General features: G+C 45.1%; 1 protein-coding gene across 2 annotated transcripts; it reads left to right on the plus strand.

Moving 5' to 3' along the window:
• The first annotated feature begins 7775 nt into the window (after nucleotides 1–7775).
• LOC147618532 (14-3-3 protein 7-like) lies at nucleotides 7776–56835 on the plus strand. 2 transcript variants are annotated; one of them, XM_086774988.1, is made up of 7 exons: nucleotides 7776–7974; nucleotides 8165–8471; nucleotides 8648–8735; nucleotides 24750–24859; nucleotides 24966–25114; nucleotides 25250–25296; nucleotides 35562–35600. In XM_086774988.1, the coding sequence occupies exons 1-7, from the start codon at nucleotides 7902–7904 to the stop codon at nucleotides 35583–35585; spliced, it is 798 nt and encodes a 265-aa protein (XP_086631114.1). In that variant the 5' UTR covers nucleotides 7776–7901; the 3' UTR covers nucleotides 35586–35600. The 2 variants fall into 2 exon arrangements, with proteins under 2 accessions (XP_086631114.1, XP_086631115.1); XM_086774989.1 differs by lacking the exon at nucleotides 35562–35600 and adding an exon at nucleotides 56583–56835 and having other exon boundaries at nucleotides 7777–7974.
• The last annotated feature ends 8645 nt before the right edge of the window (nucleotides 56836–65480 follow it).

Raw genomic sequence — 65480 nt, forward strand, 5'->3', positions numbered from 1 at the left:
AAGTATCATATGAGATTAGGTTGTGGCTCGATCCCGTATCTATCAATGCAACACTTGTTGCAATGCCCTTATTTGTTGTCAGTCCCAACTTGAGTCGATAGCGAAACGTTGGCATTCCTTGCATCTTTTGACAAACTCATTGGCGTCCCCGAATAACGTAGGCCACCAAAGTCCAACTTGGAGCACCTTCCGGGCTGTAATTTCTCCGGCAAAATGCCTGCCTGCTATCCCAGAATGAGACTCTTCCAGTATGGTCACGAATTCATCCTCCCTTACGCATCGTCTGAGCACATTGTCTTTGCCCAGTCTATACAACTCTCCAGCAATCAATTGATATGGTGCTGCAAGCTTGATAAGCCTTCGCATCTTATCCTTATTTAAGGGTACATCTTGAGGGAAGCCATAAGCCAAATACTCTGAGATCTCTTTGCTCCACTCGGGTACCATATCCAATTTGAATAGACAAGCATCAGGGAGGTCATCGTCGACACCAGTTGTTGCTGGTTCTCCATTTGGAACTCTGGACAGGTGGTCGGCCAACACATGTTGTGTTCCCTTTCTTATCGTGAAGTAAAGTCGAATTCCAACAACAATAGTAGCCAACGTGTGATTCTTCCTGTGGTGCAAGGCTTATTCACTAGATATAGCAAAGCTTGATGGTCCACAAAAAATATGAATTTGTTAGCCAAGAGATAATGTTGGTATTTCTTAACTGTGTAGACCATGGCCAATCCTTCTCTTTCAGTAGTGGTGTAGTTCACCTCTGCATCATTCAATTGACGACTAGCAAAGCAAACTGGATAGTCCAACTTGAATTCATCAAGTTAGCACACAACCAATTGCAAAATTTGACGCATTGATGTGTACGTGGAATATAAGATCCCAATTGGGAGGTTGCAAAATGGATGCGCTTGCCAAGGCTTGCTTCATACGATCATAAGCCTCTTGACACTCCTTGGTCCACTCAAAGACAATGAGCAGTTTATACAAGGGTCTGCCTATCTCCGCATAAAATATGATGAAGCGTCGATAATAACCCACATGACCCATATACCTTTGCACACCTTTGTAGTTGGTGGGCGGTGGTAGTTCCAAGATCAACTTGACCTTGCTATCATAAGTGGATATGCCATTTTTTGAGACTGTGTCCTAGTATCACACCATGCTTGACCCCAGAACTGGCACTTCAAAGGGTTTAGTGATATCTGATATAATCGGCAACGTTCAAACACCTTCCTCAAACAGTTTAGTGATATCTGATATAATCGGCAACGTTCAAACACCTTCCTCAAACAGTTCAAATGATCTTCCCATCAAGAATGTGCACATAGATCATCAATAAGCACTTCCAACCACTTTTGCCAAGTAGTCCTTAAAAGCTGTACACGTCAATCTTGAGAAAGGTTGTTGGGGCATTTGTAAGACCGAACGGCATGACCTTGTAAGCGAATGTTCCCCACATGGTATTGAAGGCAGTCTTATGTTGGTCTTCTGGTGCTATGGACACCTGATTGTACCCTTAAAACCCATCCAAGAAGCTGTACACTTCCCTTCCAGCCACTCTTTCCAAGGCATGTTCGGTATACGGTAATGGGGGTAATGGTCCATTCGAGTGGTTGCATTTACTTTCTTAAGATCGACACATACTCTCAATTTTTCATTCTTTTTAGGCACTATCACAATGGGTGATAACCAATCCGTATGTTTGATTTCAAAGATAAAGTCAACAGCAACAATGAGCTTATCAATTTCCTCCTTTACAAATTGCTGCATACTTTGGATTCATTTGGTATGGTTTATGCCTGGCAGGCCGTGATTCTTCCATAATTGGAATCGTATGTTGTACTACCTCGGGTGGTACCCCTTTCATTTCCTTATAGTTCCAAGTGAAACAATCCTTGTATTCCTTGAGAAGAGCAATAAGCTCTACTTCCTCTGTAGAGGTCAAATCTTTGGCAATATATATGGGCCTTGCTTCTTCCCTTTGATTCCGTAATATCAACCTCCTTGACTTCTACCGAGCCATCGTATGATGTCGACAGCCCTTCCTCTTTTACCCTAGTGGCTGTTAATCGGACCACTCTTCGATCATCAATTGTATAGTTCTTGAAATGGTCAAGCACTGAGAGTATATCCATTTTGTCCTCATTGTCTTTTTTGGTTTTTTCCATGATTTTCTTGGCCTCACGTTCTGCCTCTGCCAAGGCTTTGTTGCGTTTTTGGCATCCCGTTTTTGTAAGTTTGGGTGTATCGGTGTCCATAAGGGTGATTTTCTCTAGATTCCTCCCTTCCAACGATATTTTACTCAACTCTTTGCCCCAATCCTTGGAGAATTCATCATGTACCCTTGTAGCCTCAAGGCATCTCAACCATTGGGCATCTATTGGTTTGCTTTGCAGCAATGCGTGTTGTCGGGCTAGGTACCGTTTTTGTCTCCGCTCACCTGATGCGCTGAATACTGGTTTGAATTTACGCCACAGTACCTTCTATACTTGACGTCTCCTCCACTAACTCCCCATCCATGGTTTGCCAATCAACCATGTAGATAGAAGTCGTAGGGATGTTTTCAGATTCCAAATACTGGGTTCCCTTAGGTTGCATCACATCAATTGTGGCCAACACATGCATCCAATTCTCACAAAAATCCAAGGGAGGTAGTGATGCATACATCTCCGTATCCTCCTGATCCTTGGTTTCCCCCTCTGTGGGCTGGCATATCTGTAGGGATGTGGTTCGCTCTGTTTTGTGAGACCGAGTCGTTACCGAATAATTTCCCTTCCATGGGGTGTGCCTTCCATGCTCTTGGATCAAACTTCAATGTTTGTGAGTCCCTGCGTACATATACATGATCCAAAGCCCAGTCATGCATCAATTTGGATTCCCTCATGAAAGGTCATCCCAATATTATGTCATATGTATCAAGTTGGTGTAGGAAGTTCATGACCACAAATGTATGACGATATTGAAACGTAAAGAGTATGAACTTCACATTTTCCAAGAGCCCAATGGGTCTCGTAGATGTTCCATCAGCCATTTTAACAATTAGATATGCTCTTTTTAGATCCGGCTTCCCCCAATTTTCCCAGCAATGTTTAGTAATGATGCTAACACCTACCCCACCATCTAGGATGGCCAATGCCTAGTATCCATTATGATAAATGGGAATGGTAGCACTCGTGTCGTCACTCTCATAGTAGCGTCCCAGTTGGTTAACTGGTATCTTAACCACTCGTGTTTCCTTTGTATGCCTCAAGGGTCTTTCTACCAAGGGTGGCAGAGCCTCATCCATATTCTCCGCTGGCCTTAGACCTCCTTCGACCCATTCTTTTACATCTATCCATAGGGTGGGTGAATTGCCTAATAACAACTGACCCAATGGGCATCTGGACAGGCATGGATAACACAGCTGCTAGGCTTCCTATATCCCTGGGTTCCTTAGATATAGAGTGTTCTTCCCATCGAGGTGTCTCGTATTCTTCCACGGGGAAGGAATGAATGGACCCCCCCAACTCATTTTCCTCGAACATTCTAGTCCACAAGGAAGTGGTAAATGTGTTGCCGAGCCTTGGTAGGTCCAAAATTCATGAGGAGTTGAGGAGTTAGCAGGAGTGCATTAGTCTATCATTTATAAGCTATTTTAAGCATTTAGGACCAGGTTTGGGCCGACCGGGCATGGGAGAAGTGAAACGGTACATTTTTAGTGGGAGGTGTTTTTCAATTTCAAGTGAAGGAGGAGGTTGAAAAGGGGATTTATGAGTCTGAGGTTGAAAAGGGGATTTATGAGTCTGAGGGCAGCCCCATTTTAAAATGTCAAAATAGGGTAAGTAGATAGTTAATCTTAGGGTTTCAGGCCACGCTGAACGCAATGGAAGCATCCCTTCTATGTTTCGAGGCCTGTAGGAAAAGTTATTAGTAATATTAATTAGGATAATTAGTGATTAGAGAGTGATGCTTACTAAAATTGGAGTGTAAAAGGACAAAATTGGAATTTTGGAAGGCTTGGCAATACATTTTCTATTAACCATGCATCTAAATTAAGTGAATTTTGGAAGGCTTGGCAATACATTTTCTATTAACCATGCATCTAAATTAAGTGAATTAACAAGGTATTTCTCTTGTTTATGCTTAAAAATGGTAGTAATTAGTGATTATTAATAGATTTAATGAATAATTAAGGTAATTTTGTTTGTCAAAGTTGTAACATCATAATGAATTGCTTTTATAAGTTATGTAATTAATTAAACATAATTAGATATATAGTTAATCAACTTAATCAAAATTTATAAAATGGTAATTAACAAAGGAAGTATAATTTGTGATGATGTTTTTTAGAATTTGATTTAAAAGAGAGTAAGAATATGGTTATAAAATCTTATCTTGAATTTTTGGTAATTATTGAAATTGGTTTGCTAATTAAAGAGTAATTATGAAGTTTTAAATTATGGAATTAGGCTTAATGGGGATAGATAGAGTTATATTTAGTATTGTCTTATCTATAGTAAACAATAAGATGGATGATTAATTGGTTTACTAATCATAATTAGTGAATTACTTGTTTTTGTGATACAATACTGATTGCATTATTAATTATTAATAAATAGTAAATCCTATTGAAATATTTTAAAAAATAAAGGGTATATTTCAAAGTGTTAGATAAATGTTATGGAAGTGTTTAATTATGGAAATGTGTTTTTTATAAATTATTATATAATTTTGTTCAATTTTATGTATTTAATTATAAAATTAATATTGCCATGATATAACGAATGAGTTAAGGGATGAGTTGAATTAAGACTTAGGTATATTTATGATGAATTGTCTGTGTGTAAAAGGAATTATGAAGAAAATGAGTTAATGTGGTGGTTTCTTTGTTAAATAGGATTAATTTATAATTATTTGGAGGGTTAATAAATAAAGAATTTGGGGATATTTCCTAAAGGTTAAATGTTGGTTTTGATGAGTTGTTTTGGTCTATGAAGTTTTATCATGAATGGATTTCATTAGTGTGTGTTTGCTTTGTTAAATGGCTTAAATGGTGGTGTGTTAAAGGTTGATTGGGGAAAGATTAAGGGTTAATTAGGTAATGGGCACCTCATCATTTGATGGGGAAACGCCATAAAGAGGCTCCTAAGTCTTGCGCTTTGAAGGACAGAGAAGAGGATCTCAGTTAGTTGGCCAAACCATAGAGAAAAGCCTTGTAACTATGTTTTGGGCACCTTGGGCCACTTACTCCCAGGCCAGCCTAGTGGGAAAAGGCTTGGAACTATAAAACCTAATTTCTCTTGTTTGTAACTCATTCTCCCATTTGTGCAATAGAAGTGGAGTGCTCTCTCTCTCTCTCTCTCTCTCTCTCTCTCTCTCTCTCTCTCACACACACACACACACACACACACACACACACACACAACTCTAATCTACCATGTGTGGTGTGCTTAGGGTTAGGGTTTGGGAGTGCTAATCACTTGTTCTCTTTCCCTCTTGTTTGAGTGATTAGGCTATCATCGCGATTGTCTTTTGTGGAGATCCCACACGATCTTTACAAGAGAGGTTGCACCACCCATTGGATTAGCAACCGCCTCGATCTGACGACGAGTGCGGGAGGATAGCGATGCGACGAGAGCTAAAAATAAAAAACATTGAGTCTAATTGCTTGCAATTAGACTAATTGGAGTGGCATTAGTGTCTAAACATTTGTCTTGACCTGATTCCATGCCTAGACCACTCCCATTAGGTCATAATTAGTGAGAATTAGCACTAATTAGGTCTCATTTACCAAATTTTTTCTCTTTTGAGTGGGTTAATCAGAGACCTAATTAGAAAGATCAATTGGGAATGATCACCTCATTGGGTTAGCCTAAACATTGCTAATCCACCTATCTAATCCCTATCTCTAAACTCCTCATCATCATTAGGGACTAAGCAAAAAAAGAGGGTTATAGGGTCATTAACAATGGGATTAGAAAAGATTAATTTTTAGTTAAGTTAGAGTGCCTCTAGATTAGTTGAAATTCACTAATCTAGAGTTAACCTCTAACTTTAGCCTCTTCCCACCTACTTGACATTAATGAGGGAATCTTAGTTGTCTGTCACTCAAAAATTCAAATCTCCACCTAACCCAAATTCAAAATCGCACAGCGTATGGCATGTGGACATAACCGACACCAAAAAAAAAGTCTCGGGAAAAAAACTTAGCCAGCCGTTCACACCTAAGCCATGGCCATTCCTTCCTAAAGCCACGATCGTTCTCTCATAAGCATACGGGTGTACCTTCCCAAAAAAAATGCAAAAAACAAAACTTAGCCACACCTAAGCCACGACCGTTCCTTCCTAAAGCCACGGCCGTTCGCTCATAAGCGTATGGGCGTACCTTCTTGAAAAAAAAATCTTAAAAAAACCACGACTGTTCGCTTATAAGAGTATGGACGTATCTTCTTGAAAAAAAAACCTCGAAAAAAAACTTAGCCCCACGGCCGTTCACACCTACGCCACGGCCATTCCTTCCTAAAGCCACAGTCGTTCGCTCATAAGAGTACAAGTGTACCTTCTCGCTCATAAGCATACGGGCGTATCTTCCTGAAAAACGAGAAAAAAAACTAAGCTACGACTAGTCTTTTCTAAAGCCACGATTGCTCGCTCATAAGCATACAGGTGCACCTTCCTGAAAAAAATTATTAAAAAAACTTACCCATGGTTGTTCACACCTAAGCCACGACCGTTCACTCCTAAAGCCACGGTCGTTTGCTCATAAGCGTACGGGCATTCGCTCACATAAGCGTACAGGCGTACCTTCTCTCTAAAAAAAAACTTGATTTTTTTTAAATTTCAAAATTTCACGGCAAGTTGTAACCAACTTACTACTCTATGGTATTTAGAAGTCAAGAAGATTCATTTCTTTCACTTATGTCTATGTTTGGTTTGCTATGGCTTTAGTGCTTAGCTTTGAGGAACAGAACGTGGGCACATGGTCTTTGTATCATGATAATTCATGGATATTACTAGGATGGAAGAAAAATGACATTGTTAATAATGTGCCCCACCAAGACAAATCCACTTTTTCATTTTTTGAACCCCTATGGAATTGTATTTTTCACCTTAGCTTGAAGTGAAAGAGTCCCTGAGGCAAGATTTACCTATGAATTTACTTGTTATGCAGGCATGTGATTATGACATTGCTAAGATAGTAGATTTACAAAAAGCATGGAAAAACCTAGTTGATGGTTGTAGATTCGAGTTGCTAGAGCGCTGTAGGTTGACCAAAGTGGTCGTGCTGTTCGTGTCAAATGTCTTCATTGGCTTATAATTGTAAGGGTGGTAGTGGGAACAACCTTGGGGAAGAAAATGTTTGACATTCTTAGACACCATATCTTTCTATCTCTATATCTCTTCTCTATATTATATTAAGGAAGAGTTTCACAAAGCTGCCACATGGCAAGAATTTGGAGGTTCGGAATGCAGTTTGGAAGTTCGAGGAGGAGGTATGAGGAGGGGTAAAATTTGAAAAATATGAAGTTAGGAATTATATACGTGTGAAGCACGGGTCAACCCGCTACTAGTGTCTTTAAAAGATGCAAGTAGAGCCATTAGATTGGTAGACGCTCTACACTATTGTGGCTCATCCTCCATGTGGCAAGCAACTCCATGACTCGATAAGCATTGTTGAAGAACCCATGACTCGATAAGCATTGTTGAAGAACCCACACATGACCACCTTGAAAGCTGATGATTGACTTGGTGCGTGACATGGTGTGTAAACACGCTACCACTTGTCCGGGCTTCATTTGAAGCACAATAGTGGATACTGGTGACGATGCCGAGCTGCTGACCTTTCTTCGTTTTCGGTTTCATCTGTCAACAGGTTTCCTTTGCTCTCCTTTTGCCATCTTAGCCTCTTCGCCATTGCCATGACTACAGAGAAGGAGCGCGAGGCTCACGTTTACATGGCGAAGGTCGCTGAACAGGCCGAGCGCTATGAAGGTTAGATCTCCCTAGCTTTTATTTCTATGCTCTTCTCATTTCTTTGCATCGATGGAGTCGCCGATCCGATCTCCCCTAACCCTAACCCTAATCCTAAATCCATAACCTTAACCCTAAAACAAGCTTAAACCTAGCAGCAACGCTAACCCTAACACTATTTCTAACCTTGACTGCTGGATCTCTTGAACAGAGATGGTGGAGTCCATGAAGAATGTTGCCAAGCTTGATGTTGAACTCACTGTTGAAGAGAGGAACTTGCTCTCAGTAGGTTACAAGAATGTCATTGGTGCCCGCCGTGCCTCCTGGCGCATCCTGTCCTCCATCGAGCAGAAGGAAGAGAACAAAGGAAACGACCAGAATGTAAAACGGATCAAGGATTACCGTAGAAAAGTAGAGGGAGAACTTACCAACATCTGTAATGACATCCTGAATGTCATCGATGAGCATCTGCTTCCATCTTCGAGCTCTGGGGAGTTTGCTGTCTTTTATCATAAGATGTATGCTCATTGCCATCCATTTATGCATTGATTTGATCTTATTACTCATGGAATGTATCTGTCCATGTCAATTGCATCTCCTCTGTGTAACAAGGATGCATTCTATCGGTTTCATTAGCTCACCATGGACTGTATGATTTCAAGACAATTGTTGTATTGGTTTTACAATCTTACAGGAAAGGAGATTACTATAGATACCTTGCAGAGTTCAAGACTGGGGATGAAAAAAAGAAAGCTGCAGATCAATCTTTGGCATCCTATCAGGTAAAAAGTCCATTTTTTGAAAATCACTAGAAGGTGGAGTTGGGTGGAGGTTGAGTCAAGCAATGCAGAGGCTGCATGCTAGGAGCATAAGGGGGTTTGGGCGAAGGTAGAGCCTATGCTAGAGGCCATTAGCCTTGCAGGAAGGTGAGGGCAGACCAATGTTCGACTCTTAACAACACTTTGCACAAGATGCCTCTATGACGATGATCATGAGGCGACTTTTTAGCATCATAGGCAAGTTAGCATGATCCGTTTGACGGATAAGAACATAGTCCTCTTACACCACAACCCTATGGTACATGGAGTACAAAAAACGCTTTTCTGTTCTTCCAATCTTTTAAGCCTTTGCAAGCTGGTGTGTATAGGTTGTATAACCCTTCTTGTCTTCCCGGAAATGGGGGTTTGAAGGTGCATATAAGCAGTCTTGTGTAGGAATTCATGCACTCACGTTAAAGTTATACCTTGGATATCTCCCTGTAATTTATGACAGTGTGTTCTGGTGATAGATCAACTCCTCTGTTCTCCAACCTTGAAGGATTCTTTCCATGGCATTTCTCATGCAATCCTAGGTAGTCTTTGTAGCAAATTCCATTTGATTTTATGGATGGAGTGATGTGCTTGCATCAATGCATCTATCTTTATAGTGATTTACAGCTTGCCTCAAGCAGGAGGAGGGGTGGCTATTTTGAATTCTATGTGCTGCCTCTGGAAATGAAAATTATATGATGTTTTGGCTGCCAATCACATTAATTACAACCTGTGCCACTAGTGCATCAAAGAAAAGATTTCAAGATGGGCCATGGCATTGTTTTTTTTGCCCCAGGAAAAAGATCCTTCTATTAGTTAATAAAAAACAACCACGAAAGGCTAGATACAACCTCGCTTCCATGCACGGGGCGGGGAAACAAGTAATCAAGAGGTGTAGATGTCAGAATGCACAGCAGAAATGAAGACAACTGCTGTAGAGAGCAATACACAGATGCAAGAGAGAGAAGGTAGTGTAACTCTGCTATATATACACCAAGAAATCCCGGAGTGCTCACTGACAAGTGTGGGGGGCAAGGGGCCATTTTATATGGCCCCAGGCTGCTGGTCGGCTAGCACTAAAACAGGCGACAGCAGCCCAGATGCCCACGACCAGCAGAGAGTGGAGCCGGCCAGCACAAGGGCAGTCGGCCAGGGCTGGACAGCTGTCGGGTATGCAACCATCAGTCGGCCAGGAAATGGAACAGCCGACAGGTAGCAGACAACCTCCCACACGTAGCAAAAAATGGGAAAAATACAGGGATGTGAGGTGAAATGGGGAAACACCAAAATTGGGCGGGCACACCCACAACAGAGGCCTTGACATAGTGTATAGACAGGAGATGACTGCTAACACCCCCTTTTAGCTCTTGGATGTGGAACCAACCCCAGTGAGCTGGAGTGGCGGGAGCATAGCATGAGGTAGAGACTTCGTGAAGAGGTCCACTGCATTGTCCTTCGTCGAACAATAAAGAAGCAAGATGTCTCAAGCCAAAATCTTCTCACGAACAAAGTGATATTGTATCTCTATATGCACGGTTCGGGCATGGAAGACCGGGTTCCGAGCAATAGCGATACAGCTTTGGTTATCACACTAGATGATCGTGGGCTCCTTTTGTGGAAACCCATCTCGCCAAGCAACCTCCGCAGCCACACCACCTCGCAAGCAGCACCACAAGCAGCCGAGTACTCTGCCTCTGTCGAGGACGAGGCAATAGTTGGCTGCCTCTTGTTGCGCCATGAAACCGCTCCTGAGCCGAGGAAAAAACTGTAGCCTCATGTGGATCTCCTCGTGTTTGGAACTCCTCCCCAATTTGAGTCCCTCCATCCTTGGAGTCGAACTCGTTCCTTCGTGTCACCTCCAGTGGTGTAGAAGAGTCCAAGATCCTTCGTACCCTGCAGATACCGCAAGATCTGCAATCCTACGTCCCAATGAGACTTCAACGGTGTCTGCATGAATTAGCTCAACAGCCCCACAGGAAAGCTCAACTCCAATCTGGTGCTCAACAACCAAATCAATGAACCAACCAGCTTCCGGTACAGAGAGGCATCAACAGGTTTACAAGGGTCGTTCACTGTAAGCTTCGTGTTCGGGTCCATCGACGACGTGATAGGCTTGCAGTTCTCGATCCCAAAGGCCTCAAGCAACTCATGAACATACCGCTGCTAAGAGACAAAAAACCCGCTTTGGGTTTGCCAGATCTCCAATCCCAAGAAGAAGTGAAGTAAGTCTAAATCGGTCATCTCAAACTCCTTTGACAAGGCAGCCTTCGTCACGGCAATGTGCTCCATATGACCGTCGGTGAGAATGAGGTCATCCACATAAAGGATGATCAACGTGACCATGCCGCGTGTAACATGCAGAAGCTTTGGGGGGTCTTCTTTCAGCCCTAAACACCGCTGGAAACCATCTGATGTAAAACGCAGACATGAAGAGAGAGTAGAGAGAGAGAGATATGCTGGAAAATTTAGTAAATTAATATAGTACAAAAAGGTACTCCTACTCTACAACCCTTGGCTACCTTCTTGGAAAAGGTGAACATCACCAAAATCTGTCCCTAACTGGGACCCTAATGACCCAACTCCTAAATGAGTTGAATGAATAGAATGATGAGCACACTGGCTATTTATATGGGCCCTTTGACTCCTTGAAGCCGACCAGCAGTCGGCCAGCAGTCTTGGCTTTTAGTCAATAAAACGCAGCGCTGCCTCTGTTTGGTCAGCCGCCACTGTTTGGTCCAGCCGCCCACTTTCTGTAAGCAGCCGACAGCACCATCTTCTCCAAGCCTTCCATCTCTTCCAAGTCCATACTGCTAATAGCACTCTGTGCTCCTAAGTTCTGGTCGTAACTGTCTTTTTCTGGCTGCCTCTTCTGGATAATCTCTGAGAATGTCCATGGCGTATTCATGCGCCATGACATCCCCCTCTGGTAAACTTGATGACGGGATTCCAAGCTGTTCTTGGATGACTGTCATCATTCCACTTTATTCCCGGAGTCCCTCTGTCATCCATCCGACTCTGGCAACCCTTTCATCGAAAACCCGGCCCGGTCTCCAAAACCACTATGTCTTAGAATAAGATCTATGCATCTGTTTCATCTAGTCCACAATCCATTCCTGCCCTGGCTCTGAACACTGTCTTGGTCTTCATTCCTGAGAAATGAGTCTGGCACTCTCACATCACCCCTTGGAGGATAATCCTCCCTTGGGACGGTTGCCCGAGAACCTATCTGGCTCACAGGATTGCCATCCCCTCTGGCTTTGTGAAATACCACCAACAAACCTCCTGGGAGCTCTTCCCGATTCTGTGTTCCTTGCCTTGGGCTTCGTATCCGTGCACTTTCCTGTACCTTGGACCTGTACACCATCATATGGGATTGAATCAGTGTTTAGCTTTGTTGAGCCTGATGCTCTGATACCAATGTAACATGCGGAAGCTCTGGGGGTCTTCTTGCAGCCCTAAACACCACTGGAAACCATCTGATGCAAAACGCAAACATGAAGAGAGAGTAGAGAGAGTAGAGATGCTGGAAAATTCAGTATATTAATATAGTACAAAAAGGTACTCCTACTCTACAGCCCTTGGCTGCCTTCTTGGAAAAGGTGAACATTACCAAAATCTGTCCCTAATTGGGACCCTAATGACCCAACTCCTAAATGAGTTGAATGAATAGAATGATGAGCACACTGGCTATTTATATGGACCCTCTGACTCCTTGAAGAACTGGCCGACCAGCAGTCGGCCAACAGTCTTGGCTTTTAGTCAATAAAACGCAGCGCCGCCTCTGTTTGGTCAGCCGCCACTGTTTGGTCTAGCCGCCCACTTTTTGTAAGCAACCGACAGCACCATCTTCTCCAAGCCTTCCATCTCTTCCAAGTCCATATTGCTAATAGCACTTTGTGCTCCTAAGTTCTGGTCTTAACTGTCTTTTTTTGGCTGCCTCTTCTGGATAATCTCTGAGAATGTCCATGGCATATTCATGCACATGACACCGCGTTCCCGAAAGAGAGATAGGTTGGGATCTGCAACCAATCTCTGAAATCCAGTCTGTAGAAAGAAGAAATCAGTCTTCTGATTCCAAGCCGTGGGAGCTTGCTTAAGACCAGACAAGGCCTTCCGCAACTTGTAAACCATACCCTTTGATCCTTAATGGTGACCTGCAAGAGGAGATGTATGTTGAGCAGCCTCCAGGCTTTGAGGTTCCAGGATGGTTCCCGAAAAGAGATATAGGTTGGGATCTGCAACCAATCTCTGAAATCCAGTCCGTAGAAAGAAGAAATTAATCTTCTGATTCCAAGCCGTGGGAGCTTGCTTAAGACCATACAAGGCCTTCCGCAACTTGTAAACCATACCCTTTGATCCTGGAACCTCAAAGCCTGGAGGCTGCTCAACATACACCTCCTCTTGCATGTCACCATTAAGGAACGCAGATTTAACATCCATCTGATATACGGGCCACCGCTGAGAAGAAGCAAGGGCAAGAACGATCCGAATTGTGGTCATCCTCGCTGTCGGTGCAAAGGTATCCTCATAATTGATACCAGGCCGCTGAGCATAACCCTTGGCCACAAGCTGGCTTTGTGTTTGTCCACCGACCCATCTGACGTATACTTGGTCTTAAAGACCCACTTGACACCAATGAGAGACCGTTTCGATGGCTTTCGAGGTCCATCCTCTGTGGTCCATTCGGAGGGAAGCTCCGTGACACCTGACTCTCGAAGGGTGTCCACAACCACCTGGGTACTCGAATAGGACACGGAGCCTCCTGCTGCTGCGGGGGCTCTTCTCCAGCTACAGGCTCAACCTCCTCAACTCACTGGGGTTGTCCAGCTGGAACAATCGATTGGGAATCATCATCAGAATCTTTTGGGTCTCCAAGAAGTGGCAGCTCATCAACAGCGGAAACCGGAACATGCTCATCAAAAACCACATCCGTGCTGACAACAGCCTCGTTTCTCTCTGGATCATACAACCTATATCCCTTGGAAAGAGAGTTATATCCCACAAAGACAAGCTTTTGGGACTTTGAGTCGAGCTTCCCCCTCTGCTTCTTCGGAATGTGAACATATGCATCGCTCCCAAAAACACGAAAATGGGAGACATCAGGTTTCCTTCCAAAATATGCCTCAAAGGGAGTCATGTTCGGTACTGAAGTCGTTGGAGAACGATTGAGGATATGGACAGTCGTAGCCATAGCCTCTCCCTAAAGTGGACGAGGAAGATCACGATGCTCTAGTATCGTCCTCGCCATCTCCACCACAGTCCTGTTCTTACGTTCAACTACTCCATTCTTTGACGGCAAACCTGTATTGGCCAGCTCTCGCTTGATGCCATGTTATTGGAGGAAAATTCACCTCCTTTGTCAACCCGAAGAGTCTTCACCTGCAAGCTAGACTTTTTCTCCACCATTACATGCCACTCCTTGAACCGAGCAAAAGGCTAAAGCTTGGTCTTTTTGTGAAAGGAAATAAACCCATGTGAATTTGGAACAATCATCAAGCAGCAGCATAAAGTACAAAGAACCTCCCAAGGATGCTGTTCGCATAGGTCCACACAAGTTAGTGTGTACCAACTCCAAAGGTTTCGAAGCCCGCTTGGAAGCCTGCTTTGGAAAAGATTCCTTGTGTTACTTACCACGAATGCAAGAACTACAACGTCCTTGCTTGTTGCCAACATCCGGCAAGCCAACCATCATCTAGTCCCGGAAAGCTCGCCGTAGCGCATCCACATTCAAGTGGCCAAACCAAAAGTGCCACAAATCACCAATCTGAGAACTTGTCAAAGAGGAGAGTGCGGAGATTTTGTATATACCATTTTCCACGCCGCTTTCCCAAACAACCTGGCCAGTCTCGCGGTCCCGTAGAGCAATGGAATGCTCTTCAAACTCCACCCAGAAGCCAGTCTTGCACATCTCATGCACTGACAACAGATGAAAACCAAGTGCAGGGACATAAAGAACACGAGAGGAATGCTTCCCCCTTTGCCATCGGGAATGATCTCCATCCGGCCCTCATTGTGTATCGGTATGGTGGAATTGTCGCCAATGAAAATGCGACTTGACTGCCGTTTTAGATCCTAAAAGAAGTCAAGGGAAGGAGTTGTGTGTTTGGAAGCACCACTATCAAGAATCCATTCCGAGTATCCTTTGCAGTGAAGCCAATTGCCTCCTCGCTCGAAGAAGATCAAGCATCCGTGTCCAACATCTCCAAGTGCACAAAGGCTAGAGTCTTTGCAGTTGAAGGTGAAGAATCAACACTCTTTGTGGGACACTTTCTCCAATAGTGGCCTTTCTCGCGACAATCATTACAGGTCCTCTCGGCCTTTAGTTTCTCTTGATCTGAATCAGGCTTCTTCTCAGAAGACTTCTTCGATGAAGCCTTCCCTTTGCCCTTGTTGTTATTACGGCCTTTCGATCGTTGGCCAGTTAAGGCTTTAGAACCTCCGCTCTGTGGAGGATTCGTGAATCGCTCTTCTTGGTCCAAGACCACGGGCACAAGCTCCTCCCATGTGACGGTGCTGAGCTTGCTACTGGTGATCAATGAAGAGTAAAAGGCTGAGTACTGAGAGGGCAAATGTGACAACAACGTTATGGTCATATCCTCTGATGGTATCTCTTTCCTTGCCTGGAGAACTTCTTGCTAAAGAGCCTGCAGCTTGTTGATGTGCTCCCGCATCGTCGATGACTTTGCAGGATTCATCACCCGCATCTGAACTTCCAAGGAGATTCTCTTCATGGGTGATACCCTGTTGTAGAGAGAAGCTAAATGCTACCAAATACCTCTGGCCAGCGTCATATGCTTTATATGATTGATCACCTGTGGTGTGCAATTGAGGAAGACGAAAGAACGGACTATGGCATTGACACGATCCCATAATTGTGCATGTGCCTCTCGTTCCTTCCGAATAGAAGGTAACTCCCCTTCCTCTAACTCCGGCCGTGGAACCCCAACAACAATGAAATCAGCCAAGTCATTGGACTCCAAAACAGATTCCATCATTACCTTCCATATGTCGTAGTTGTTTCCATCGAACTAGCGGTCCAACGGAAACGTGGGGAGTGTTGGGATCTTCATGTGCTTTTCGGCCATCTCAAGCAAATCTGCCATCTCAAGGGTTCACAAGGTCTTGTGAAGGGAGGGTGGGTTGGAAAAAAGAAGAAGAAGAAGAGGCTGCAAATAGAATACAAGGTGGCTGTCCAACGGTGATGGCTGCCTTCTACCTGATCTCCAAGTCCTGGACAGCCCAAAACAGTCTCCAATCAGCACCTAAATCAGCAAACCCTTGACGTGCCACTGTCTCGAAGCTTCAAGCCACCTGGGGCTCTGATTCCATGTCAGAATGCACTGCGGAAATGAAGACAACTGCTGTAGAGAGCAATACATAGATGCAAGAGAGAGAAGATAGTGTAACTCTGCTATATATACACCAAGAAATCCCGGAGTGCTCAATGACAAGTGTGGGGGGCAAGGGGCCATTTTATATGGCCCGAGGCTACTGGTCGGCCAGCACTAAAACAGGCGACAGCAGCCTAGATGCAGTCGGCCAGCACAGAGTGGAGTCGGCCAGCACAAGGGCAGTTGGCCAGGGTTGGACAGCAGTCGGGTATGCAACCATTAGTTGGCCAACAAATGGAACAGCCGACAGGTAGCAGACAACCTCCCACACGTAGCAAAAAATGGGAAAAATACAGGGAAGTGACGAAAAATGGGGAAACACCAAAACTGGGCGGGTACACCCACAACAGAGGCCTTGACATAGTGTACAGACAGGAGATGACTGCTAACAGTAGAAAGATGCCCTTCTCTACCGGCTGGCCGCTCTATGAGGAGTAGGCTATCTCATACAGGGGGAGGGGGGAATAACCACACAGGTGGTCTATACATGGCATTGTTTTTTGCTTGTCTGCACATATTCTAAAGAGCAAAATAGTTTGTTCCTTTCACTTGTCAAGGCATGTTTGTGACCTTTGTTTGGATGAATATTGAAGGGTCCTGTAAGCCCTCTTTGCGAGGGAGAGTTGTGTGTGGGGTTGATTTGCTAGGTGTAGTGGGGGTATTTGGTGCCATTTTGGTGTTTTCCAAGTAGTTAAGCATGTGGCCGAAGAAAGGCTTCATTGACAAGGATGCCTTACAAAGGAGTGGCACCTAGGTATAGGGCACCTCGTCTAAGTATGTATTTAACCAGCCTTGGCACGTAGGTATAGGGTACCCCATCTAAGTGCAATGGGCAGGCCCTCTGGGCTGCAGGAGGACAATCAAGTGAGAATTTTTATAGATGGACTTTGAAGATGTTTGTGAGGAATCGTTTCGACAACCATCCATGGGTGTCACATACTTGGCCTCAGGTTTTCACATGCATGTGCCATGTTCACTCAAGAACACGATGTTAAGCATAGTGTATAGGCCATTATGATGTCTTTTGATAAAGGCCATAGAAAAGAACTCCAGTCTCCCGAACACCTATGAAGCAAGACCAAAACCTGAGAATTCCTCCTCCTTACCTGTGAGCCCGTGTCTCATAGATGAGGATTTTAGTGTAAGCAACTTGTTGGTTGAGAACAAACATTCTCCCAAGGTATATTCAAATCTTGGCCTAATTGGCCTTAATCTCCAGTCATCTCGCATTTCCGGAGCAATCCATAATGAAGGCGATAGCACTTATGGAATCTCCTAGATCTTCAAATGCAATTTGTAAGTAACCTATCGTTAGCAGTCATCTCTTGTCTGGATATTTACATCAGGGCCTCTGTTGTGGGTGTGCCTGCTCGATTTAGGTGTTTTCTCATTTTTTTCCACTTTCCATATTTTTCCCTATTTTTTCCTTGGTGTGGAGGGCTGTCCGATTGCTCTGCTGCCCCAGCTTTCCCCTGTATGCTGGCCGACTGGAGAGTGCTGGCCGACATGTGTCTGCTCTGCTGGCTGACTGGAGGGAGCTGGCCGGTTGGCACTGATTGCTGGTCGTGGGCAGTAGTGGTTGCTGTCGGCTGTTTACAGTAGGCCGACTGGTTGCCCTGGCCCCTTGCCCCCCCCCCCACATTGTACATTGTATTCCGGGATTATCTTGTGTATATAGTTGAGTTACACGCTTCTCTCTCTCTCTCTCTCTCCAAGTTCTGCGTTTTTTTGTTGTGCACGTGCTCTTGGAGTTTTTAGTTCTTGTCTTCATTTCCGCTGCATATTCTGACATGGTATCAGATTTCTAGGCTCTTGGAAGATCTTGGGAATTGTGTGACCAAGAGGGGGGTAGTTTGAAGTGCTGTTTGGAGGACTGTTTGGGCTTTGAGGAAATAGGATTACAAGCGAAGATTTGGCTCCAGTGGTGCTGTGCTGTTGGTCACTCCACTATGCACATGGCATTGTCTGAATCGAGCGTAATGCGTGATGGTCAATGTGAACCTCAAATTCACGGCCATAAAGGAAATGTTTCCAATGTTTCAAGGCCTGAAAATGATTGCTAGGAGTTCTCGATCGTAGACCGAGTAATTCTTTTTTTGCGGACAGTAACTTACGAGACATGTAAGCTACTGGATGGCCATTCTGTTGTAATACACCTCCAATTGCAAGTTACTCGCATCAGTGATCAACTGAAACGGCTCGTCTCACGAGGCAAGCGTTAGACAAGGCACTTCTAACAAAGCCACCTTGAGGTTCTTGAATGCCTTCAATGCTCGTGGAGTCGTTTGAATCCGTTGCCTTCTAGTCTTGACACCCTTTAGTAGATTGGTGAGATCCGTCGAGGTGTCAGAAAACTTGTCTATGTGGGTGGAGTATGCCTAGCATATACCCACAAAGGATCTGATGTCAATCACAGTTTGTGGTACTTCCCAACTGACAATGTCGGCCACCTTGGCCGGATCAAGTCGGATGTCCTTGGCACTGATAATGTATCCAAGGTCATGAACCTCGAACAAATAAAATTGTGACTTATTCTCATTGACATAAAGCTTGTTGCTTTCTAGCAACTTGAGGACTTTCTCCACATCAATGTCATGCTACTCAACGGTAGCTGAAAAAACTAGTATGTCGTCTAAAAAAATGAACACACACTTTCCTATTAAGTCCTTGAACACACGCATCATCATGCGGTTGAATGTGGTTGGGGTGTTCGTCATGCCAAAAGGCATGACAACAAATTCATAGTGGGCCCATTCCGTACAAAGGCTGTCTTGGGGATGTCCCCCTCAACAATCCTCACTAGTGGTACCCACTCTTCAAGTCTAGTTTCGAGAAAACCTTGGCCCCATTCAGCCTCTCGAGAATGTAGTCTATTCGAGGTATCAAGAACTTACTTTTAATAGTCAACTTATTGAGTGCATGATAATCGACACACAATCGAGAAGACCTATCCTTCTTCTTGACAAACAGGATTGGAGCTGCAAATGGCGACACACTGGGACGTATGAAGCCATGAGCTGCAAATCGGTAACTTCAATGCTCAAAATTCGGCAATCTTTCACGACGAATATAACGCACAAAACTGAAGTAGATGTGCAGGGGGGAGAGAGAGAGAGAGAGAGAGAGAGAGAGAGAGACAGAGAGAGAGAGAGGGGGAGGGAGAAGAGGACACAGTATTGGGTCCCGAATACCCTCTGTAGGGCCCCCACCACGAATGGTGTATTTTCTTTACTAGAATGATGCAAATCAGAAAATAAAGATTGAAACGTGACCTTCTTGATGCCTATGAGTTGGAGTCGACTCTTGTTACGGCTCATTCAGGTTCAGCAGGGCATAGGTCTGGAGCATTGCCTGATGCTCAAGAGGGGGGTAGCACCTCCGCTCCCTTGTTGTTACAGACAGGCTCATTTGTTATCTAGGAGTCGCTTGGTGACATCTTTGTATTCACCCGAAGGTACTGAGGCTGACAGTACATCTGCTTATGGGACTTCTATGATATTGTGTTCTAGACACATGAGATGGTGGTTGAGTATGGTTCACAGTCGCGCGCACCTGGAACTCTAACTGCAACTATGGATAACTCTATGGAGGACATAAGTCTTGCGAGCAGTCCTAGAGTTGGTTTGGTTCATGGAAATATGGATCGAACTCTGTTTGTGCATGTATGCATACACTTTTTGAGGTAGAGGTATTTTTGTATTCTGGTGCCATTGGATCCTGGTACCATTGAGAATACATTGGGAAATACTCTGCATTGTGTCATGTGCTGCATGTATGTTGGTATGATACATCAAGTGCTTTATTATGTTCATGGATGCACCACTGGGTGTAACTCCTGCGGGATGGCCATGAGACATATGTGGGAAAGTACTTGGTAGATGTAGTGTTTGGATGCATTGAGTGCTTTCATATGCTCATGTTCTACCATCAGTCGTGGGTCCTGCGGGATGCCCATGGGCATAAGGCTTGCGAGCAGCCCTTAGACTGTTACTTTGGAGTAGGTAGAGCATTTTGAGGAGCATATTGTTTGCGAATGCATATGTGTGTCATGCATATGTGTGTCATATGTAGAATGATGCATTGTTTTGTTTTTGGCTAACACAGTTAACGTGTTTCCATTTGGTTTTAGACTTTTGCTGTAGGTTCTGAAGGAACAAGCAAGAGGACAGTGTGGCTTATTGTGCAGGATGATTGTTCTATCATCCAGATGCATTGGAAGGCCATTGTTTTTGCCATATGGGGTGTTTTTGCTCATAAGATGCCTTACTGTGCTATTGAGTGCAATCGAGGACGTTTGCCATTTTTCAAGAGGGGGGTATGTTACGACCCTGTGTTTTTCTCTGGACAAGATGCAGATGTGCACGGGGACATGGTGGACAGTGTGAATGGCATCAGGTGGGAGTGAAGACGGAAGCCCATGTGTGGATAACCCCATGTGTGAAAGGGGGCAAAAAGATTTTAGCTTAAAAGATTTAAAAACCTTTGTAATCATTTATAAAGCCTTTCATTAAAGAAACGTGGCCCTTATGCTATTTTTGGGGCCACGTGTGAGCTTTTTGGTAAAAAAAGGGGCTGTTGGGCAGAAAAAGCAGCAGGCGCCTATCTTTTGGTTGGGGGTGTGCTCATAGTTGCCAGGCGTTTCAGAAACGGCAGGTATGAAACGGGTTTCATACGTTTTGAAACGTTTCATAAAAGGTAAGAAACGGGTACAAAAAGGTTTCATACAAAATAGAAAAAACATGTATATTTTTAACTTGAAATATAGAAAAGAAAAAACTGTTGACATAACTTATAAGAGACCACATTGAATTCATTTCAATAAAAACAAAATACATGTAAGATATGATGATATCACAAATCACGTGGGTGATCACTGATGACTAAGCAGAAATCAAAAGGATCACCACGTGGGTGATGAGTCATGACTCAAAATCCAAGATCAAAATAAATAGCATGTCCAAAGTTCAAACTAAATAACATGTCCAAATAAAATGATACTGGCAGCAGCTGCTAGCTACTATCTGCATCCTCATCTGCATCCTCATGCTCATCCTCATCTGCATCTTTTGCCTTTGCAGCCTCACTCTCAAGGTCACTGCCGGTAGCCTCATCCTCAAATGCCTCATCCTCTAGAGGTGCAGGTGCACCACTAGTACTAGCCTCTCGAGAAGATCGTGTAGTGCGAGCCGGAGCCATGATCTCCTCGTAGAGCATAGAATAGATGTCTCTCTCCTCCTGAGGAATGTCGGGAATCTCTGATATCAATCTTATCTGGATTCACTTGGCGAGGCTCAATGGGATGACCCTTTTGTTCTAGCAATCAGAGATTGCAATGACAAAAGACAAGCCTCTCCAATTGTGCTGAGGAGAGTCTATTTCTCTTTTTCGTGTGAAAAAGAGCCCATGTACTCCAGTTTCTCTCACAAGGCCCTGAACTGCAATCCTGGGAGAGAACTCTCAATGCAATCCGTCTCTACATTGTACACAAAAAAAAAATAAAAAAAATAAAAAAATAAAAAAATAAAAAAATAAAAAAATAAAAAAATAAAAAAAATTGGATGATGAAAAAAACGCGTTTCATACAGGACGAAACGTTTCGAAACGTTTCGTACGTTTCGAACTTGTATGAAACGCGTTTCTATGCAACTGTGGACCGTGTGCTTTTCCAGTCAGGCTGCTCATCTGGATATACTGGCGGCTGCTGCTGAAGACTGTGTGTGGCTGTTTTCTGTAAGCTGAGTGCTGTAACAGGCCGTACAGCAGCCGTACAGCGCTGTACGACTGCAGGTACTGCTGAGTACAGGTGGCGCAGGGCTGTGGGACAGAGGCAGCCATAACAGGCGATTGACAACAGGTGGCTGCAGGTTCAGATACAGGCCGTACAGCCTTGTACGACAGCCGTACAGTGTACGGACAGGCGTACAGTGTACGGACAGGGCTGACAGAAGTTGCTTTGAACAGAATTGCTGCAGGCATATTTGTATGGACAGGTACAGCCGATTTAGGCGACTGCTATACGACAGCTGATACAGAAAGGAGGGCTGGATATTCATGAACATAGACATCATGTCAATGGCGTTCAACTGATGGAACTTTTAGCTTCTCTTTACTTTGGGTTCGGGACTGTTTTGGGACAGTTTATGGGCTGTTTTTGTTTGGCTGCAAAATTCAGCTATGTGCTTGGGTTTCTGGCTACAAGTACAGATCTTTTGGTTATGTTTCTTGGCACGGGAGAGATGCAAGCTCGCATGGCTGTGTGCTCATGGAGCAGATTGTTTTCTTCCTCCTAGAAAGGAACAGTGGGACCTACAGTTATGGGCATCTCTATGTTGCCAGATGTTTCATGAGGGAACAGGTAACTAGATGTATGGAAACAGGACAGAAGTTTCAAAGGGAAACAGGCCTAAGGGTTTCATGTGGAAACAGGTCGTAGGTTTTCTCGAAAAGACATGTTTTTGGGTTTCTCCAGGAGATAGGTCACATGCAGACAGAAGGTACAGGAGTGGACACATGTTTGGTACAGCCTTGCTACTGATAGGACAAGGGACAGGGAATCCATGACAGAGATGGATAGTACCCTTGGAAGGTAGAGAGGGTTTCTACAGGTGTGTCAACTGTATGGTATGCTATGCTGTGATGCGAGTTCTCTTTTGAGAGACAGTTTGGGAGTCTGTGTTGTGATACAGGAGCACTGGATGTGTCAGGGTGTGATGCTGTCATAGTGTGAGAGGCTATGGATGGTTGTGGCAGCCTTGATCATGGGAGAAAGCTTCTGTATGCAGACTCAATGTGAGAAGAGTCTTTCGATGCGAACAATGGCTGGATTTATTTGTGAATGCCGTGTGGACAAGAAGCCAGATGCAGGTTCTTTGCAGGCTTCAGGAGTTCTACTGGGACGGTTGAATTACCAGCCTTATATTGTAATCAAAGCTCTTTTAATCAATTAAAGAAATACCGCAAGGGGCGCCACTGCGATTTGGGACCAATCGGTGTCCGTGTACTTTTTGCAGGAGCACTCTAGCTCCCCCTGTTTGTTTTCCTTTTCTAGGTCCTCAATGGTGTTGAAGTGTTTTATGTGCGAGTGTTTGTTTTCACCGCCCTTTGGTCTCTGAAGGCCGGTTTCACAAGGGCTAGATGAGACTAGTCTAGTGCTGAAGGCAAGGGAACTCCTAGGGCTGAGGAGGAAAGCTATTAGCACACTGAAGACTGAATGAGAAACTAAGCCCTATGCAAGCCTATTTATACTAACTGGAGGTTAGTCAAGTTGGCTGGTCATTTAATAAAGTTTATATTTATAAGTGACAAATAATGCAAATAATGCTAAATAAATACTATTACATATGGAAAAAATACCAGATAAATTCTAGTAAATTCCCTAAGGCTTCTGGATGTTCTAAACGATGCACAGGCATATGAATGCATATTATGCAGGATGCAGAGTGCTTTCTGATGCAAACCCTAAGGCTTCTACTGACTCTACATGCATGAATGATTCTCTCCAAGTGGGTTAAGGGACTTGACTGACTGACTGACCCGCTAAGGTTGAGGAATGACCTACGTAGCTCGTGCATGACTTATCCTGGACTGAGGATGTACAATGGGGTCACGGCGTACGACAAATATCATCCTACTGGGTTCTAATACTGTACAACTGTTGCACTGCTGATGATGAGCCATCTTGTCACCATGCACTGAGTGCAGAGTGCATGTGACATACACATAACATCTGACATCATTCCAGAGGGAGACTCACAGCACGGACTGGCACTGCCTCATGTGCAGGAGAATGCACACCTGACCTTGGACGCATAGAGTGGAACCCTGGCTGACTTGTCCCGGACTGGGCTCACATGGGACCAGTTTCCACTCCAGGTCGTGCACCTTCTTGTTCAGATATGTCCACGTGTTATCCAAGTGCGAGATGCACGTGACAATCAACTATCGTAGACAAGGTGGTTCAAACTATTCCTCACCCCACCAAATTGGGTGTGAACTTAAGGCAAGCTTTGGACAAAAGATTCCTCATGTCATTGGTGTGATACTCAGAGTAAAATCTCACGCAATCACAAGGGTGTACCAAGGCCTCTTGGGATATCCTCAGCACGGCTAGTCTCTACCCTAAGGCAGTGGGAGGATATCTTGAGCCGGCCCATTGCGATATGCTTAGCATGTGACATTTGTATTTGTATGTATCCCGGAATCTCAAAGAATCCATCCTTAGAGAGTCTCAAGAAGCGATATCTGTGGAACTTACATTTCTTACCTGATTGTAGAAAGAGGGCCTGTAGCCTCTCTATGTTCCTCCACTCATCCTTCCCTAGGCCTTCCCTCAGAAAGTGGCAGAGGCTTCACAATCAAATATTTCTTGTAACATGAGAAAACTGAAAAGCAAAATAAGTTACTAAAGAAATATGACAACTTTTTTATTACTAAAGCCATTGGTTTGGCTCTCAAAGGCATATATTGGGATGGGCTCAATTTTAGAAGATCAGTAGCATAAGGAGTAAAGAAGTTCGTGAGATAATGTTAGAGCATGTCTTCATTTGTCTCTCCAAGAACTGTCTTGAAAGCATCCAACTATTGTTGGTTTTGGCAGGCTGCATCCAATACAGCGGCAACAGACTTGTCTCCAACGCATCCAATCAGACTTGGCTTAGCACTAAACTTTTCTGTTTTTTACTATGAGATTTTTAATTCACCAGAGCAGTAAGTTTCTTTAGCAGGCACACTCTTATCTCCATTCCTTTCAAACATTGAAGCTCTTTAGAAAGCCTTATTTTAAAGTGTTGAACTGGATTCTTGTGTATGCCAGGGCATGCCATCTTGCAAAACAAGCTTTTGATGAAGCTATTTCTGAACTCGACACTCTCAGCGAGGAATCTTACAAAGACAGCACTTTGATCATGCAACTTCTCAGGGACAATCTCACACTTTGGACATCAGATCTGCAGGACGATGGAGGTTGGTAATTAAATTGATGTTTCAATCATGCAGAATATCAGTTCTTTATCCTACTTACCTTTCAAGGCAGTTGATTTTGCGAGCCGGTTCCATGTGGTGGTTAGAGAATTTTATTGTGTCTCCTGATGAATGCAGGTGATGAGCAAATCAAAGCGGAGGGTTTCAAAGCCGAAGACAAAGAGGTAATGTCTTCAAACTAACCCCTGCCAAGGAAAGTAAGTGTTACTGAAAGAAGCATTCAGAGATCGCATCATGGGGTAAGACATGCATCTTCATGTTGGAGTGATACATGTGACATCCCTTACTAATCTGGAATAGTGGGAAGGGTGGTGGTTCTGATGGCCCCCCTTGGTCTAGATCTGGTCCAAACTTTTGGAAAACATGTCCACCTTGAAATCCTGTGATCTACAGAGGGACCCCCCTCATGCTAACGTTGGTGGGCCTTCAACTTCATATGCATTTGCAACTGGGTCTGGAATTGGGCTTTGGCACGTTGAATTCGATTCTGGACTAGATGCTGAAACAGGTAGGTCTGTAGGTCTTGCTTTCACACAAGCAGAGTCGGACTGGGGTGCAAGTAGAGGAAGAGAAAGATGCAGGAGGTTCTTTATGCTCAAATGCACCGTCCATCCAGTTTTCATGCTAATTGTTAACTCAGATTTACTTAGGGACCTCTTCAAGTAGCATTATGCCTGGTGCATGCTTGATCTCTCAGTATCCTTCCTGTTAAATGTGCAGTAAGAGGAGGACACGGATGGAAACTTTCAACTAGCTCACCCGCTTATTACTGGTTTATTCCTCCCCTTGTAAATAAACATGGCTGCAATCAAGCTGCCGATTGCCTTAAGTTCGTAGAATCTCCCTCTTGGTTTGGTCTCCTGTTTTGTAGAAGATGTGAGGAGTCTCCTCTCGCTAACTCTAGTCCACTAGACCCTCAACATGGGGCTCTATTTCCCTCTGTGGCTAGGTCAAATGTGAGGCTACCACTTGTTGTCTTCCCATCCTTGGAGGCAAGTGCACAAGAAGTTGATGCAATCTTTAATCTTTTTGTAGTGTATTGCAATAATGTGGCACACCTCATCTGTAGTGGTGCCACATGGCAAATAGGCAGGCCATGAGCTGCAGGCATATGACGTGTGCAGCACAGGAGCCACGTGGCTGTAACTATTTGGCCCTCCTAGCTCTATTTCACATGATGGAACACATGCCCAAACACATGGACATGTTGATGAAAGCATGGGAACAGGGATCATAAAGTTGGTTCAAGAAAAAGCACGAGTTTTGGACAAAAAGCAAGAAAAGCAAAAAGTCAAACAAAGTTGATTGCAAGCTAAGGGCACCATTGGAAAGAGGAGACTGAGTCGGATCAAAAGCTAAATCGCTTTTCCAAAAAGCAGCTCTAGGGCCAAAAAGCAAGGCCCTGAAGTTAGACAAGAAAAGCTAAAGAACTTTGACAAAAGTTGAGTAATATTCTATTATTAAAAGAATAAAGAGGAAAGCATAGTGAAAAAGTAAAAGCAAAGCATATAAAAGAAGCATGAATCTCTCCTTTCTCCTTATTCATTGAAGCTTGGAGATTATCCTCACCTTCACCAACATCATCATCAAGCTTGGGAGAGCAAGGAGACCCTCATCTTCATTTACTTGCCGCTGCCACCATCGGACAGCCGCCCTGCGTCGCATTGTGCTGTTCAGCTCCGCTACTACCCAGTGCCGCCGCTGCTGTCCAGAGCCACTACCGTCGTCGCCCCCACGCATCGCCGCTACCGATTAGATCTGCCGCCACCACCGCCACTGCCACCGCCTCTGTGCAGCCATTGTGCAGCCACCGCTGCTGCCACTGTGCAGTAGCTAGCACCGCCCTGTGCTACTTTACTCCGCCTAGCACCGCCCAGTAGCGTTGCTCTCAGTCGCCAGTATTGCTTAAGTTTTTCTCAGCTTTCCAGGAGAAGACCTCCTAACAGATTGCGTATTGAGTTTACTTGGATTTGGATTCGGGACTTGGACTTGGACTTGGACTTGGACTTGGATTTGGATTTAGGATATTGGATCTGATACTAGCCTGGTGAGAGATTCTTGTGAGTCATCCTTGTGGTGTGCTTGGCTTAAGAGATCTTGTGCCTCGACATCGACTTCGACCCAGATTTCTTCCTTGATATATTTGTTCGATATTGTATTCATTGATTGTATTGTTCCTGGCTTGGAAAAGCCTGTGGATTGTTCGTGAATAAAATCTTGAAAGGGGGTGGGGCCTGTTCCCTGTTCAGTGTGGTGTACTGTGCAAGTTCCCTATACCCTTCTCTCTCACCCCTCTCTCTCTTTCTTTATCTCTTGGACAAGTGGTTGAATCTGTCACGACACGTTCCACTGGGCTTACATGGCAGTCGGCCAAGTCAGTAGGTCGTGGGCTGTCCTCTGGAGCAGGCTGAGAGAAGTCTGCAAGCCGACCAGCACCTTGCTCTAAATACACATGTTGGAAAATTGTCATTTTCATCTGCATTCCTCTCAACGCTAGTCTCTTACAGAGCTTTTTTCTACATGTGTGGGTTGGCCAGGAGATCAACAGCAGAGCATGGTCTGCGAGTTCTCTCCTATAATCTCATCCATCTCTTGTACTCAAAGTTGTAACACTTTCTTCTTGTGAAGAATACAGAACAATAGTTTAGGACTCTTACGTGTGCTGTGTGTTTGATTCTACTGCTGTCTTTTCTATCTCTACTCTCAAACCCTAGCACATAGGCACAAGTGTTCTACAAATAAGTGGTTTGTTATTCCTTCGTAGGGAATAGAGGGGGATAAAAATATGAGATGTAAAAGTGTAGTAAAGAGGAGACATTGCTACAATTTTGATTTGCTCTCCAGTTTAGCAGAAGATGTGAGGAGACTCGTGAATCTTTCAAAGGTGGTTGCGAGAGAAGGCATTGGCACATGAATAGATCCTCTACATGGGCTGTATTTCAGGCTGTGCCTAGATCAAGTGTGAGGCTACCACCTTTTTGTCTCCCCATCCTTGGAGACAAATACACACGAAGTTGATATAATCTTTTTCTTCTTGTAGTGTATTGCACTGGGGTGGTTTGGTAATCTTTTGTAGGAAGTAGAGGGGAAGCTTTAATAGGCTTTGAAAGAACCCTATTTGGAGCAGGACTGGAGATATCTAACTCTATTGATGTAGTCTTTGATGGTTTTTGCCTCCTTCTATCTTACATTATACAGTTGCTCCATTGGGCTCCATTTGGTACCTTAGCGAGAATATCCAACCTTGAAAGCCTCTTTCAAAGCTTGAGAGGTGGCTTTGTCCTCAGTCTTCAAGGACATGAATCATTGGCATGCTTCTCCATCAAGGGTGAGGGCAAAGGCGCTGAGCTTGACTTAATCTTCTACATGGCCGAAGGCATCACAAATTGGATTAAACATCTCTAAATGTGGGATCGGATCCCCATTCCCATTAAATTTTGTGATAAGTTTTGAGATGTTAGTAGGTTTAGTCCGCTCTAAAAATAGTGCTCTTTAAGGCCATAAACCATAGGCATCATCTTAGACATAGTTATCGTAACATGTACCTATGCGGAAGCATTTCTGAGATAAGCTTAATGATGCAATCACACTTGTTGAAAACTGAATATGCACAGAGTTTATGTTGGATTATATATCATCTCTAGAGGGTCTATTGTATCATTTTCATGCTTGTATTGGCCATTTATGAGGCCTTGCATGTGCATATTTATTTAGGTATTTTTCCCTATTTTTTAATGCTATTGTGGAGCTGTCGGCTTGCTACAGCTGGCCGACCAGCTATCATGGGGAATATAGAAGGGCTGACCCCCTTTCCCCCATTTCATCTCATTTTTCAACATCCTCTTGAAGTCATTAGCAGCTGCTGCTGCTTCTTATCATTGTACAACACCTATGGGCTTCCCTCATGCTCAGTTTTCAGCAATAAACATCAGTTTCCAGCATTTACAAGTCTTGTACCTGGGCCTACATCTGTGTTTTCTGTTTGCTTCACTTTCTTTCATGGTATCAGAGAAAAACGCTGACCTATGAGTAGAAGAGAGTTGCGTTTTTCTGTTTTGAAGCGGAAGCTTCGATAGTTTGCTGCGTTTTCTGCAGATTTGAGCGTGGAAGGTGCTGCGTTTTCTTCCGGGAGTAGAGGCTTCCTCAAGATTGCTGCGTTTCCTTCATCTGACGCTTGGGACTGTTGTGTTTCTGAATTTTCAGCGAAGATTGCTGATTTTTTCTGTTGATTGGATTGCTGAAGCCCTCTTCTAGGTGCTAAGGGTAGGGATCTACATCTTGGAGAGATCTTCCTTCTTCCTCTCCTTTCAGTTTCCCACCCTCCCTCCCTTTCTTCTTGCTATGCACTGCCTGAGAGGAGCCCCTTTCTTAAGAGAAGGTTTCTTGTCAAAGGACATGGCTTCACGAGGTTTCTCTACTGCTGCTCCTTCTCCTATTGATTCTCTAGCACCATCACAGCCTCACAAGTGGTTCCTATTCCCAATCTTTCCTCTCCGAGTTTCTCTCATTTAGGTCTTGCTCCCACCCCTACCCATATACCATTCTACAATCCTCCCCAAGTCAGTGACTCCATGAAGCTTACACAACAACCAACTATCATACTTGGTCTTTCTATACTCAGTTGTTGTTGGAAGGAGCCGGTGTGTGGATGGCTATCTCCACACCTCACTTGGTGGACCCTACTTTGAGAAGTATATTGGATGCTTGGGCTCGTCTTATCATCATTCATTGCATGACTCCATCTATACAGGCACAGTTTGTCTCTATCCTGAGTAATGCTCATTAGATGTGGACAGAGATCTAGAGGTGGTATGGGAAAGTTTCGACAATGAAGATTGCCAAATTAGAGTCGGATCTGAGAAGCTTACAATCAATGAGTCAGATAACTTGATTGAGAAGATTGGAGAGTTCACCTGTATCAAGCTGCATCTTGAGGAGTATGGGAGCACCATCAACAATCCCATCCATAAACTGCTTGATAAATTGCCTGCTTCCTTTGATTCTTTCAAGGATAATATTTATTTCCGTGATCCTCTCCCCTCTTTTGAGTGCGTTATATCCCCGAAAAGTGCATGCTTCGTGGAAAAGGCAAGTGAGAGTCTGCTTTTGCTGCCTCTGACAAGGGCAAAGTCAAAAGCGGTTGAGGGAATGACTCCGGAGGAGGCTTTTACAGGACACAAGCCTTCTGTTTCTCATCTTCGTGTTTTCGGTTGTGTTGCTTTAAGCTCATGCGCATGTCCCAGATAAGAAAAGGATCACACTCCCACCAAAGTCAAAGAGGATGATCTTCACAGGCTGCAGTATGAGATCCAAAGGGTACGGTTTTTGGGATCCGGAGGTTGATGACATCATCATTTCCCGTGATGCTCGGTTTGATGAATCAAGAGAGCTTGTTTGGCATTGATTCCTCTCCACCTGATGCATCTTTTGACTTTGTGGATGATCCATTCTCGGCAGATGCTAGTGATCTTATACCTCTTCCATGTCCAGCTCCTCCTTCTCCTCCTTCCCCTGCTGCAACCCCGGTGCCAGTTGCTACTTTACAGCCACCCGTTCATGTTGCACCAACTTCTGCAGCTCCCAGTTCCTCTACGAGTCCTACTTTGACTCCGGGATTACCCTCACCAATGTTTACTTCATCACCACTTCCAGTAGCATCGGATGAGTCCTCTACTGTAGCTAGATCTTCTTCTTCACGCTTTGAGAGGAAGGTTGGCCTACCTCGGTGGGTTCAACAACTTTTTAGAGATTCCGGTCTCACTGATGCACAGCTCCATAACCAGATCTCTACCACCACCCCTGGACCTCGCCGTTCATCTCGGGCTTCCGCATCTCATCACATAGTGAATTATGCTCTCATGAGTCCTCTCCAGGAGATCGATGAGCCTGAGAGTCCAAAGGAGGCTCTTTCACATCCGCAGTGGCAACAAGCCATGGAAGCAGAGATTGCCTCTATTGAGAGGAATAACACTTGGTGTTTGGTGCCGCGTCCTTTACATCGTCGTGTTATTGGTGTGAAATGGATGTTCAAAGTCAAGTTTCATGTAGATAGTACTTTGGACAAGTACAAAACCCGCCTTGTTGCTCGAGGATATACTGAGAAGGCAGGTGAAGACTTTGATGAGACATTTTCTCCTATAGCCAGGTATACCACCATCAGGATTGTTTTGGCTCTAGTTGCACACTTCAGATGGCCCGTGTTCTAGATGGATGTCAAATGCTCTTTTCTGAATGGAGATTTAGAGGAGGAAGTTTATGTTGAGCAGCCTCTTGGTTTTGTGATTCAGGGACTAGACACCCATGTGTATCTTCTGGAGAAGGCTCTTTATGGTCTCAAACAAGCACCCCGTGCCTGGTATCAAAAGATTGATGCCTTCTTGTTATCTCTTGGCTTTGAGAGGGCATATGTTGACAACAATCTCTATGTGCTTCTTTCTGATGGAGATATTTGTGTCATTGTTTTGTATGTTGATGATCTCATCTTTTCTGGCTCAGATACTAGGTTGGTTACTCAGGTTCAGTCCAAGCTTTCAAAGACATTTGAGATGACTGATCTGTTAGAAGTCATCTCCTGTCCAGTTTTATACACCAGGGCCTCTGTTGTGGGTGTGCCTGCCCGTATATCATTTTTCCACACTCCCCGTATTTTTTTCCCTATTTTTCCCATTTTTTTCTAGTGGTTGGAGGGCTGCCAGTTGATGCCAGGAGCACTCTGAAGCTGGCCGACTGCATCTGTATCAGTCGTGGGCTGTCTGAGTGCTGGCCGACTTGTTCTGTCCAGGCGTGGGGCATCAGATGCTGGCCGACTGCTATATTCAGCAGTCGTGGGATTTTGTCCAGTCGTGGGCCTCTTCTAGAGCTGGCCGACTGCCCTCATGGGCTTGTATATATTGCCCCCCATCCTCCTCCACTTTCTCATTCAGTTATCTCCAGGATCTTGTGTATAGAGAAGAGTTTACACACATCTCTCTGTGTTTCTTGTGCTGATTATTTTCTGCAGTCTACTTGCTCTTGTCTACCCAAGTTTGGATATCATTTCCGCTGCATATTCTGACATGGTATCAGAGCCCTAGGCTCTAGCAGATCTTGGGCGTTTTTCTGAGCAAGAGGGGGAGCAACAGGTTGCTGATCGGTGGACTGTTTCGGGCTGAACGGGAAGTGAAGGTGCAAGAGGAAGGCGGGCAGAGGGGTTGGACAGCCACTTGCATATTTTCTGATTTTCAGATTTTTTCCCACCCACCCACCCTTTCAGGTTACTCTCTGAGATGGCAGATTTAATCGAGATGGCTGAGAAGCACGTGAAGATTCCGACTCTCCCCACGTTCCCAGTGGATCGGTAGTTGGACGGGTCCAATTACGGCATCTGGAAGGTCATGATGGAGTCAGTTTTGGAGTCATATGATCTTGCTGATTTTATTATCAAAGGGGTGCCAAGGCCGGAAGCTGAGGAAGGGGAGTTATTATCGACGAGGAAGGACCGAGACGCACAGGCACAAATGTGGGACCGTGTCAACGCCAGGGTCCGGTCGTTTATATTCCTCAATTGCACACCACAGGTGATCAACCATGTGAAGCACATGACGCTGGCGAGAGGCATATGGGAGCACTTGGCTTCTTTGTACAACAGGGTGTCACCCATGAAGCGGATATCCTTGGAAGTGCAGATGCGGGTTATGAACCCTGCAAAGTCTTCAACGATGCGGGAACACATTAACAAGCTGCAGGTCCTTCAGCAGGAAGTCCTTCAAGCTGGGAAAGAGATATCGTCCGAAGATATGGCCATCACGTTACTTTCCCACTTGCCTGGTCAGTATTCTGCTTTCTATTCCTCGTTGATCACTAGTGGCAGGCTCAGCACCATTACTTGGGAGGAGCTTGTGCCAATGGTCTTGGACCAGGAGGAACGATTCACGAACCCTCCTCAGGGTGGAGGTTCGGAGGCCTTTACTGGCCAACGGTCGAAAGGCCGTAACTCGGGCAAGGGGAAGGCTTCATCGGAGAAGTCTTCTGAGAAGATGTCCGACGCTGACCGCGAGAAACTAAAGGCAGAGAGGACCTGTAATGATTGTGGCGAGAAAGGCCACTACTGGAGGCAGTGTCCCAAGCGGAAGACCGAGAAGGGTGAAGACTCCTCAGCAATCATGAAGACTCCGGCTTTTGTGCACCTGGAGGTGATGGACACCGATGCTTCATTTTCTTCAGGCAGGGAGGAGATTGGAGGACTCTCGGCAACGGATACTCGGGAGTGGATTCTCGATAGTGGTGCTTCCAGGCACATGACTCCTTCCCGTTCCGGTTTACAGGATCTCTGCAGGTGTTCTGGTCATATTCTTACTGGGGATACGTCCACTATCCCAGTTCACAGTGAGGGCAGGATGGAGATAGTTCCCGATGGCAGAGGGGGGAAGCATTTCTCCCAGGTGTTGTATGTTCCGACACTTGGTTTTCATCTGTTGTCAGTGCATCAGGTTTGCAAGACTGTCGTACGGGTGGAGTTTGATGAGCATTTTGTTGCTCTCCGGGACAAAGCAACAGGCCAAGTGGTTTGGGAAGGTGGAGTGGAGAATGGAGTTTACAGGCTTTCAGCACTCTCTCTCCCAGGTCCTCAGGATTGTGATGAGTGGCAGTGTGGTAATGGCTACTCAGGTGTGGATACGCTGCAGGAGCGGGCTTTCCGAGACCAGGTGGTGGATAGCTTGCCAGTAGATGGCAGCAGTCGGCAAGAACTTTCCAGTACTGATGTTGGTAGTTCTTGTGTTCGTGAGTCAGAGGAAGCTGAACAGGTCACTTATGCTCTGATGTCTTGTCGTGTTCGGGACATAGAACTTCCAGTAGTTGAGGATGTTCTTTCCACGGGGACCTTTCGGAAAGCCAGGCAGGTGACAGGTGATTACTTGCAGAAGGAGGTGGTTTCTCCAAGCTTTGTGGTTCCGGATTCAGAGGGGGTGGTTGACAGGTTTCAGAAGGCCTTGCGTGGTCTTCAGAAGGTTTCCAGGACTTGCTTGTGCACCGTAACAGGTGTTGATCCTTGTGAGCAGTGTGATGTCTCTGTGATTCAGAAGCTGTATGGTTCATGGATCTGGTTGATGGACACCGGATTGGACGGGAGCTTCCTGATGAGACAGTTGAGCTCTTGGTTGCAGATGTCTCTTTGTGAGGCAGGATTGCGTTTCCTGTGGTTTCTGCGGCATGCGCAGGATCATGGACTCTTGTACACAGGAGGGGGATTGTTGGATGGAGTCCGACTCCACGGATGGAGTGACTCGGTTTGGGGAGGAGATTCGGACACGAGGGGATCTACTTATGGCCCAGGAGCACTTTTACGGAGCAGGAGGAGGTTACATTGCAGGTTTGGGCTTCCACTGGAGGAACCCATGGTCATCTAGAGGCACTTTGTTCGTGAACAGATTGTTGCTGATGACATCTTGCTGGAGTTCTGTTCGACGGAGGACAGTACGGTGGATCTCTTCACGAAGTCGCTCTCAGGATTTGCTCAGGCGGCACCCCAGCTCCCAGTGGTTGGTTACACAGCCAGGAGCTGAGAGGGGGTGTTAGAAGTCATCTCCTGTCCAGTTTTATACACCAGGGCCTCTGTTGTGGGTGTGCCCGCCCGTATATCATTTTTCCACACTCCCCGTATTTTTTCCCTATTTTTCCCATTTTTTTCTAGTGGCTGGAGGGCTGCCAGTTGATGCCAGGAGCACTCTGAAGCTGGCCGACTGCATCTGTATCAGTCGTGGGCTGTCTGAGTGCTGGCCGACTTGTTCTGTCCAGGCGTGGGGCATCAGATGCTGGCCGACTGCTATATTCAGCAGTCGTGGGATTTTGTCCAGTCGTGGGCCTCTTCTAGAGCTGGCCGATTGCCCTCATGGGCTTGTATATATTGCCCCCCATCCTCCTCCACTTTCTCATTCAGTTATCTCCGGGATCTTGTGTATAGAGAAGAGTTTACACCTCTCTCTCTGTGTTTCTTGTGCTGATTATTTTCTGCAGTCTACTTGCTCTTGTCTACCCAAGTTTGGATATCATTTCCGCTGCATATTCTGACATGATCTTGGTCTTCTACATTATTTTCTTGGGCTCGAGGTTTGGCCGAAAGACGAGTGTATCTTCATTTCTCAGCAGAAGTATGTGAAGAAGCAGCTCTCACTTTATGGGTTGTGAGATTGTACATGTAACATGGAGCGGAAGTATTCGTAATTAAGGATCTTGTCACACAAGTCTCACACCACCTTCTTTATCTTGAGTTTCGCAAGTTTAGCAATCCACTTTATCACTTCAAACTTTAAGAGATTGAGAGAGAGAGAGAGAGAGAATTGTACACCAGATTGGGTCCCTAGTTACCCACTGAAGGGCCTCTTCCTATTGCTAGGAGTATTTGCTTTTATTACTTTGAAGAGAATAACCTTGGACTGACTTTGGACTGTAGATAAGCCAAACGCAAGATCTCTGAAAGACCAAGAGTCGGGCTGAATTGTACACGGCTATAGAAGTACCAATGATGACCGATCTCAAGTCTATGCACTCTTCCCAATGGAATGTAGGAAGGCTGCCAATCTGAGGCTGAGGTATGGGCTGTTTGGGACTGTTTCTAGGATGTGTACGAATGCTGTAAATTAATGAATGCGTGTGTTTTACCTTCACTGGATGGCTGTAGCAAAACGATGAAGAGATGAATGCTGAAAACTGTTTGTATGCTGAAAACGCAAGGTTTCTTGAAGGCTGAATGCTGTAGGCTGCTGTGTTTTGCTGATGGAGGGCTGAATGGTCCAACAATGATGCTCCTAGGGCTGAAGGATGGATCGCTTGCTGAAAACACTGAAGAGTGCTGAGGTCTATGGCCTGTAGGCTGAATCGTTGATGCACCTACTGCTGATTGCTGAGATGCCTGATGTATGAATGCAAGATGCTATTTATATGGGTGCTAATGGCTGGTCGGTTGGCTGACTGGTTCGCTAATGCTACACGACTGAATTTTATGTATAAAATAGGTTATTTATGGTATTAAATGTTGGTAAATACTAAATAAATACTGTAAAATATGGAAAATTTACCAAGGTAAAGTTATGAGGCTTTTGCAATGGTCTAGATGGCCTAAATGCATATGGGATGAATGCTCTGCAAGAATGCACACATGTCCTGATGCAAACTCTAGGCTTCTATGACATCTATATGCACGAATGATTCTCTCCAAGTGGGTTAAGGGACTTCAACTGACTGATTGATTCAATAAGGCTAAGGAATGACCTACGTAGCTCATGCCTGACATATCCTGGACTGAGGATTACAATGGGGTCACGACGTACGACAAATATCAAATCCTAAAGGGTTCTAATACTGGACAATGTTGCACTGATGATGAGCCATCTTGTTACCATGCACTACAGAGCAGAGAGCATGTTGCATTCCCTCATGCTTAGCTTGGCGGCAGGTTCATGGGGGTACTGAAGAAAGAACTCTTCGTCTAGTCAACAACTGGGGGTACTTTTGAAAGAACTCTTCGTCTAGTCAAACTGCTTCGTGGGTACCTCGATCTTGGAACTTTATATAGAACTGATGGAGTCTTCGATCGGAACCATGCTTCCAAGGATGAAGAAGGATCTGCTTAGGCTCGATGGCTTCTGATTCGTCTATCACGTCTAGCTGCTGTTCATATGAAACATCAAAACACTTCTGGTCCAACATGTGGTTTTAGCCAAGAAACATGGAAAACATCATGCTTCGTCCAACTGCTAGGCAACTTTAACTTCATGGAGACATCACTTATCTTTTTTTAACTATAGGAAAGGGTCCATGAAACTCGTGGGTGCCCGGGGGACTAGGGCCTTTGACACACTTGTTGATACCATCAATGCATATTAAAACATTTAAACATAAAAGTTGGACAAAACATCCACAAATGCTGAAAATGGAGCTTGCACATGTGACACCACATAGAGGCCGGAATGGGCCGACACCCCCCCTCCCCCCCCCCCTTGGAGTATTTTATTACCCAAGGAGAATAATATCATGTACAAGCTTTGAGGGCCTTACTCTCCCCATGGGAGATGCCGGATTATCCATATACATAATGCCAATATAATCCATATACCTTCGCGTGGCTACTGGTTCTTCTCCAAAAACCACGGGTCTTCATGCAATAGAGTTGGTACAGCAAGTACAACTCTCCATTCAGTCGGTACAACAAGTACAATGGCTAGTACAGTCGGTATAGTGGTTGGTACAACAGGTACAGTGGTTAGTACAGCCAGCATAGTGGTTGGTACAGCAAGTACAAATGTTGGTACAATAGGTACAATGGTTGGTACAAGCAGGTACAACAAGTGCAAGGATTGGTATAGTCAATACAATGGCTGGTACAATAGGTACAAGGGTTGGTACAATAAGTACAATGGCTAAAAATCATAATAAATGATTAAATACCCTTGCCTTCAGTATTTCTTCACGATGGAAGCCGCCAAAACAGTCCCCAACAGTCGGTATTCTTCATGGGCAGCCTTCAAGAGAGAAAGACAATAGCCATCATTAGGGCAGCATGTAACAGTGGTAGAGGCTAGTGTGCAACAAGAGAGCCTCCATTAATGAAGAGAGGGGGCTCCAATTTATAGATTTGGGTCTCCCATGAGCTAAAATGGCAAGAGAAGGCTACAATGACAAGTGGAGAGCCACACAATAGCTGAAGTGACAAGTGTGAGGCCACTTGTCTTACTTTGATCCACTTTCTAACAAGTGTCAGGCCACTTGTCTCACTTTGGTCCACTTTCTTACCACATGTCCCAATCTAAGATATGGGTCCTTCCATAAACTTTATCTCTAAAAATATCCCAATTGGTAGACACATTCTATCATAGGCACTTTGCCAACTCTTGATATTTGCTCAATTCGAGATGTAATGACGCGAACAGAATTTCAATTTCCATCGGAGTCGGGCCAAAAATAGCAACTCTTCTAAATTTTAGGAGTGTGGTCCTTTGTATTCCAGGATAATCCCTCATTCCCAAAGCTTGTACTTTCCAAATATTTAGACATCTTGGAGTCCACTAGACCCCTTTCATACTGGGAAATGTCTAGGTTGGTGACAACCTCGACAGTCTCAAAAATCCAGTATAACTGAAGAATTCATGTCCCAAATAAATGGGCAATAATTTCGTGGAAGATTTGCTAGACACAAGCACAAGTGCCAGTTGTGTCTTAATCACTAATATCAATGAGATAATCATATACCAATGAAAATCATCAACCAGGTGCTAAGACACTTAAATAAGTGTCATGCACAAGAAACTAGTGCCTCGCACAGAAACATGTGCTATGCACACAAACTGGTGTCATTCTTGATAGAAAAGCTGGTTCTCCATAGTTAATATCATAGGTATACCTTGTTTCTCCTAGTTTGTAGGCATTTCGGCCAAATGAGAAACCATAGATATAGTCCATAAGATCCATGTTACTGTATAATCCAGTAACAAACAAGCTCAAGGCACACAAACATATTCCAATCCACATGACCCTTGGCGTACACATAAGTCCCCTACCAATCAGGTATCATGTCCACTTTACCACTTGCACTCCGTGTTGGTACTCTGCCCACACACCTTGGATGAGAGGTGGGCTCAAGTAACAAGATAAAACAATCACTCGCAGGCATAGATAGCTTGGTGTTCCATAAGCATTTCTGCTACACATAGTTTATAGGCATTTTGGCCACCACTAGTTTGTAGGCATTTCGGCCAAAGCATCAAATGCGATTGCCTGCATGCAAATCAATCCAATCGGCACAAAAGCCCCTTTGATTTGCACTGCAATTTGCTGCAATTTTGCTCGAATGTGCGATTTCTCACATCATACAGCATGTATGAATGCTTAATTGCACAAATACATCAAAAGCCCCAAATTTTGACATCCAATTTCCTGCAAATTGATCCTGATTGTGACCAATGTCACCCAATTTTGCCAATTTTGCTCAAAATTGAGCAATTGGGCACCTGTACCTGCTCAATTGATTGAATTTCTCTGATCTGCAGGCTGAATTTCTTTGTGTTGATGCTGTTGCAGAAAAGGGGGGGGGGCACTTCTTGTTGATGTTGATGCTGTTGCTCCTGCTGCTGCTGTACGGATGGTTGGGCAGCGAGGCGTTGTGGGAGCGAAAACTCTTGATTGGCCGCCCATTCATGACAAAACGGAATTTCCTGGGGCCTTCTACGAGCGCTGCCCAGAAGCCCGTTGAATGTGCTGTTGACGGGCGCAGGGGCCTTCTACGAGCGCTGCCCAGAAGCCCGTTGAATGTGCTGTTGACGGGCGCCCGCCTGGGTATGCGCCTGACCACCACCACGTAGGCGTGTCGCCTTCGCCTACTTACGCGGACCACCACCACGTAGGCGCGTACCAGATGGAAGCCCGCCTGCCTCCCCTTCGCGCACGTGACGTTTGTTGACGCCGCCTCCGACCGGTAGCCAGCGCTACACGTCGCCACGAATGGATGCACTACGGGTACTCGCTCACGCCCAGCAGCCAGCCTACGCCCAACGCTGACACCTAGTCGACGTATTGCTGCCGAGCGCTGACTCCTAGTCGACCTGCTTGCTGGCGGCGTTTAGCTCCTCACCTGCTGCGAGCGCTGCTTACGACTTGGTTTGCCCTGTTCTGCACAGGGCAGCTTCACATGTGCTTTAGCACCTACAAGAGATTCTGCCCACGCAGCACACACAGGCTACCAGCTCTGATACCAGTTGAATGGGAGAGTTAATTAGGATTAGGTTAGAGTTCATGTGTGGGAGACATACACAGAGAAGCAAGGGAGAGAGAGAGAGAGAGAGTTGTGGGGATAAGTCAACTCATGGGGATGAGTGTGTGACTCCCCTATCACACATGTATATTGCACTAGTACACATAGTGCACTTAGTACATTAAAAGTACTAAGTGTACTATGTACTATAACTTATGGGCTTGTACACACTATAAGGGTGGGCATTATGCCTTTACCCCAACAGAAATAATCTTCAAGAGAGCACGTAGAACAAGAGAACACTACACAGGGTATGTTGTGCTTGACACTACTCTCTTAAGTGTCCACGTTCCCTTCCATCTGCTCTCTATTGTTCCACCCACACATGTTAGAAACAATCTTCAAGAGAGCACATAGGACAAGAGAACACTACACAGGGTATGTTGTGCTTGACACTACTCTCTGAAGTGTCCACGTTCCCTTCCATCTGCTCTCTATTGTTCCACCCACACATGTTAGAAACAATCTTCAAGAGAGCACATAGGACAAGAGAACACTACACAGGGTATGTTACTATGTTGTGCTTGACACTACCCTTTGAAGTGCCCATGTTTCCTTCCATCTGCTCTCTATTGTTCCACCCACACATGGTAGAAACAACCTTCAAGAGAGCACGTAGGACGAGAACACTACACAGGGTATGTGAACCATGAGTTCCATATGTCCAATGCATCCCAGATAAAGGGAAGCAAAAAGAATAATCCATCCCAGTAAAAGGGAGTCATAAACATAATCCATAAACCTGAGGATGGATCCAAATCCCTAGAAAAATATCATAATCCTTGTATACCATAACTCTTACCACATACTCAGTGCTAACCACACACCTTGGAGGAGAGGTGGACTTTATCCATAAAAGCATAATATCCATGAGATATCCAAAGATTTCTTCTCTATAAACTCGGATAGATTCATCCATAGAAATTGGTTGCGAAGCCCAATATCTATATAAATCTTGTCCAAGAAAGAAATCTCCATAGATATAATCCATCCCAATAAAGGGAGCCATAAACAATGTTTCCCTGAAACCATCTCAAGGCAAACACCACCACCTTTCTCCTTGCATGGCTATACAAGGGTTAGTGAATATCAAAAACACTTCTTAGTAAATAACAAAAGCACCAACTTTGCAAACTCAAAGTATACTTAGCTTTTCTTTGCCAGCTTGGTCATGAAGCCAAAAGAAATATCTCGTCACCATATCCTTGAGATATCCCGAGATATATCTCCATATAGCTTGCTTGTAAGCTTGATAATATAACCCACAATATCCATATGGAAAGAGTGCTAAACGTGTGTGCACATAAAGCCAACTCCATACTTCCAAGATAAATTTTATGAATTCATAAATCCTTAGGTCAACAAGCTATCTATTGCTCATGCTCTTGCTTCATAAGCTATGAAGTGGCTGGCCATGTTTAACAGCAATGATGGTAATTGTGGTCCCCACTTGAGATCTTTTCTCTTTCTTATTGATAGAAGAAAGCCTCCGCTTCCAAGAAAGCCTATGCTCTGATACCAATGAAACTCGTGGGTGTCCGGGGGACTAGGGCCTTTGACACACTTGTTGATACCATCAATCATGGTCACCATGAAACTCGTTTTGATGGCTTTGAAGCTTGTTTCACGTTTCAGTGTTGAAACGTTTCATGTCCACATCGAAACCATATCGTTTCATGTGGGGAAAAAGGTTGTGATTTTGTACGCTTTTTAGCTTTTATAATTCTTTATCTTTTCTTCTTTCATCCTATTTGTTCTTTTCTCTTCTCTTTTGTATGTCTTCTTTGTTTACTATTGATAAATATGCTAATATCATCTTATAGCTATTGGCCAGCACATTCACATTTTATGTATATGATCGTTTCGGTCCAACGTTTCATTGTCCACCTACTTGGTGTTGAAACGTTTTGTTCCAAAATAAATCGTTTCAGCATCGTTTCGATAGTAAAATGTTTCGCGGTGACTTTACTCTCTCTCATCCCATCACCTTGAAGGGGGGGAATGGCACCACTGCCTACCTCTCTTACATTTAAGAAAGAATGGCGGCAGTTCCATTGTAAGGCATCCCATCATTTTGATTGAAGGGGAGAATCCATTCTTAGGGACACCTATCACGTTAAAAGGTAGAATGGCGCCACGGGTATTTTGAAGGCCTCGCATCCCATCACTTTAAAGGGGAGAATAGCACAACTATCATTCTCCCTTATGTTATTTGAAAAATGGGAGTGGTTCCATTCTCAAGGCCTCTCATCACCCTGAAGGGGAGAATGGCACTACTTTCATTCTCTCTTACATTCAAGGAATAATGGTAATGGTGCCATTCTCATGATTCATGAATGCAAGAACTCTCTCTCTCTCTCTCTCTCTCTCTCTCTCTCTCTCTCTCTTTTTTCAGAAATTGAAAAAAAAAAAATCGTTTCAGCATCGTTTCGATAGTAAAATGTTTCGCGGTGACTTTACTCTCTCTCATTCTCATGATTCATGAATGCAAGAACTCTCTCTCTCTTTCCCTCTCTCTCTCTCATTTTTTTTTCAGAAATTGAAATTAAAAAAAAGAGTTATCTCTCTATCCTTTTTTGTTTTGCAAAAATTGAAATTCAATGCCCACTTTTGAAAGTTTTGAAATGCGCATTCAATTCAATGCCCAAATTTGGGGGTTCTTGCAGAAAATGAAGAATTTTGATAAAAATGGAAAAAACTCCTAAATTTGGGCTTCATTCAAGAACCCCTAAATTTGGGCATCGAATTGAATGCCCAAATTTCTGAAATTTCAGAAATGGGCATTCAATTCGATGCCCAAATTTGGGGATTCTTGCATAAGTTGAAAATTTTCCTTTTTTTGAGTTGTAGAAATTCGAATTTTGATAAAAATGAGAAAAATTCCCAAATTTGGGCATCGAATTGAATGCCCAAATTTTAGAAATTTGGGTATCGAATTCAATTTCAAAAATGGGCATTCGATTCAATGCCCAAATCTGGGGGTTTTGTCCAAGTTGGGACAAAATCCCCTAATTGGTTGCCCAATTTGAGCAATCTCAATTTGGACCTCCAAATTGGTCGCCCAATTCTTCCACCAATTTGAGGGTTTGGGCAAAACTCCCAAATTCCGGTTAGATGCCTAAATTTTAGGCAAAATTCCAATTGAAAGCCCAAATCTCAAATTTGAGATTTGGTCTCCCAATCTTCACCCAATCTTCAGATTTTATGTATATAATCGTTTCGGTCCATCGTTTCACTGGCCACCTCCCGGTGTTGAAACGTTTCATTCCAAAATGAATCGTTTCGGCAACGTTTCGTTTCAGCAATGAAATGTTTCGAGATGACCTTGCCATTAATGCATATTAAAACATTTAAACATAAAAGCTGGACAAAACCATAGTCACCAAAAACGAGACTCCCTTGCGGATAGCTCGTCGGACGTGGAGATGAGAAATCAATGGGATGCTTAGAATGCTTCTATCCCCACGAATCATGACGGGCTAGGAAAACCTTTACAGATAGTAAAAGTGTCCTGCCCATAGGCTCGTACTGACGAAACCACCGGATTCCTAAGATCATGTTGTACCCTAGAAGAGGCGAGACAATGAAATCTCGTTGGAATGAGACCTTTTGAACTATAAAGGCAAATTGAAAAAACATCTGTTTTCTGACTGGTATTTCCTCTGCTCCTTTGGAGAAAGATAACCTCCAATGATGCCTGCTTTAGTCTTTTCCTTAGAGGTTTCCTTAGGCTTGGATTCCTTATTCTTCTTACCCCCTGAACTAGAGCTATTATTGCCGTCCTTCTTAGCATCTTTAGAAGATGCATTATCTTTCCTTGGCTGCGGAGCAGATTGCTGCTGCTGGGGTTTGGCACTAGACTGTGATGAATGCTTAGGCTTGCCTCCGTTCGTCTTTATTTCTTCATTTTGAGCCAGAGTCAAAGCCTGGTTATATGTACTAGGTTCAAAGTTACAAACTGTGAACTGGATATTAGGATCTAATCCACGAATGAATTGATCCATCTTGGCTTGCTTAGATAACCCTAATTGTTGTGCTAAAGTTATAACCTTGCCGGAAAATTGAAGCACCGGTGACCCGTTCTGTCTGAGTCCATTGAACTCATCTGTCAGGTTGGTCAAATACTAAAGAGGGAGAAATCTGGTCTTTAGGTCATGGACAAATGTATCCTAGCTAAAAGCTGGGACACCTGTGGTTTGGTCTGTATGAAGACTAGACCAATGCTGCCACCAAGTGACTGCCTCACCCGTAAGGTGGGGAGCCGCTATGTGGACTCTATCCTGAGGATCTGTGATCTTAGCTAAAGGAAAATGAGCATTGAATTGATGAATAAATTGATTAGCTGCTAAATGATCACACTTACCATCATACAAACTAAAGTTCGGTTGAGTTTGGATGACGGTAGTCGATGTCGCGGGATGCTAGCTAGTGGCACCTATGGGTGGGGAAACTGAAGAGAGGTGCTGATACCTCAGATGTATGGACTCCTTTTCCCTTTGGTGTTCGAGTAACATGCACTCTCGATTGAGCTCTCGTTGGTGCTCCCGAGCGACGAGTTCAGCCTTGACGTCGGTCTTCGTCAATCTTGCGTTGGGTTTCCTCATAGTCCCGTCTGTTTGCTTTTTCTTCTCACCGTTTGGCTTCATCCTCTCGTCTTTGTTGTTCCATTTGAAAGAAGAGAGTGACGAAGTTGGGGGTAACTAGAGGAGTGGGTTGTGTTGCTGTTGCCTCCAAGAGTTGGAGCAGAGATATGGTATCTGTAGTAGGTTGAAGAGCAAGGTCTCCTTCGGGGGAGACTTCTTCTTGCTGATTTGTACTCTCCTTTGTAGACATGTTGTTGAAGTCGGTGGTCGTGCCGGAGCGAAGTCTGACCATCAAGGATGCCCTCACGCTAGGATGCAGTGTGTGTGGACAAGCTGAATCTGATACCAATGTAACATGCAGCGGAAGTATTCGTAATTAAGGATCTTGTCACACAAGTGTCATACCGCCTTCTTTATTGAGTTTCGCGAGTTTCGCAATCCACTTTTATCACTTCAAACTTTGAGAGAGAGAGAGAGAGAGAGAGAGAGAGAGAGAGAGAGAGAGAGAGAGAAATGTACACCAGATTGGGTCCCGAATTACCCACTGAAGGGCCCCCTCCTACTGCTAGGAGTATTTGCTTTTATTACTTTGAAGAGAATGACCTTGGACTAACTTTGGACTGTAGATAAGCCAATCGCAAGATCTCTGAAACACCAAGAGTCGGGCTAAACTGTACATGGCTGTAGAAGTACCAATGATGACCGATCTGAAGTCTATGCACTCTTCCCAATGGAATGTAGGAAGGTTGCAAATCTGAGGCTGAGGTATGGGCTGTTTGGGACTGTTTCTAGGCTGTGTATGAATGCTATAAATGAATGAATGCGTGTGTTTTACCTTCACCGGATAGCTGCAGCAAAACGTGAAAACGCAAGGTTTCCTGAAGGGTGAATGCTGCAGGCGGATGCGTTTTGCTGATGGAGGGCTGGATGCTCCAACGATGATGCTCTCAGGGATGAAGGATGGATCACTTGCTGAAAACGCTGAGGTCTATGGCCTGTAGGATGAATCGTTGATGCGCCTACTGCTGATTGCTGAGATGCCTGATGTATGAATGCAAGATGCTATTTATATCGGTGCTAAGGGCTGGTCGGTTGGTTGTAGGGCTGGCCAACTGGTTCCCTAATACTACACGACTGAATATTATGTTTAAAATAGGTTATTGATGGTATTAAATGTTGGTAAATACTAAATAAAGACTTTAAAATATGAAAAAATTACCAGGTAAAGTTATGAGGCTTTTGCAATGGTCTAGATGGCCTAAATGCATATGGGATGAATCCTATGTAAGAATGCACACATGTCTTGATGCAAACTCAAGGCTTCTATGACATCTATATGCATGAATGATTCTCTCCAAGTGGGTTAAGGGACCTCGACTGACTGACTGACTCACTAAGGCTGAGGAATGACCTACGTAGCTCGTGCCTGACATATCCTGGACTGAGGATTACAATGGGGTCATGGCGTACGACAAATATCAAATCCTAAAGGGTTCTAATACTGTACAATGTTGCACTGATGAGAAGCCATCTTGTCACCATGCACTACAGTGCAGAGTGCATGTGACAATACACCTCTCTTTTGTCCCATGGATCCCAATGCCAAGTTATCCAAGGAGGAGGATACACCCTTGGTGGAATCCACGAAGTACCAGTAGATTGTTGGCTCATTGGTTTACCTGTCGAAATGCACAATGGAAAATGAGACAACTGCTGTGAGAAACAAAACGCAAAGAGAAGCTGTATAAACTTTGCTATATACACAAAGATCCGATACAAAACTGGTGTGGGGAGCAAGGGTGGTATTTATACCACCATACAGTGCTGGTCGGCAAGGTCTAAAACAACCGACAACCTGTAGATCATGTCCACGACTGAGAATAACCAGTCGGCCAGCAAAAGACATCAAGTCGGCCAGGATAGAAGGGGTCGGCCAGCACAAGATAGTCCCCACGACCAAAAACTAGGGAGAGAAAATTCAAAAAAACGAGGAAAAATGGGAAAATCTCCTAGGCGGGCACACCCGCAACAAAGGCCCTCACTAAGTAATATGTACAGACAGGAGATGATTGCTAACACCCCCTCTCAGCTCCTTGATATTGAACCAACCCCAGTGGGCTGGAGTGTTGCCAGAGCATCGCCTGCGGTAGAGACTTCGTGAAGAGGTCCATTGCATTGTCCTTTGTCGAACAAAACTCTAGCAAGATGTCATTAGCAAAAAACTTCTCACGAACAAAGTGACTCTAGATGACCATGGGTTCCACTAGTGGAAACCCAATCTCACCAAGTAACCTTTGCAACCTCACCACCTTGCAAGCAGCACCACAAGTAGCCCGGTACTTTGCCTCTGTAGAAGACAAGGCAATAGTTGGTTGCCTCTTGTTGCTCCATGAAATAGCTCTTGAGCCAAGTGTAAATCCGTAGTGTGATGTAGATCTCCTGGTGTCTGGATCTCCTCCCCAATCTGAGTCACTCCAACCTTGAAGTCTGACCCCGTTCGTCATTCCTCCTCTAATGTCATAGAAGAGTCCAAGATCCTTCGTACCCTGCAGATACCGCAAGACCCGCAATCCTGCATCCCAATGAGTCATCAAAGGCATCTGTATGAATGAGGTCAATAGCCCCATTGGAAAGTTCAAGTCCAATCTGGTGTTCAGCAACCAAATCAATGAACCAACAAGCTTCCGATACAAAGAGGCATCATGATTCATCCTGCTCACAAGGATCAGTAACTGTAACTTTGGTATGCCAAATCCTGGGAATCTGCTGAAGACCATACAAGGCCTTCTGTAACCTGTAAACCACTCCCTTTGATCTCGGAACCTCAAAGCCTGGAGACTACTCAACATACACCTCCTCTTGCAAGTCACCATCTTCCACTTGCATGGCTTTCCCACAAGTCCCCTTGAAAAGAGCTTCTTCAACTGTAGTAGGCTCTGTCCTGAATGATACGAGACATCAAAGCATAGTTCACCTGTAAAGGCTCCTGTGATTGACGAACGCAAGAATTGGAATGTCCTTGCCTGCTGCCAACATCTGGCAAGCCATCCACCGTTTGGTTCTGGAAAGCTTGCCGCAACGTATCCACATTCAAGTGGTCATGACGAAACTGCCACAAATCACCAAACTGAGAACCTGTAAGAGAGTGAGAGTTTGTAGATCCCATTCTCCACTCCACCTTTCCATACAACTTGGCCCCTTTGTCTCGGAGAGCAACAAAATGCTCATCAAACTCCACCCGTACGCCATTCTTGCAAACCTCATGCACGGACAATAGATGAAAACCAAGGGATGGGATATAAAGAACCTGGGAGGAATGGTTCCCCCTCTGCCATTGGGAACGATCTCTAACCTGCCCTCATTGTGAATAGAGATAGTGGACTTGTCACCGATAAGGATGTGACCTACGGGCCTTCGAAGATCTAATCATAACTCTCTCGAGGAGTTGTCATGTGCTTGGAAACACCACTGTCTAGAGTCCACTCCCAAGTATCCCTAGCGGTGAGTCCAACCATCTCCCTGCTCGGAGAAGATGGAGCTCTGGTGTCCATAATCTCCAAGTGCAAAAACTGGAGTCTTGCCGGTTACTGATGAGGAATCAGCACCTTTCTCGGTGCTTTGCTGATGAGGACATTTCCTCCAATAGTGGCCTTTCTCGCCACAATGGTTACAAGTCTACTCTGCCTTCAAGGCGTCATGATCCGAGTCGAGCTCCTGCTCAGAAGACTTCGCGTGTGAAGACTTCCCTTTGTCCTTGTTGCGGCCTTTCAACCATTGGTCAGTCAAGGCCTCGAAACCTCCGCTCCTGTGGAGGATTTGTAAAAGGTTCTTCCTGGTCCAAGACCATAGGCACGTGCTCCTCCCATGTGATGGTGCTGAGTCTCCCACTGGTGATCAAAGAGGAATAGAAAGCTGAGTATTGAGGGGTCAGATGCGACAGCAAAGTGATGGCCATGTCCTATGAAGATATCTCCTTCCTAGCCTGAAGAACATCTTGCTGAAGAGCCCGGAGTTTGTTGATGTGCTCCCGCATGGTCGAAGACTTTGCAAGATCCATCACCTGCATCTGCACTTCCAAGGAAATTCGCTTCATGGGTGATACCCTGTTATACAGAGAAGCCAAGTGCTACCAAATCCCTCTAGTGTCATGTGTTTGATATGATTAATCACCTGGGGTGTGCAATTAAGGAAGATGAAAGAACGCACACGGGCATTGACACAATCCCATAACTGTGCCTGAGCCTCCCGTTCTTTCCTAGTAGAGGGTAAAAGCTCCCCGTCCTCCAACTCTGGCCGTGGAACACCAACCACAATGAAATCAGCCAAGTCATAAGACTCCAAGACAGACACCATCATTACCCTCCAGCATAGTTTCCAGAAACGGCGTTTCTGGAGCACCGAAACGCCGAAACGTTTCGGAAACGTTTCCAGAAACGGAAACGGCGTTTCCAGCTTTTATTTTTTTCTAGGGTTCAAAAACCCGCGTGCTCTCTTCGCCGGCATTTTTCGCTTCTTTCCGCCGCCTGTTTGGAGCTGCTCTAGCCATCTACCTTGCCCTCTACTCCTCTACCTCCACATCAGCCCTCTACCACGCCCTCTACCTCTCTACTTGGGGCCTCCACCTTTGCCATCTAAGCTCTACCAAGCAAGAAGGAGTCACACCTTGCTCGCAGCCTGCAGGATCAGAAAAACAGCCTCCACTTCTCGAATCTCTCCGAGTCTTCCGACCTCGAACCGCACAAGTAAGTTAAGTAACATGGCTCGGACTCCGGATCCTTTTTGGCAGCATGTGGAGCAAGTGGGGGCTTATGCAGGATCTGGTGGCTCCAGGAAATGGAGATGTAAATATTGTGGGTTGGTCAAAACGGGGAGTGTCACCCGCGTGAAGGACCATCTTGCTCATGTTCCAAACAAAGATGTAGGGCCATGCCCCTCTGTTCCTCTAGATGTTCGGAAAAGCCTTGAAATGTGGAGGCAAAAGCGTTTTGCCGTTCCCGAAGAGGAAGTATCTACAGCAATGGGTGGTCAAGAGCATGAAGCTGGTTCAAGTCAAGCAGCAGCAGCAAAGAGGGCCAGAGGCAGAGACTTAGGATCAGATTTCTCCTCTACCTCAGTGTCGGGTGTGCATGCAAGGAGGACTCCTTTGCCAGGTGATGTATCACATTCACAAGACACCCCTCCAATAAATACTGTACAAAGGGCTAGCATCCAAGCAGGATTTCAAAAGCAAGCAATTGCAGAGGCAACTAGGGAGCTCACCCGGATGTTCATACGGTGTGCCATTCCCTTTCATGTGGCCAAGACAAATCAATGGAGGAAGACCATGAGGGCCATCAGCCGCATTGGATGCGAGTGGGATGGCCCTACATCTGAGGCTCTGCGGACACGAGAGCTAAAGCGGGAAAAATCATGCATAGAAGTGCAGCTAGAGCCCTTGAAGGAAACATGGAAAAAGTATGGCTGCACTATATTGTGTGATGGGTGGTCAGATGTACGCAGGAGAAATGTATACAATGTTTTGGTGTCATGCTGCAAAGGCACTATGTTTTTGAAAGCCATTGATGCCTCCCTCCCAGGTCTCACAGTTACAGGTGCATTTATTTGGACACATATAAGGGAGGCTATAGTGCAAGTTGGGCCTGAGAATGTTGTGCAGGTGGTGACAGATAATGGAAGTAATTGTAAGTCTATGGGCTCTATGCTAGAGGATGAATTTCCAGCCATTGTGTGGACCCCTTGTGCATCACATAGCCTCGACTTATTGATTGAGGACATAGGTCAAATACAATGGGTTGAAGCCATCTTTTGCACCGCACGAAGCATGGTGAAGTTTGTGAAGAAGAGGCCAAAAGTCTTGAGCATGTATCGGGCCTACAACACTCTTGAGCTATTGCAGCCTGCAGCCACCAGATTTGCATACATGTTCATTGTGCTTGAGAGACTCCTGCGAGTCCGCAGAGAGTTGGTACGCACTGTCTACTCAAATGAATGGCTAGAGTGGGATGAGAGAGAGAGCCCCAAGGCAAGAGCTTTTGTGCGTGATGTCATGAGAGAGGAGTGGTGGGTAGAGGTTGAGGGGTTGATCAAAACTCTCAACCCCATCTACACAGTGTTACGCATTACAGACATGGAGGGCAGTACTCTAGGCCTTTTATACGAGTACATGGACAAGATTGGGGAGGCTCTCAACAAGCAAGACTACTTGAGAGCAGAGCAGTAAGTCTCCTCAGTCATGGCTACCCTTGCTTTACTTCTTATCTTTATTTTACTCTTGAGTCTTTACATTGGTCTCGACTCTTGACTCTTGTTTTTTGTCCTTTTTTATCTTATGGTTTGATCTCTAAAGGGTTGATGAAATCAAGGCTGTGTGGAATCGGCGATGGGATTGGTTTCACAGGCCGATTCATGCGGTAGCACATGTATTGCATCCTTTGTGGCGAGATGAGGAGCAATACGAGAACGAGGAGCTAGAAGAAGGCTTCATGACATACATGAGGAACTTGACATCTGGTAATGTGCACATGCTGAAATGTATAGAGGATGATCTCTTGGCCTTTCGCAACCAGACAGGGAGCTTTGGTCAAGAGAGTGCAAAGCTTCGAGAGACTCAGCTCTACAGCCTGTCTCATGGTGGGAGAAGTATGGAAATTGTGCTCCCACGCTGGAAATTCACTACCCTTAACTACAGTTTACATAGTACACTGTACAATGTGCATCTTTCTTGTTTCCACTTAGTTCTAATTTCTAATTGTATGTGCATTTCAATAACAGAAACGCATCGCCATTCGAGTGCTCTCACAGGATTGCAGTTCGGGTCCATGTGAGAGGAATTGGAGCACTTGGGCCCTCTTCCATACAAAGAAGAGGAATAGGCTGAGTACCGCTCAGCTAGAGCGGTTGGTGTTTTGTCATTGCAACCTCCAGCTCCTTGAGAGGAATGCCCGACATCCGGAGCCTTCACAGGTGAATGTGGATAAGATCGACATCATGAGGGAGAGGTTCATCCCAGAGATCCCACGGAATGAGCGTGATATGTACACCTTGCTTTATGAGGAGCTGACAGTGCCGAGCCACAACACCCGCTGCACCACCCATTCTCAGAGGCAGAGGGGGGGATCCATCGCTTCCACTTCAGCAGAGGCAGAGGACCATGATCCTACCATTTCTTCATCTGAGCCTGACTCTCATGAGTCGGAGGATGACTCCTCCATGGATGATCTTGATGAGTGATTTTTGGAGCACTTAGCTCTAGGATTTTGTCATGCCAGCAGCTGCTGCCAGCCTGCCAGCCAGCTGGATATTTTTTGATCATGTTTTGTATTTACTATAGTCTATACATATGGATTATGGATTATGGATGATGGATGATGGATGATGGATCTTGTTTTGTATTGACTCTTTTGAGGCTTGAGCCTACAGTTGTCATTTCTGAATTTTGATCTATCATTTGAGTCTTTGACATTGAACTTAAGCAAAGATGTATTTTTCAAGCTTTTGTAATGTTTTTATTAATTATATATGTATGTATTAAACCCTAAAACCGAAACTCCATTTCCCCGTTTCTTCCCGAAGGCCGAAACTCCGAAACTCCATTTCCCGCCGTGCTCCGCACCCCCGTTTCCGAAACTCGTGGAAACTATGCCCTCCAGATGCCATAGTTGGTCCCGTCCAACTGTCGATCCACCGGGAATGTGGGGAGAGTGGGGATCTTCACGTGCTTCTGAGCCATCTCAAGCAAATCTGCCATCTCAAGGGTTCACAAGGTCTTGTGAAGGGATGCTGGGTCATTGGGTGGGAAAAAAAATGAAGAAGAGGCTGCAAACACTATGCAAGGTGGTTGTCCAACGGTGATGGCCGCCTTCTACCCGTTCTCCAAGTCTCGAATAGCCGAAGAAATCTCCAATCAGCACCAAAAAACAGCAAATCTTGAAGCTCCCACTGTCTCCAAGCTTCAAGCCACCTTGGGCTCTGATACCATGTCGGAATGCACAGCGGAAAATGAGACAAATGCTGTGTGAGACAAAACGCAGGAGTGTAGAGAGAGAAAAGTTGTATAAATTCTGCTATATACACGAAGATTTGATACAAAACTGGTGTGGGGGGCAAGGGTGGTATTTATACCACCCTTTAGTGCTGGTCGGCTAGGTCTAAAACAGCCGACAGCCTGTAGATCATGTCCACGACTGGGAATAACCAGTCGGCCAGCAAAAGACATCAAGTTGGCCAGGATAGAAGGGGTTGGCCAGCACAAGACAGTCCCCACAACCAAAAACCAGGGAGAAAAAACACGGGAAAACAGGGAAAAATGGGAAAATCTCCTGATCGGGCACACCCACAACAAAGGCCCTCACTGAGTAATATGTATAGACAGGAGATGATTGCTAACAACCCCTCAGCTCCTTGATGTGGAACCAACCCTAGTGGGCTGGAGTGCTGTTGGAGCATCGCTTGAGGTAGAGACTTCGTGAAGAGGTCCATCGCATTGTCCTCTATCAAACAAAACTCTAGCAAGATGTCATCAGCAAAAAAACTTCTCACGAACAAAGTGACTCTAGATGACCGTGGGTTCTGCTAGTGGAAACCCAATCTTGCCAAGTAACCTCTGCAACCTCACCACCTCGCAAGCAGCACCACAAGTAGCGCGGTACTTTGCCTTTTGGTCCACTGCCCCATCTGGTCAACCTTGAATGGTGCCCATGGGTTGTCAACATCCATGGGCCAAAAAATGACCATTATTAGTAACCATGAAGTTCATGGCTTTCACACATGGCCAAACCTTTTTTTTTTCCCCGAGAAAAGATCCTCTTTCATTAGTTATAAAAAAACGCCCGCTGGGCTACAAAAAAGCTCTCCTGCTCATAAGAAGGCAGAGCAGAGATCCAATCAATGCTAGGGAGACTCTCCCTAGGTGCAAAAAGGTACAAATATCAGTACAAATAACTGAGAGGCTATATCATACAATAGGAGGGGGGAAAAGCCAAACAGGTGGCCTGTAATGCCAGCGGGGGGTACCCGCGTGTAGTGTATAGAAGAGGCCGTTGCGCCAAGTGGTGTGAAAGGCCTGGCGCCGCAAGATCTCCGCATCCGAGTCGCCCCGGATGCGGTCATACTGTCCTCGCAGGGTGTGGATCAACTCCTGCCAAATCCCCCGAACAGTCTCTGCTGGTGGCTCCAGTCTCCCCTCAAAGGCCCTCAAACACCGGGCTCTCCAGGTGAACCCGATGGTGAGGCTGCTGAGGAGCTCCCATCGTAGATCCCTCTCTCGTGTCCAGTCGGCGAACGAGAAATCCGGTGAAGGAACAAGGCGAGGCTGGCCCCTAATGAATCTGATGGCCTGGCTGTCCTGCACACATGGCCAAACCTAATTGCTTGGAACGTGGACAAGGACTTGACATTGACTTGGCCTTTCCAAACACTTGACCAATGGGTCTAATAAGTGTCCAGTTGGGCCATGTGCAACCATTACATCTTGCAAAGAGGGTTACAAAAGACGTGTGCCACAGGCACGGCTGGACCAAACCCTAATGACATAAATGTCGCTAGGCGACTTGGCCCTTGGACTAGGGTCACAACATGCTCGTGGCCCATAGTCCTAAGTGAGGGCACAGTCGCCCTTGAGAGGCAGACGCCCCACTTCATATCTACGACATCCTCCAAGAGCCATAGAGCGACACTGGTACAGGAGGTGGACAATAAGTCAATGTACCGAGTTTCAAGTCTTCGGGGCCCTTGGCCGTAGAGTACCGGATGGATCTTCAAAGAGATGCGAGCCCGTGGTTTTAGCTTGGCTTTAGAGGAGAGATTTGCAGCCAGTTTACTTTGTGCTTGGGAGCACCTTAGGCTTGCCTCAGATAGATAGCTCCAGTTGCCTCAAAGGAGTGGCTTTGGCAGCCTTTGGTTTGGAACCCCTTGATCCGTTTACCCAGGGGGATCGATTGCATGTTTCTTGGGGCGCCTTGAGCATGGGACCAACCAGGTCTTTTGGAGATTGGATCGCCCACAAGTAGTTACTCTCGGAGGTGCAAGAGAGAGGCCTGACAGGGATCCAGGGTGGAGATAGGCTCAACATCGACATCGATTGAGCTATCTCTCAGGAGTGGTTGACTCCCCCAGACCCGACCCCCCAGTGTGGCTAGGCGTGTTTACCAGAATATCTTCGTGGCGGTCCATGGAGCAGATGAGCACAGTTGTTTGCTCACTTTCTCTATTGGATCCCATGGCAGACTAGAGAGATTTGAGCTTCACTTGGAGGATTTTAGTGGCTACACCTTGCAGAGGCTAAGGGTAATTGGTTTTCGGGCACGGGAATGGCATATTGATCCAGCACCGGCCAAGGTGGCCAGGGAGAGATTATGGCGGCTATGGATATGGGAGTGTCGACCTCTCACGCACCTTTAGTGGGATCTGGGAGAGTGGACTTGGCATGATCGAGCGGATTGGGAGGAGACTCTGGATGCCCCCTTCTTTGCATATATTGCGTGCCTAGGCCGTAGGATCCAGATGCCTGAGATAGATGGCACACCGGTAGCAATAGCACATTGGCAGTCTCAAGGCCTCTCACAACGTTTCCTTTAAGATTTTTGGAAGAGACTGTGGGACAGATTTTGGCCAAGATAGATCACCCTCTTTCTTTGGTAGATGGCACATAGGAGTTTGGCGGTCGGTACTTGGTTGGTAGTTGGTGGTCAACCAGCGGCTACCCCCAGGAGACTCTGAGACATTTCCTTTGGGATTGCTCGAAGGCTCAGTAGATTTGGCAGCGGATTCTCCGCATCTTTGCTATGGACAGGGCATCGACCCGGATCATCACATGGGGCATTGTCTCTTGGGCCACAGAGGTTGGAGCAGTTAGGGCTTATGAGGAGGATGGGGGAGGGCTAGGCCTTCAGATCTCTCACCATTGTATTGCAGCAGTACTAGTCACAGTCCCACCTACAGGCAACTGGTGGCCATGCTCATGTCAGAGATGGGAGATTTGCAGTAGCATAGCAGCTTGGCACATTTGGCGTGCTAGATGCAGTGAGGCCATCGAGGGTACCCACACTCCGCCGGTGGAGACCATCAGGAGCATATGGCTTGATATCATTCACACCCTCCATGGTCAGTGGGGGAAGTTACAAGGAGGTTTTGACCGCATGCGGAAGTGGCGGGAAGCTTTCTTGAGACTTTGGAGGCCTGGCCCGTTCATCACAGATAGAGGCGGTGACCCCATTTGGCATTACAGATCACTTGTGTGGTTTTTCCCCCTCCCCTCTCCCTGTATGAGATAGTCTTCTCCTCACAGAGAGGCCAGCCGGAGGAGAAGCATCACTTCCCCTCATGATCATTTGATTCCCACCCTTAAATGAGGTGAGTTTGTATGTAGCCCTTTGTATCTACTCCTTTGTGGTTGTTTTTTTTAAAACTAATTGAAGGATCTTTTTCTCGGGAAAAAAAAAGTCTGGTAGTACCTACTTGTTTCATTGTATGTAAAGGGTCTGCATAGTATGCAGACCCTATTTTTAGTAGACATCCACAAACCATGGACTCCATTCCCCAGACTGATGGTTGCACATACCATTGGCGCCATCCTCCAGACCAATGGGCACTAAACAGGCTTAAAGTAGATAGCTTTACACTGCAAACTATCTCCTGCAGTGCTGCTGAAATTGCAATTTCTCCATGGCGTCTCCAAAAACTGTGATCGGATGGATACCTCCATGATGCATTTAGTATGTTATCACTGAACGCAACTCTTTCTGGGTGGATCAGACCCTCGAAAATCCGTCAAATCTGACACCAATTGTTAAAAGATCTCACAGGTGATCAAACCAAGATGCCTCTTGGCTGCTCAAACCCTGCTGCCCCTCATAAAGGGGGCTGGCTCCATGCATCAAGACAACCAGAACTTGGCAAATGTTTTTACTCTGAATCTATGATGTATTGATAGTTGTTTTATTTGTGTCTCATCTTGCTACCAGCATGTGTTGCAACATATGATGTTTCCTTGTAAACTTTTTGTGCCACTTCATTAAAACCTTAATCTGTATAACTTATCTTTACTTGATTGGTTTTGATGAGAGCTCTTTGTTTTCTTAATGTGCAGTAGCAAGCCTTCTAATGCAAGTCCTCTCGATTAAGCAATGGCATCATGTGGGTTGATTGTCTTAAAATTGTAGCAGCTCAGTTCTTTCAGAGCTATTTTATTGAGTGCACGCTAAAAAGACAGGTTTAAAAGACACTGCGTGCAAGGACATGTTTTTGACCTATAGCATTTTTATTATAATGTTTTGCCTCCATTCAGGCCGAGAGTCATCTCCAACCACCTCTATTTTGAAATATAAATTTTGGTTGCCTTATATTAGAAGAGGGTATATCTGGCCTCAGTTAACTCCATGCATTTGTGAAAGATTTTGTTTAAGTGGAAATTTATTTGTTGGCACATGTGTTTTATGGAAATATGCACAAAGAAAGGTGACCTACATTACAGAAATTGTGTTGTGTATTAGATCACAAAAGGGATGGTTTACTTCCCAGCATTAGAACCAAGGGTAATATATGGACATGGATCATAATAGCTCAGTTGGAAGTGTGGCGATATGTTTGTTATGTATGCAATTGGCTATGTGTGAGTATGTATCAAGCAAGGTGACCTACAAAACACTTTTACTCTGGCCTACAAAACACTTATTCTCTCTGGCAAAGTTGTCATTCATATCTAGGTCTACTGAGAAGGCTTTGATGGTAATCAAGAACACTATCCTACGAATACTAGTAGATGACTCTACACTTTATAAGAACAATGTAAGAAATGTTTTGTGAACTAATTAGGAATTACAAATTGTGTACTAATCATTGAAGGCTGATTTCTTTCATTGTTGCAAGCGCCTTGAATCTTGGCTTTTCTATTGCTCGGATCAAATTAGTTAAGAGTTATCTTACCTTACGAATGAACAGTGGAACTTGACTTTTTGCGAGCAAATCAACTAAGGTGAGGTGACAACTATTTCTTCTGTCATTCAAGTGAAAAGGTAAGCCATTTATTTGCTTTATTTCTCTTTTCGCAAACATTTATCTTGCATCTTCTATTTCTCCTTCAAATTTTCTCTATCATGGGGGAAAATCCACAATTTCCATTTATTCAAGAGCACATCATGCACAATCAAATAGGTACTGAGAGGGAGTTGAGGAGGGAGCTAGTAGATATATTATCTCGAAGACAGAAGAGTACAGGCACAGATTCAATAGATTTTTGAGACTCTAGAATTAGTAAATTATGGAGGTCACATTACATGCTCAAGATTCAACCGTAAAACTTTAACTTTTCAAAATTATGATTATAAAAAAGATGTGTTGTACTTTCTTAGCTTAGCTAGATGTTTACTATTTAGAGGATAAATTCTCTGAACATGATAAAATCAAGTGTGCTACTAACCATCTAGTGGAGAGTGTTGTTTTATGGTGAAATGTCACCAAGAATAGTTGTCATACACCCTAAACGAGGAAATCTTTTGGATCAACAAGAAATTTCTTCCACCACAATACAAGGCTAGGCTAGGCAATAGTGGGACATCTTATACTAATTGGATAAAAAGTCTGTGTCCACCTATTGATAGATTTTGGTAGACCTTTCTTTGATTGCAAGCCATAGACAAGGTACGTGAGAAGGAACAAAATAGGAAATTTATAGCAGAACTTAGGTACTATTGGATCCATGTTCCATTAGCTTTGCCGTTTCTTTAGTGATGAATTGTGATAGAAAAAATGGATTTTTAAAGTTGCAAATAATTCCGAACATCAGAGTGACAAGACCCCAAAAATTGAGATTAAAAAAAAGAAATTTAACAAACTTAAGGGCAACAACAATGCCAAGAGGATTGACACTTCCAAGAAGCCTAATAAAAGAGACTCCTCGTTGTTTCAGGTGCAACGAAGAGGGCCATATTGCAACGGATTGTCTAGAGAAGAAAAAGAGTAACATGGCAAAGCTACACATGATTGAGGATGACAAGGAGAACAATTCATTCAATCAAGAGGGTAGTGACGATTATGAATATTCCCACTACGAAGGTAAAAACAATTTTCATTGTCCTTTGAGAATGAAAAGAACTATTAATGGTGAAGATGTTATTATTCTACTCAATGATGGTAGCACACATGACTTCATTAATGAGATTGCCTAACCTAGAGTCCGCGTCCTAGAGATGTGAGCGTGCATATGTGAACTTGGATACGTGAGCCTAGAGACATGAGTCTAGAGGTGAACATAAACACATGAACTTGCATATGTGAGCCTTGATACGTGAACCTAGAGATGTGTGTCTAACAACAGTGAAAAAATCAATTTAAAAAAACTTGTTTGAAATCATTTTTAGATGCGATCCAGAAGTACCATGGATCTTTGATGCGAGCCAAATTTGGACCAATTGTTAGAAATGATAATATACTCGGCTATAGCACATCAAAACACACTTTCTCAAACCCACCAAGCCTTTTGTCCTAGTAAAAACAATCAGCTCCCAATAGAGTGCTTTCTTTTTAAAAAGGTTAGACTCCTTTGGATCCACTTCAAGCAAGAGCTTTGGGAGGAAATGAGCCAATGAAACACAAACGTGAGTGGAGGAAATGTGTAACCCCTAGAAATAAGAGTGGTCCACCACGAGTCTTCGAACTCCAGATTCGTTAACTGGCTTTGTAAACATTACCTTAAACTTTATGAAGATGACATTCAACCGCCCTATCTTTGGGCAGCCTAGCTTTGGGTGTAGCTCCAATGTAGGAGTGGGAGTAGGACCTCGAACTTGAACGTTCGCTTCCATAGGAAGTGGTCAAACCATGTCGGTGGGGTGGACGCCACAATGTTTCAAACATTTAGTGTGAGCTGGGTTTATCCCAAGCAAACCATGACCATCAAACAACCCAACAACTGCAGCTATGGTAATTGGGACATTTCTCTTTTGCTGTACCATTAGGGATAAATGTTCCATAGTACGCATAACAATAAGCACACAAAGTGCAAGGAGTTTCGGTCTCAACATGAGCTCATTTTAATAAAAGAAAACAAAGGGAAAGGATAGAAAAAGTAAGAAAAGGGAGAGACCATGATGACTAACAGAAAGACGGAATGATGGGGAAGCAACAATGCAAACAACATGGAACATAAGATAACTAAAGAAGCCAACGTAGAAAAGAAGTAGAGACAAGGCACTACAAACAAATAGGAATCTTCAATCCATGCTAGTTAACGCTCTTTTAAACCTCGATGATTTCACAGCAAGCAAAAATTCAACGAGGATTTTCCAAGGATAACGTGAACAGTACAAACATGTGTTAATAAAAACAAGCATCCTTACTTTTTATATTGAGCTTGAATAAAAAATGAGAAGTGAAGATGGTTCAATGCATGCCAAGACTAGGGACCAGGGGCTAGGGGCTAGGGGCTAAGAGAAGTGAAGATGGTTCAATGCACATCAAGTCTAGGGAGACTAGGGTCTAGGGCTAGGAGCTAAGAGCATTAGTTACTAATTTTATTGAGAAACTTATTCATCTATTGTAAGTCAAAAGTAGGGTCTTGGTGAGGTTTTGAGCTCGCAACATCAATAGCTGGGGAGTTCGGTGTAAGTGGTCCATGATGCTCTGGGTCGGGGACGTCTGGCTCGAAGAATGAATCGAGCTCCCACTAAGAACTCCTCTGGGGCATGGGTACGAGTGGTGGGCTCTGATGTCGTAGTAGAGGAACAGATGTTGTAATAGAGGAACTGTTGTGGGCAGTGGATTCCAATGTGGATATATATACCACAAAGAAATCAGTGATGGCTCTCTATGAGGTGTCCCGTCAGAGCCAGGGTTGTCTCTCAGCATGTTGCCTCAACATTACATCCCTGTGTCGTCTTAGCTCCATCAAGTACATGCACAAGCATCTCTGATCCTCAAACTATATCACCCATGTGAGTGGTCTGAATCCCTCTCGGAAGAGGCAATGGAATCTCCCTTGTATCTCTTCATAGTAAGCCGGGCAACTGAGCATATAATGGGCCTCATCCTCTACTGCTCCTGTGATGCATATTGTGCATGTCCTCTCCTCATGTGGGATATCCTCAGCTTTGCTAGTCTCTACTCTGAGGCGGGTGGGAGGATACCCTGAGCTGGTTGATCATGATACGCATATGGCATGTGACATGTGTATCTGTATGTATCTCGGGATCTCAGCGGAGAGTCTCAAGAAGTGATCTTTGTAGAACTCACACTTCTTACCAATCTGTGAGACGAAGACACCCATGTTTGGTGTTGAGAGAGAAAGAAAGAAACAAAGAAAGATTTTATTAACGTTTTCCAAAAGACGGAACTCGACCTATGAGACAAATCAGTGTACCTGCATGGGGTATCCTCTGTCATCCCAACAAAATGAAAAAGTACTGAACTAAAAAGCTGAATCTGGGTGTGCAATAATAAGTACAATGAGGGGGGAGGGGATGGAGTTCTACTACTAGGAGAATGCAAAGCTATATGCATGGAGTATACAATCATGATATGCAACCTAGCTAGCTCCATCCTGTACCATACTAGGGGTATAAAATGGTATACATCAATGAAGGGGGTGTCCACAGCTCCCTGAAGAACATGCCTGGGTCTGCTCTGAAGCGAGCCAGTCGCTCCGCACCCTCTCCGTGAAACTGAGCTCTGATCTCTGTCATCTCTCTCTGGTATAGGCGTGGTGTCCGAAAGCCAGGTGTCCTCTGTCTCGTGCGAGCTATGAGTGTCTCTGCTCTCTAGAGAGTAATTCCCTGCTGTGTAGGGGCTAGGAGTGGGGTGGATCTCTGAAAAAATGTAGTAATTTGTGTCTGTCGTCCCCCCTCTAGAGCTGTCTGAGCCTGTAATGATGTCTCTCTATGACGCTGTATGTCTAGAATGAATCTCCCCAGTATGCGTTGGTCTGCTGCCTCAAAGAGCTGGCGTAGGGAATGTGGCTCTCTGAATAAAATGGGATATCTCTCTCTCATGGCTGTATATGCTCTGCATCTGCATACATAATGCTCCTCACTCTCCACCTCTCTGCACAATCTCTGCATACACTCTCCTCTCGGGGGATCCGTGCTGCTCTGCCAGTCTCGATCTCCAATCAATGTGATGAGACTCTAAGCTGACCAATAGCTACTTGGGAGCCGTGTGGTAAAAAGCCCTCCATGTATCTAGGCCTCTCTATAAATCCATCATCAGTGATACTCATGAAGTGATCTCTGTAGTACAGCATCTTCGGTGTGGAAGAGGTTGTGTAGGCAATATCCATGTCTCTCGCGTATAGAGCTGCCATAGGTCCTGTCTCAATACTCTGTTCCTCTCACTATGAGAGAGACGGATATGTGGTGCATCCGTGTCATACTGGAATGGTCTTAGATGATCCCTGTCTAGGCCATGATGTGAGAACCAATGTGTGACATGTGCATACCATGATCCTCTGTCTCCTGCCTCAGCCAGAGCTGTCTAGATGCCTCAAAAGCTTTGTATGACAATCTGTCTTGTGGCATCTCTCTGAATCTGTCTAGCAGGCATATAGTCTGGAATATGGCCTCTACCATCATAGGAGGTACAGCAAACTCTGCTTGGATAATGTCATGAGATATTGATGGTTTGCTGCGTGCCATCATGAGGTACTAATGGTTTGCTGCGTATCATGTGTGCCATCATGAGGGCCTGTGGTCTCTCTATCTGTGTCCACCAATGGGTAGCAAGGCCTGGTGCCCATACCGTTGCTCCATACATCAGTGCCGGTGTGACTAATGTGTCAAATAGCCACCCCTTCGTCTGGGGCTCCTGAAAATGCGCCTGGTGGCATTGTCTCTCTAGCATAGCCAATGCTGCATATCCCCGTGTCAATCTAGCTCTGGCTACTGAACCCATGGTGAAGCGCGTGGCTGCTGCAGAGAGAAGGTAACCCCTAGGTACACGTATGATGTCACCATCTCCACTTGGCATCCTACGAGAGTGAATGTCAGTTGACTCCTGCCTTGTCTTGATGTATGAAAGACCATAACCTTTGTTTTCCCAAGGTTCATAGTAAGACCCCTCTGTGTGCAGAAATCATCGAGTGCATGTAGATGCTACTGTAGACCTCCTGGAGACTCAGACACTAATACAATATCATCAGCATAAAGCATAATATGTACTGAGGTACCTGCTAGATAAACTCCATCTCTGCCTCCCCGTGTAATGAAGTCAGCCACCTCATCAATGTATAACCCAAATAGCATGGGGGAAAATGGGCATCCTTGCTTCACACCAATGGTGCTAGTAGTAGTCTTGGACATACCTCCTGGGGCATCTGACTCACCCAAAAACCTGCTCATATTATGCATAGATGCCCCATGTCATATCTGCTGGTATGCCAAGAGACTGCAGGCGCTGAAAGAGCCTCTCTCGTGTGGTACTGTGTCAAATGCCTTGCGGAAATCCACAAAGCAGCAATAGAGCTTTCTCTTCCTCACTCTAGCCTGATCAATCATACATCTCAAAATGAATACATGGTCAGTGGTAGAGAAAGCTCTCCTGAAGCCTGCCTGCCCTGATGAGCGTAAACCTGCTCGCTCAGCATATAAGCTAAGCTCTTGCTCCAACACTGCACCATAGAGTTTGGCCAACATGTGGCCAACCATAACCATCCCCTGTAGTTGCTCAAATCGAGCATATCCCCTGTTTTGTGGATCGGCACAATGGTGTGCATCGCCCACTCCGCAGGCAAACCCTCTGCTAGTGCCCTGTTAAACAGGTGTGCAAGAAAAGGAGCCAAAGAATCTACCGCATATATGAGATGCTCACCCTGTAGGCCCATATGTTCGGCGGCCCGTCCATGCTGTAGGCGGCAGATAGCTTCCTTTACCATCGAGTGGGTAAAGAAGCAAGCTGTGGTAGGTCAAGGCTCCTGTGGTGGCTGAGGTATAGGTGGCTATTGTGGGGCATGGTATAGGGCCTCTGCATATGTGTGCCATGTCTGTGGGTTTGCAATGGGTGTCGGTGTCCGGGGCTCTCTAAAGTGCCGCCATGAGATAGGGCTATCTCTACTCATGAAGAAATGGAAGATCTCTAGCTCTCTTGTACTTTGCGAAGGCTCGCCTTTTGTGGCGAGTAAGTCTTCTCATCTCTCTCCTCGACTCCTGCTCTGTGATGGCTCCCAAGGCTCTCTGTATGTGGAGCCGTGAGTATAGGGCTCTGCACTCGTCATCATCATACCATCTGTTCTGGGGCATAGTCCCAGATCTCGCAGGCTCTCCTGAGTGGACACGATGTGGGAAGCTCTGTAATGCAGCCGTGTGTAGGAGTGATGCTAGCTGGGCTGTAATGGTATCCATAGGTGCCAGGGGATCCATGAGTAGGAGCCCATCCTCTACTCTGCCAGTGTATATGTCTGCAATGTCATGTGTGAAGTAGATGGTAGTGTGTGGCGTCGGTATGTGGGGGGCTGGTGATACTGGTGATCCGGCTAGTGAAAATGCCAAGTATGTATGATCTGCCCCAATAGGACGAGGTGGGATGGAGAATGAGGTGACAAGCTGTGATGCCTCCAAAGACCCCATAATGTAGTCTACCACCGTGCCTCCAGTCCGTGTATGACCCCCATGTGGGCATGTCAGCCCTCCTGATCTCGGCCACTGTAGCATCCCGTTATAATAACGAGACGATGCTTGGCTCCCAACTCTAGTAAGTGGTCCCCATAATTTCCTTTGTCTGGTCCAGTGTCCTCCCATATTTTTCCTCTCGAGGTACCCTGGCGTGTGGTCCTCCTGTATGCTGACTCCCACTGAAATCCCTCTACTCGAGGTAGCCCTCTCTCTAGGCTCTGATGTGTCTCTGTCAGAAGTATGATGTCTCTTCCAGTCGTCCAGGCTACACCCATAGTGAACCATTACAGTTCCATACTGCCATGTGTATCTCTGTCAGTGGCCTGGTCTGTGTCCCATAGGCCCCAAACTGCTAATCCATGGGCTGGCCCCATCAATGATGACCCGACTGTCTCGATAGAAGGCCTTCTCTCCTTCTCTCCTCGCGTGTAAGACTCGTGGCATGCAAGCTCTCCCGACTCTCTCGAGAGAAGGCCTTCTTGCCTTCTCTCCTCGCGTGTAAGACTCGTGGCATGCAAGCTCTCCTATGCTCTAGTTGCATCCTTGTGAGATCATCATCCAAGAAAATAGGAGCTCCCTCTAAGCCTCGTAGTATGACCCTCTTCCTCATGAAGATGATGCGTGCCTCCACATCCCGAAACTGTATGATGAGAGAGAGAGAGAGAGAGAGAGAGAGAGAGAGAGAGAGAGAGAGATGTTAACCCATTCTTAGGGTTAACAAGAGCTACCGCCATTATCTTACATCGAGGAGTCAAGGTAGATACACCAAAGGGTCATACATTCAAGATATGAAGCAATAGTGTCCAAAGCTACAACTTGGACGGGCGCCCGTAAAATGGTGTGACGGAGTATTTATGGCGATTCCCGATTAAAGAGCATGTGGTAGCAAGTTAGGATGAAGTCCTAAGTGATGTACTTCATGGACATATTATGAGAGTAGTCATTGTAATAACATTAGGCCTCTTATGAGCCTACAGTGTTCGATCGGCCATAGTTTAAGAAGTGAGTGTGAACACTTATGGCCATGTATATAAGTGAATTTCTCTCATAATATAACATACTCTCCCATTGTGCAATTGAGTCTTGCTCTTACTAATTCTCTTACTAATCTCTCTTCCCAATGCATGCTAGTGAGTGTGTGTGAGTGAATTGAGGTGAGAGGAGGGACGATTACCGATAGTGCAACGCGGTAGTGTGACAATGCTCGCGGGAGGCGCGGTGGAATTGCTTCTCAAGGAGTTGTTGAGCTTGGAGACCTCAAGGGTTACGAGCTCGGCCATTGGAAAGATCCTCCACAACAGTTGTGGTTCACCAGGTAATCTCTTATTGGATGTGTTTCAAGGGGGGTTATGGGTAAGCGATAACATTTTTGGCGCCGCTGTCGAGGAGTC

This window comes from Cibotium barometz, chromosome 35 (assembly GCF_041138505.1).
Source record: "Cibotium barometz isolate CiBa-2024 chromosome 35, ASM4113850v1, whole genome shotgun sequence".
Classification (NCBI taxonomy): Eukaryota; Viridiplantae; Streptophyta; class Polypodiopsida; order Cyatheales; family Cibotiaceae; genus Cibotium; species Cibotium barometz.

Coding starts and splice junctions, on each gene's coding strand:
- LOC147618532 (XM_086774988.1), top strand. CDS start 7,902: ATGACTACAGAGAAGGAGCGCGAGGCTCACGTTTACATGGCGAAGGTC. Junction 8,472..8,647: donor GCTGTCTTTTATCATAAGAT/GTATGCTCATTG, acceptor ACAATCTTACAG/GAAAGGAGATTACTATAGAT. Junction 8,736..24,749: donor AATCTTTGGCATCCTATCAG/GTAAAAAGTCCA, acceptor TGGTTTTGGCAG/GCTGCATCCAATACAGCGGC.